This window comes from Aplidium turbinatum, chromosome 5 (assembly GCF_918807975.1).
Source record: "Aplidium turbinatum chromosome 5, kaAplTurb1.1, whole genome shotgun sequence".
Classification (NCBI taxonomy): domain Eukaryota; kingdom Metazoa; phylum Chordata; class Ascidiacea; order Aplousobranchia; family Polyclinidae; genus Aplidium; species Aplidium turbinatum.
Window position 1 is genome coordinate 26,486,798 of NC_137476.1, and position 72,089 is coordinate 26,558,886.

General features: G+C 38.9%; 3 protein-coding genes across 6 annotated transcripts; all 3 read left to right on the plus strand.

Annotated features, from left to right (window-relative positions):
• Window positions 1–18,533: 18,533 nt before the first annotated feature.
• Window positions 18,534–30,588, plus strand: LOC145770537 (uncharacterized). 4 transcript variants are annotated; one of them, XM_082582213.1, is made up of 6 exons: window positions 18,534–18,586; window positions 26,925–27,038; window positions 27,272–27,376; window positions 27,851–28,021; window positions 29,030–29,348; window positions 29,727–30,588. In XM_082582213.1, the coding sequence occupies exons 4-6, from the start codon at window positions 27,893–27,895 to the stop codon at window positions 29,873–29,875; spliced, it is 597 nt and encodes a 198-aa protein (XP_082438339.1). In that variant the 5' UTR covers window positions 18,534–18,586; window positions 26,925–27,038; window positions 27,272–27,376; window positions 27,851–27,892; the 3' UTR covers window positions 29,876–30,588. The 4 variants fall into 4 exon arrangements, with proteins under 4 accessions (XP_082438339.1, XP_082438338.1, XP_082438337.1 ...); XM_082582211.1 differs by lacking the exon at window positions 18,534–18,586 and adding an exon at window positions 23,519–23,671; XM_082582212.1 differs by lacking the exon at window positions 27,272–27,376.
• Window positions 30,589–36,884: 6,296 nt separating this feature from the next.
• On the plus strand, window positions 36,885–49,677 carry LOC145770705 (uncharacterized). The gene is made up of 13 exons (XM_082582401.1): window positions 36,885–37,146; window positions 37,830–37,917; window positions 38,602–38,704; window positions 39,837–39,925; window positions 41,478–41,529; window positions 43,811–43,877; window positions 44,306–44,376; window positions 44,866–44,914; window positions 45,327–45,387; window positions 45,727–45,801; window positions 46,214–46,710; window positions 47,325–47,403; window positions 48,901–49,677. The coding sequence occupies exons 1-13, from the start codon at window positions 36,959–36,961 to the stop codon at window positions 49,006–49,008; spliced, it is 1,527 nt and encodes a 508-aa protein (XP_082438527.1). The 5' UTR covers window positions 36,885–36,958; the 3' UTR covers window positions 49,009–49,677.
• A 2,727-nt stretch (window positions 49,678–52,404) lies between these two features.
• On the plus strand, window positions 52,405–58,724 carry LOC145771285 (phytanoyl-CoA dioxygenase, peroxisomal-like). The gene is made up of 6 exons (XM_082583026.1): window positions 52,405–52,535; window positions 52,822–52,947; window positions 53,913–54,065; window positions 54,317–54,532; window positions 54,982–55,161; window positions 58,224–58,724. Exons 1-6 carry the CDS (start codon window positions 52,458–52,460, stop codon window positions 58,275–58,277), a joined length of 807 nt encoding a protein of 268 aa, XP_082439152.1. The 5' UTR covers window positions 52,405–52,457; the 3' UTR covers window positions 58,278–58,724.
• The last annotated feature ends 13,365 nt before the right edge of the window (window positions 58,725–72,089 follow it).

The window sequence follows — 72,089 nt, forward strand, 5'->3', positions numbered from 1 at the left end:
CTAAGAAGCTTCAAGATCTTCATTCAGCGGCACCTAATGGATGGAATAATTCCCCAGCAACAACACTTCAACAATCGGAAACTTTACTCTGCCAATCTCGGTAATCGGCTCTGCGTCAAGTATGTGACAAAACCTCTACTACAAGTAGGCGAAGCAACCAGAAATAACCTGTCAAGGTTTTGTCAGTCCGAGGATAAAGATTCAAAACGAACAAACCAACCAAGAAAAAGGTTTATCAAACGAAAGAAAATTATGGAATACGCTGTGCCTTGTTTGAAACACCCTAAAGTGAAAGCAGTCAGTGGGCTATACCTACGCTTTTGCGCAATCCCACGCATTTTATTTTTTCTTGACGCTTTTCTACCTTTTAGGCTACGCTGCGATTGTCGTGCATTGGAATTTCACATTTCTTTCAAATGCATACCGAAATCATATCGCTATGATCTCGAAATCAAAGAAGATAAAAGAATTGTCCATTGCAATGAAACAAAACTATGTTTTAAAAACTTTCAATGTCGCCTACTAACATTAAAGTTGCCCATACCAGGAGCTGTCTCATCAAACCAGTGCTGTAGCCAGGGCCTCTGAGAGAAATTTTCACTAGGGGTACGAAGAGTCATTCCGGGCCTCCCTCTCACTCCGGGCCCCCTTTCTTGGGCAAAAAGTGTGATATTTGCTTAGGCGTATTGCACACCACACAATATTTTACTGCAGAATTGGACATCTGTGCGCAGTGGCGCCGCCAGACCTTCAACATTGGGGGGGCAAAACATAGTCAAAAATTTTGAAAGGGGGGGTGTTGACAGCCGGCGGGCGAAGCCCGATGGCGTGTTCGCTGAAGGCGACACTTAGCGGCGGGGGGTCTGGGGGCCTCCCCCAGAAAATTTTGAAAAATTACTTTCAGTTTGGTGCATTCTGAGAGCATTTTCAACAAAGTTGTGGGTATGAATATTTCTGTAAAATGGTGCTGTCCGGTGGCATAGCAAAAGGATAAGATCATGTTTTCTTCGGCATTTTTCGAAAATAAAGCTAAGTCTCTATGTTTTCTTGTTGTTAATTCCAGACTGAGATATTTGAATGTTTGGTACTGGCAAAACTCGCTCTTTTAATGCAGTTTCGTTTAAAATTAGGCAAACTTTGTTTTAGAGACATAGGTTGATTGCTTTTTTTTGCGAGATTATTACAGTTTTACTAGGTCAATTTTCTCCTTGGTTGATTCAAAGAACGATCTTATTCCGGTAAGTCACTAACTTTTATGCTCTGAAGTCAACCCAAAGTTTAGAAAATGTAACGTCATAGAGGTCATACATCTTGATGAGTGTCAAACAAAAAACTTTGAGACAATGAAGTTACTTTAGGCTATTTCTGATATATTCAAGTTTTGTATAACGAATAGCTATAGTGTTTAGATGTTAATCTAGATCGAACAAGCGATCTCAGCAGTTGCAGATGGCTTGCATCCTTGCACAGTTTGACGAGAAACTACATCATAGGCTACAACTTTTCTTGTAAACAATGTATTAACATCCGTAAATTCAATTTGAAAGGTTGAAACCCCCGAACCCCCTTCCCTTGGCTACGCCACTGGTGCAAGACATGCAAGACAGTGGCATATTATTTAATTTCTCTTGTTTTCTACCAGGGCTGGAAAAAATGTTTAACCTCCCGGGAATCTGTTTTTTAGAGAAAAAATTTCCCGCGGCTTACAATCACGATAATGAGAACCTTATATTTTACTGATCTCCGGAGCTGACGTAAACCTTAAAAGTCATGTCGACATATTCTTGATGCCCCCCTTATCGAAAATTGTTCTTTGTAATACCGCTTTGAAGGAGGATTACGACTATGAACAAAAGAATAAATTTTAAACTTCATTTTGAATTGAAAAGACATGACGTAGGGGGAGGGAAGGTAATTTGATACACTTTTAACATTTTTGCCTGTTAACTGAAAATTATCTGACACAAACTATTGATTTTAAGCTGAAATGAAAGTCTGATCCCTTACACACTTTTTAAAAACATTTTCACTTTTTTATTTTTGTTACTTTTTTTTTAATTGAAATTTTAAAAACGTCACTCAAATGTATCAAATTACCTTCCACGGAAGGTAAATTGATACACCCGGAAGGTAATTTGATACAGTAAAACTAATACAGAAATCCCCTTTGACAGCAAAGCAATAAATGAAAATTTAATATGTGGTTGGCGTGATTGGGTGCAAAGATGACTGTTGAGGCCCATGTGTGCGGCGAAGTTTCTGCAGCGGAATGATCATGGGAAGGATCATTGGCTGGAGTTCTTATTCAAGGGGGGTGCTTTGCGCTGTTCTCATATTTTGACAGCAGATAGCGTGTAGGCCTACGAAAGCCTATATAATAGTTGTTTCCCAAAGTAGCAGGTCTTATTAATAAAGAATAACTTATTTAAATCAAGTAGATCAATGTCAACATTTATTACAGTCACAAAAAAGAATGTAATATACTGTATCAGTTTACCTTCTCCACATGTATCAATTTACCTTTTTCAAAAAAAGTTATAAAATACTGATTTTTGTATGCTTGGATGCACATTGCAGAAAAAACGTGACATGCCCTTGAAGCCTTATCAATGAACTGTCAAATGAGTTTGGTTTCATCTTTCAGGAACTTTTCTTTAACTTTCCAGACGAAAATAATCATGAGTTAAAATTTTTACGAAAATACTCAAAAAACACACTTTCACAATTTTATGCCATAAAAGCACGAGTTAGCTGCATGGTGCAATTTTTGTAGGCATTATTTTCACAGATCTTCCACCTAATGACAATATTTTTTGTACATTTCTGTAGGGGGGGTGTATCAAATTACCTTCCGTATCAAATTACCTTCCCTTCCCCTAATGTTTTCCAACCTTAGTTATATATTTTTTCATTACGTAACGTCTTGTAGGAATAAATTGAAAATCAGTATGATCACTCAAAATGAAAGCAATGGGACTACGAATCCTCACTAAACCAATCAATCAATGGTCTTGTTGCACTGAAGATGACAACCTTATAGCCTATTTCACTGATCCCCGGAGCTGACGTAAACCAGGCATAGATCTGTTGACTCAATGCAAACCCTTTGAAGGTTGGGGGGGGGGCTGTCAATTCAACTTTTTTGTATCAACAGTTGTATCTCTAAAACCACTGAGGCTGCGACTACGAGATTTCTTGACTTTTCCTAACTTTTATTCACCTCTATTGAACTGAAATTTTGAGCGAATAAAGGTTATAAATTGAAAGATATAAGGCATTTCTCAGCACATCCTCTGAAATATTTCATATTCTATTGTGAAACATTTTCCCACCAGCTGGATGAAAGTAGCCTAATTAATTTGGCCCATGTCTCGTTAATCCTAACTGTTTCACAGTGTGAAGGGCATTGGCTGTATGTAAAATAATGTAAAAAAAATTAATCACAACATTACTATGCACGTTCTTCATTACTCTACCAAAAAATAATGTGTAAACTCACGCTACAAATTACACTCATAAGTGATCTCAACATTTCAACGTATATGAGCAGTTCTAAAATTCACATAATTTTAATTTTCGGATATGCTCAGCGTGAATAATTTTACAAAGTGAATCCCAAATTTTGAAACCATGCCAAAATAACAGAGATATCACTACTAAAGCATAAGAAGAATTGACAGCCCCCCCCAAACTAAGCAAGACTTCAGGAGCCCAACCTTCTAAGGGTTAAAAGTCATGTCGACTTATTCTTGATGCCCCCCTTATCGAAAATTGTTCTTTGTAGTACCGCTTCGAAGGTGGATTACGACTATGAACAAAAGAATAAATTTTAAACTTCATATTAGTATTGAAAATACATGACGTAATGTCTTCCAACCTTATCACATTTTTTTCATTACGTAATATTTACCACCACCAAACCACTTTTTACGATCGAATTTGTTAATTTATTATTCGGTAAAATGTTTAGAGGATGTCACGTCATTACGCTGATTTGAGATATAATTTCATTCATGACGTAGTATGGATGAAAAACTTTTACAAGTTTTATACTCTGCTGAGATTAAAGAAGAAACATAAATGATAAATATTGGAGAAATTGAGTCTCTTTACAACTTAAGAATCGAACAACGCAAAACTGCTGAAACAAAACGTTTTGTTTACGTGAAAGAATCACTGCAAGCAACCAATGCCAAAATGCGCGCGGAAGAAGTCATGGGAGTGTGAGGGATCACAATTTTAACAGGTTGTTATTTTTCTACATCAATGTGACGTTAGTTAAAACTTTAAAAAGTCTATATCTTTGCTTCTGTAGAAAATCTTTTAATCTACTGTACAATTTAGTCATCAAGGTTTTCCATACTTTTTTTAAAGAGAGAGCTTTTACCCTCCCCCCCCCCCCCCCCCCCCCCCCCTTGCAACTTGAGTTGACTTACTTGAGGTTGGGATCCAAATATTAAAAAAAAAAATTAAAAAGATGATGCCCAAAACATTGGGGGGGCAGCTGCCCCGCCTGCCCCTCCCCCCTGCCGGCGCCACTGTCTGTGCGCAATAATAGTATCAGGCTGCAATAAAACAATTATTTTGTGTTGTGCATATCATGTGATCTTTCCATCGTCAATTTGTGTATCCTGCCTTGAATTAGTGTCTCGGTTGTTGATGGTGCTGTTGAGAGGTGTCGCTTATAGGTCTACATCTTTAATGTCCAATTTTTAAATTCATTTTTTTTCTCTTAGATGTATAGCTTATAGCCTACTTAATTTTGAAGAGGACACTAGGCCATGTGTTGTCGAAAACGTTGGATTCAGTAGTTTTTTCATGTTTTTTTTTGTGTGTTGTTATTGTTAAATCCGCTAACGTTACTGAGTGTTATAACTTATGTATCTGGTAAGCTACAAGCCAAGCTCTCTACCAAGGCTCAAACATAACATCTTGTTAAAATATAATCAAGTTAATCATCTGACCAATCCTAACCTTTCTTCATTAACTTTTGCATTCAACTCATGCCCAGTAGGCCTACTAGCAGAGGTGAACAAGAGAAGTCACTTTTTTTGACTCCTGCTCCTGTCCTCCTCCGAAAGTATTCTCCGGCTCCTGCTCTAACTCCGAAATTCATTTTGAAGTGAAATAAGCGTGAAACTACCTTTGTCAAATACTTTTTAAAAGACAAAAAAAACACCCGGGCTTTTTGCCCGGGTTTTTCTCAAACCTGCTTTTGCTACACTATGCTCTTCCCCCCTGGACAGCAGAATAACTAACTTTTATGATTTAATTTAGGGTGCTTCTAACAGAACATTTTTGCACGTAAAGCATTAAATTACCACTTTGGGCCCCTAATTTGCTCACAAAGCACTCGATTACCTTTCTGTGCCATTTTGCTAGATTACGGCCCCCCCCCCAGGACTAAAGAATAACAGCTATAATGCTTGAAATCAGTCGTTTAGGATGGTTTTAACCAAACATTTTTGCGCGTAAACTATAAAACCACAATTTCGGCCCCCCCAAAAAACACAGACATAGGCCCTCAAGGGTACGCCGTAGCCTACCCTCCGTAGTCCGTACCCCCTCTCATAGGCCTTGGCTGTAGCCTATTCGTAAAAAAAAGCAGAGGGTACCGTAGCCTATACTGTCAGATTTGCCAAAATGGTAATATAATAACTTGCAAAATACTAATATCTTATTTAAATTCTATTTCTACCATAACATTAATTATCAGCATCAAAATTGGACGAGAGGTAAAAAATTGTTTATTTTTCTATAAATAAATTCCAAACAACCTGCCGAGAGGAAGAGGAATCTACATCTTTAACCTCTTTACAAATTTGGAATCTAGTATCCTTAGCTTGTTATTGTCGTATCCAGACTTAGACCTGGTGATTGAAGATTTAGATTAAGTGGACCGGAAGACAAGGAAGCCAATCTTCTCGTCCACCTTCAAGCATGACAATGTCCTGCCAAAGACACAGCCGCGTGCTCGAAAGTGGTATCGAACCGGCGCCCTTTCGAATGCCTTTCCAGGGCTCTATGCAGCCGGTTATGCAGCCAGCTCGGCTATATATCCTTTGGAGATGTCAACTTCTATTCAATCTTCTAGAATAGATTCTTCGATTCTTCGAATTCTTCGACTCCAGCCACCCGCACTTGCTGTTGTTTCTCTGGGCAAGAAACTTAACGATAATTGCCTCTACCCAGTGATCGATTTCGAGTAATGGGTAGTACCAAGTTTAAGTCATAAGTAAAGTAGACAACCGGAAAACAGACATTGCCGTCGGCTGCAGCGTGGGTCAGGTGTACGTCGGAAGGCGTACACCGATGCATAGCGCTCAAGTCCGCTTTCCCGCAATGCAGGATAAAGATAAACAAACAAACAAACAAAAAAAAAAAATCAGGGTCCCACCTCAGAAATCTTCCCGGCGATTAAAGTCATGACACCCCTTTGTACCAGCTGCCCTTGAATTATTACAACCATTCAGTAATCATACCACAGTGCAGCTCATTAGGCCTATATGGAAGACACTTGAAACACAGGATGGTGTGCCGCAGGGGCGCCGGAACGATTTTTGACTGGGGGGGCAAGATTACGAAAAAAGGACACTTTTGTTTACAAAAAGGCCAATTTTTTTTTAAGTTTTAAGATAAGATATAGCAATACTGCTAATCTATCAGCTCACTATGTATTGAGTAATAACAGCCTACAAGTGTCCGGTATACAAAGAAGGGCATCATGCCATGTTATAATGATGTAACCTACTGTCAAGCCTTAAAGCAGCCTGCGGCCATGGCCGCTAAGTAGTGTTTGAATGACCACCGGTGCTACCTCCTCAATCGGCCAAGTTTGGCCGCCGGTCTCTTTTAGCCAATTATTTATTTCGCAATAGAATGATCGTGAATTAGCTGTCGAAAATATGTAGTATCAAAGAGTGACGCAAAGTTAGGTCAGCGCGTCATAATCGCCACTGTTGCATTGTGCGGGAATATTTGTTATTGATGGAATATATCCATCTGCGATCACCAGCGCTGTAAGTCTTGTTTGTAGGCCTAATTCTCGACGTTTATTTTAACAAAGTCGTAATCCGAAGTGCTAATTTACGTCGGCTGACAATATTGTCGTTTTTATGTCGATTCGATGTTGTCGGACATTGAATCGTTGTTGAAAAGGAGAACTAGATTAGTTGACATCCGAGGGGAAAACATTTTTTGATCATATTTTGCAAAAATTATGCTTCTTTTAGTCCTTCACATCATTGAAATACTTATTTTATTACCTTGCCGTCATCGTCAACACATGTCGAACGTTGTTTTTCGTTGCTGAAAAAAATTCTAGGGGAGTGGCAAACTTCTTTAAAATCAGTCACATTGGAGACAATCGTGCGAGTGTCGTTAGAATGGTCCCGCAGTTCTGGATTACAATCCCGATGAAGCAGTTATTGCGTGGTGCAACGAATCTACTGTAGGACGTCGCCCAGGCCCAGACTTCAACAACGCTAAGTGATCATTTTAGCATTGTTGCAAGTTTAATTCTATTTACTTGTGCTATCGTTATTTTATATTTTGGCCTCCAAGCACGCAGATTTGGCCGCCGAGAAGAAGCTCCCGGTAGGCCACGATGGCTGCCAAAAAAAAAACGAGTTTTAAGGCTTGTACTGTGTTGCAAAATTTTGTGCCGTAATATTATTTTGAGGCAAAAATGAAAGATTATAATTAGGCTAAAAGCAAATAGCAGAAATTTTTATATTGCAAAATGTGCATTAGCTTACATGACCTTAAAAGGGCACCATTGCCCCCCTGGCCCTCCATCTGCAGAAAAATTGAGGGCAGGGGGGGTATCCGCCCCCCCTGCCCCCCCCCCCCCGCTTCCGGCGCCCCTGGTGTGCCGTCGATATCACACTCCAAGGTATTATACCTTACTCGGTGGTGCGCCCCCCCTCCTGGTATGGACCTTCCCTGCCGACTTGGTACAAATTTAGTATAAATCGAAGAGGAGTCGGCCGCTTCCATTCCAATATGTACAAGTAGGGTCTGCCTCCTTCATCGGCCTAGAAGTGCAGTGCGTAGGAATAAACTGCTGACCATGTCGTTCTTGAATGTCTCATTTATAAGGCGCCAAATGGAACGCATGGCATAGCTGGCATAGCCAAATGGAACGCATGGCATAGCTGCTATGCTAATATGTTATGCTCGTCCAGTTCTCCTATGGCATAGCAGTTCTTCTATGGCAATTAGCAAGCGACACTCACTTGACTTTCCATCACCTACCCTGAAATCTGAATGATCTTGTTTCACACGAAAAAAAAGCCTTGCAATAATTACTTTTTTAAACAATACGCTTCAGTAAACAAAATTAGTGGTGCGTGGCCATCAATGAAATCAAAAAATTAGAAGGAAATATACTCAGTGCTTCCTCTTTGAAGGATTTTATCCCGAAATCGGGATTTTTCAACGCTTTGAAGGATAAAAAAAGGAAACGAAGATAGGAAGGATTTTTTAAGGATTTTTAACAATTTCCCAAGGAAATTTTGTCTTAAAAAGGGAATTGTTGTTTTTAGCAATTTTAAAGAAAATTTTATTGTTATTCCCCTTCAAAAATTCTAACAACGATTGGAATAACGATGATCAGCTGGTTTCCGTCATCACTGGACGTCCGGAACCCCTCTTACTCTCTTTCCCATCTTCGCCTTTCTGTTGCTTGATTTCTTTTCTCGCCATTTTGGAATTTTGACGAGATTGCAGTCTGCAGTGAGATAGTTAGTTCTCAATTTTTTGAGTTAAAATTAGGTAATCCGTTGATTTACAGTTGAACTTGAGTAGCAATGACAAAGTTCACTGAGCTTCGACGTACAGTTAGGTATGATAAGCTTAGGCTAATGATATCCTTCCGGTTTAGAAAAGTTAGTTTTTGCCTATGCTACCGTAACTGATTATGGTGTCATAATAATAGAGGCTATGTAGTACCGTAATTGTAGTATGTACAACATGTATAGTGTACACAGTCAGACTGAGTCAGTATCATGAATAGGCCTAGTATGCTGGAGTTTTTCGTCGGTCTTGTGAAGACGTTGCTGACAAGGAGAAAAAAGAGATAGCCTAGCCAATAGTGTTAAGTTAGCGGCTTAGCGCATCAAGGAAAACTAAACTAAACACAAAAATAAATTTGTTAATGGATGGATAATTCGTTGAAACTGGACATTTACTACCTGTACACTTTCACTGTTAGGGATACCGTAGGTTAGGAGTCCGGGTAGGAAAGATAAGAGTGGTAATTAGTATCGTAAATGATGTCCAGGACTCCAGGTGGTAAATGTCCCAGAACCGACTAACTGACAAGCAGTTTTTTGGCTGGACAGTGAAAAAAAGAAGTAAACCGTGTTATTGTAAAATATGGGCTGCTTTTGTGCAGCCTACTGTTCTAATAAAACAACGTTGCTTCGACATACCGGTGCAGGCGGTGCTACTGAATAAAATCGAGATTAAAATAGCTTTAACTGAGATTGTTACGGCCAATCTCTGTACAAATCAAACGTCATATAAAACCGTTCAAGTCTACTGAATATTACGTCATGGAAGTTGCTAGAAAATGTGCCAAAATTGCACCAGCGTTCATAAGAATTGTGTCAAACCTGTTTGGGCCTGTTTGGGCCTGTTTGGGCCTGTTTAAACAGGAAATATTACATCAGCTTTAAACACCTGTTGGAATGACTTCATAATTGTCTTTCATTATTGCGTCACAGTACTGCATACGTGAATTTGAGATATTGCTATCTATTCTGGTCATTCGTAAAATGATTGTTTGAAAGTTGGCCGCACATTTAACTGTTGGCTTAGTGCTTGCTAGCTGGACAAAGGTTCCGTCTTTTATCCAATTAATCTGTATTGTAGTGACAGTTTTTTTAGAGGTGTAGGCGTTACACCTATTTTCGATAGCCTCGGGCTAATTTTACTGGAATACACTGTTTGAATAGACGTTTCGAAAGTGTGTTTATTTTTGGGTCATTGCATGCAGACGAACGGATTTGGGAATCTTACGTTACAATTTTCCCACGAAGAGATTATGGTTTACCGCTGTGACCATAAAAAATAAAAGACGAAGTTAGTTAGTTGGTAGGCCAAGAAGCACTTAGAAGCAAAGAAATAATAAAAGAAGATCTTATTGGTTGGTAGTCTAAAGAAGCAAAGAAAATTAAAGACATTTCTTCTCGGTAGGCAACTGAAGAACTTTAAGCTAAAAAGTAAAGACATTTCTTCTCAGTTTGGTACAGAAGAAAAATAACTTTGACATTCATTGGCAAGAAAGAAGATTAAAGGCAATCCATCTGTGCTTGAAGATTCAAGTGGAAGAATCCAAGCAAGTTTTGTGGACGTTTGGACTTCACATACTCGTACAGCTACGGTATCGTGCATTTAAATTCTTTTTTGTATTTTTTACGGTCTTGGCAGTTAAGTTTTTTATAACTACTGTAGCCTAATAATTTTGTGTGTTTGTGTAACTTAATTTTTTTAATTGTTAATTTAGCCCCAACATTTAATATGTCTACACTCGGTGGCGACAAGGACTCGACCGCCGTAGACTCGACTGAGTTTAAGCCTGATGATGTTCTTTGCGGTCGGGCAGGCCATTCTGGGGAGGGACCCAATAACGATGAGGCTAAGTCAGTTCGAGAGGCCCGGCATCTTAGACGGGATATTTTGACTCAAATTGGGAAACTTTCTGTGGCCCTAGGTTCTTTGAGTGATAAGCAGGAACTGTTAATTTTTCGATCTAACTTATCTACTTTAGAAGAGGAATTACGGCATTTCCATGCTCTCTTGAGTAAAATTTTTAACTCTGCAATCTTAGCAGAACTTCGTGATAGGGTAGATCCCGAATTTAACTCGTTAAAAAATAACTTCCAACAAAAAGAAAGTGAGTTCTCAGATAGGTTGGATGCTGACATACATCCTGAAGATAGCGCCTCAAATGTAAGCACTAGGATGTCTGAGAGCTCGTCACGGATAGTGGCACAAATTAACTTACAGCTAAGACGAGAGGAGCTCCAGATACAAGCCGAAGCCGAAGCGAGAGCTGCTGAGGCTGCCATGAGAGCTGAGGCCATACGAACTGAAGCTGCCGCGAGAGCTGAGGCCATACGAGCTGAGGCTGCCGCGAGAGCTGAGGCCGAAGCGAGAGCTGCTGAGGCCGCCGCGAGAGCTGAGGCCGTACGAACTGAGGCTGCCGCTAAAGCCGAAGCGAGAGCTGCTGAGTTCGCACTCAAAGACGCTCAGTTGAGGGCTGAACAACGTAAGGAAGTGGCATTAGCTGAATATCGATCAGAGGTGGGCTCCCGGCGTAGCTCTAAGAAGGGATCTTCTAGGCATTCCAGAAGTGAACATCAATCACAGTTTAATTTACCTAACCTTTTCCAGACGCCTGTTCAATCTGTAAGTGGACCTGTACAATCCACATGTTTTCCAGCTGTTTCAGGAGGTCTCGGGGCCGCGGCTAAGGGTCTTCCGAAGGCTGTAGAGCCAAGGTCTGCAAATTACAACCGAACTCCTCCCCCAGAGCGTACAGGTCACGGGGCCGCCATTAGCAGTAATGCTTTGCCCCCTTCAAAGTTTTCTGCGCCGCTAGTTTTTGATCGCCCAGCTACACGTAATTTAGGTGGTTGTGAGAGGCGTATCGTGTCTCCTGATTTTAACGTGTTTGAGGATCGTGATCAGGCTGTGCATGTGACTGAGCCCACTCAGCCCCTTAAGGGATATAGCTTGTCTTCTCCCGCTAAATCGAGTTCTCAACAGCAGGATTGCTTTTTTGAATACCAAAATAGTAGGACGTTCTTCGATAAGGCGGCCTTGATTGGTTACGATGGTAATAATATGCCATTTGTCTTCTTTAAAAATCGTGTTATGGCCTTGATGGCAGCTTCGCCCTTTAAGGGAACTCGTTTGACTTTGTTGCAAGCAGCTTGTGTTAGAACAGCTGCACAAACGATTGCTAATTTGGTTTCCGACACTCCTGGCTTGTCAGAGGAAGACAGGATAGAAATGTCGTTATCTCGCTTGTCCCAACGTTTTGGAGTTCGTGGAGGTCTTTTCGCAGAACCAGAAATTAGAAAGTATCGCTATGGTAGCAAATTGACTTCTATCTCTTCCAGTGATTTGAAAGAGTTTAAAGATGAATTGTCGCAGTGTTTGCTTTATGCGAAAGCTTATGGTCAGCGTGATAAATTAGAAGGACGTTTTGTTTTGGATTTGGCTAAGCGACTTCCGTTTGACGCTAAGCAGCGTTATCTTGACTTTTTAGGTGATCAGTATGGTAGCACTGAGGAACCTACCTTTCAGAGTTTGTTTGATTTTGTAGTACGGGAGGAAACGCGCAAGTCGACTGATTTTAGCATTATGCTAATGGGCGATTCTGGTGAGTCGCAGCATTTTAAAAAGTTTGGCAAAGGAAAATTGCCTTCATGTCCGGTTAGGCAGACGTCGGTAAAACCCCATGATAATGTGATTTCAGGGAGTTCGCAGTACTCGACTGCTGTTGGCGCACCGCGCGGCGGTGTGGCCAGACGTAGTGACATACCGGCATGTTTTTGTTGTTCGTCACGTGGTCAAGTTGAATATCATTTTTTGTCTAATTGTAAAGAATTTTTGCGCTTGACACCTAAAGGTCGGAGAGATGTCATTGTGAAAGCTGGAAAATGCTTGAACTGTTTGCGCCAGCATATGGTTAAGGACTGTAATCATGCAAACAACTGTCGTCAGTGTGGGCCTAACAACGATAGGAAACACTATTTTCTTCTGCATGATTTTTATGTGACGTCACGTGATTCTCTGGATTCGGTCGGTAAAGATGATGCTGGTGCCAGAGTTCCTGTGCGTAATGTTAAGATTGGAAATGTTAAAGCAGCCTTTAACCGCGTTACTGCTGCTCGTGTTTTGAATCCAATGACTGGCAAATCGAAGTTGGTGTATTGTCAGCATGATCCTGGTTCGCAGTTGACCTTTGTTTCGAGTGACTTGGTGTGCGAACTTGGCCTTAAACCGTATGATAAAGCGTCGTTTAAAATGGATACTCTGGCTGGTCAGAAACCTACTTGTGCTGACCTTGTTAAACTCAACATCCAGTCGTTAGAGACTGATGAACTGTTTTGTGATATAACCTCGGTGGTTAACCCAGCTTGGGCTGACGATGTTAAAACTTTACCCCATAAACAAGATTTAAGTGGTTTCCGTCATTTTCATGACGTGAATATGTTTCATTTGAATGATTGTAGTACTGTAGATGTACTGATTGGCAACGACAACGCTTATTTGATGTGTGCAAAAGAAGAGCGTGTTGGTGACAATCGTAGTGAACCGCATGCTTTGCTCACTCCTCTCGGTTGGTTGGCTTGTGGTGGTAAGTCACCCTTAGTTGAAAGCGTTGCTAAAGTGTGCAGAGTGCAGACGTCTTCAGAGTCGGATGTCATCTCTGGCTTTCAGCGTAAAATTGAGTCTCGCGATATGGAAATAGCAGACCTGAATAAAGTCATTCAGGATTTGACTTTGCAAAATGAAACCTGTGAATTGTCTCGCAATGATATTTTGGCTAGAGAACTTGTCGAACCGAATATTGAGTTGAAAGATGGTCGATTTGAGATACCTGTTCCGTTGAAGGAAGATATTGATCTACCTAACAATTTTGTGTTGGCGTCAGATAGAGCTGCTGCTTTAAGAAAGAAAGCTTTAAAACAACCTGAACTTCGTGATTTCCTTACTGACACCATGAAAGATCTTAAATCTAATGGCTATATTGAGCGTGCTGGTGAAGCAGGAAATGTCAAGGGATTTGAATGGTATTTACCATACTTTGTGACGTCACAATTAAAAAAGCGCATTGTTTACGATGGCAAGTCTGAATTTCGAGGAACTTGTGTTAATGATGTAATGTTTTCGGGTCCTGACTTGTTAAACCCTCTGGTAGATGTCTTGGCTAGATTTCGGCTTGGTAGATTTGGTCTCATGGCTGATGTGACTAAATGCTTCTTTCAAATAATGTTACCTGAGTCGCAAAGGGATTTGTTTCGTATATTGTGGTTTGAAGATGATGACCTTGAAAATGGTAGGATGGTACCATTTCGTTTTTGTGTACACCCTTGGGGAATAAAGAGTAGCCCGTATATCGCTTGCTTGGCTATAAAGAAAATGATCGAGCAGAATCCCAGCAGTGCTGGTGAATTGACTCTCTGCAATATTGCAAATAATATGTACATGGATGATTTTATATTTTCGGCTGATAGCTTAGAGGAAGCTCAGCAAATCACTCATGAATCAATTGCTTTGTTTGATAGCCGTGGGTTTAAACTTGTTAAGTGGAGTGCTAACAAGGAGGCTATGATTGTCTTGTCAAATTTGGATAATGAGATGCTTTCACCTTTGATTCGTGACATTGACTTTCAGACTGAAAATATGACTTTGCCATCAGCGAAGACATTGGGTTGTGTGTGGCAAACCGAGTCTGACGAGATGCGTATCGCATGTTCCTTAAAGCCCTTAGCTAAACACACGCGCCGAAGTATGCTCAGTCAGCTTGGACAAAATTTTGATCCGCTAGGCTTTGGAGTGCCATTTTTTCTAAAAGCACGCCTTATACTTCAGCAATTGGCGATAGACAAGTTTGATTGGGACACCGAGGTCCCTGATAGCTTTGTTAAAGAGTGGGAGTCGTGGCTACGCTCTTTGGACCTGCTTAAAGATTTTTCGTTACCGAGATGGTATTTTGCAAACTCTGGTGTGTGCAGTCCGGATGATATTGTTTCATATCAATTGCATGGGTTTAGTGATGCTTCGAATCAAGCTTTCTCTTCTGTTGTTTACTTACGTAGACTGGTTAACGGAGTTCCGAGTGTGTCTTTCGTTCTGGGTAAATCTACCATTGTTGTAAAAAATCAGTTTTCTTGGCCGATAGCTAGGAAAGAGCTTGTTGCCGCTTTGAATACAGCAAGACTCGTGAAGCAGGCCTACGAGGCATTGAAGATGCCCGACTGCAGTAAGTATTTTTGGTGTGATTCTCGGACTGTGTTGCAGTGGGTTAAGAACCCTGATTTACGTTTGAATAAGTTTATTACGCGTCGAGTTGAGCATATTTTATTGTTGTCTGGAGCCCAGGATTGGCGTTTTTGCCCTACCGATATGAACCCAGCTGATGTTGGCACAAGGCCAAATCTTATTACAAAGAAAGAATTTCGAGAGTTGTGGTTAAATGGTTCTAGTCTTCTCTATCAGTGTGAAGAAATTCCATCTGTAGAAAACCCCACTCCAGTACCTGTCCATAGCCTATATCTTCGTGACGAAGAGGGGTCGCTTGACGTTGGACAGGGTGGCCTTCACAGATTGATCGAGGCCGCACCTTCTTTGTATGTTATGAAAAAGAGAATTGCTTATTTGGTTGCTTTTGTTGAATTTTTGTGCTGTAAAACGAAAAAGCGTAGCTTTATGAAGCCAAAACTGGACGCCTCTTATCTTAATAGAGCCTTAGACTTAACTGTGAAGTTTGTTCAGAAAAGCGTGTATGGCGATGTGTTACATTTAATGACCAAACGATCGCCGGATGCACTTGAGGAAGTGATAAAGCGGGGTAGTGTTGGCGCTTCGCAACGTGAGAAGGAACGCTTGAAAGGATTGCGTTCACTTAAAAAGTACAGACCTTGTGTAGATGATGCTGGTGTAATCCGCATTGAAGGGCGCTTAAGTAATTCTCCCGAGATTTCTCTAGAAGCAAAGCATCCGATTGTTTTGCCTTCGAAGCACCCCTTCACTAGGCTTGTTGTACTGTCGCATCATAATCGAAATGCGCACTGTGGAGTACAGCACACTTTGTTGTCTACGCGACAGAAGTTTTGGATCGCTAATGGTAATGCTTCCGTAAAGAGGTATCTTAATGATTGTGGTGTATGTGCGATTGAGAAAGCTCGGCCTATAAGGCAGCTCATGTCTGATTTACCTTTGTCTCGCACAACTGCCCATAGGAAACCCTTTTTTGATTGCGGCTTGGACTATCTTGGACCATTGACCTTTGTTGAAGGTAGGAGTCACAAAAAAGCTTGGGGACTCTTATTCACATGTATGGCATCTCGCGCTATTCATGTTGAGCTGGTTACGTCATTGTCGCTGAGTGATTTTTTACTTGCCTTTAGAAGGTTTACAGATTTACGTGGGCAGGTTAATGCTATCTATTCCGATAATGGAAGTACCTTTCAGGCAGCATCTAAGAAGTTACCCGAGTTGATAGAATCAGCTGAATTTCACAACGCCCTGAGACAGAGAGAGATAAACTGGGAATTTATACCTCCGTATGCTCCGGCGCAAGGTGGCGCCTGGGAGGCAATGGTTAAACAATTTAAAATTGCATTTTTTCACATTTTGGACTCTTCAATTCGTAAGCCCAATTTTATTGAACTGCTTACGTACACAGGCAGTGCCGTTCGGATCGTGAACGAACGCCCTTTGGTACCTTTGAGTGACGACCCTAGGGATTTTACTGTCATCACCCCTGCCTCACTTTTGACCCCATACTTAGACCCATACTGTGCTGTTGGGCAACCACATGATCGTGACCAATTAAGAAGGGATTATCGGTTCAATTTGTCACTTTCTCAGCAGTTTTGGAATAAATGGATCGATTTTTACTTGCCAGGTCTTCAGGGCCGGAAAAAATGGCTAAAAATGGCCGAGAATTTGGAGCCTGGTCAACTTGTAGTGGTAGGTTCTCTCCAAGACATTGGTAAACGTGGGAAGTATCAACTTGGGAGGGTGCATGAGGTAGTTCCACAAATTAGGAAAGGGAAGCCTGTGGTTCGTAGAGCCAAAGTTGCCGTCTGCAACTATGATGAGAGTACGGGGAAAGTGAAAGTAGACTACGTGTTGAGGGATATTTCGTGCCTCGCCCCCGTAAAGAACACCTAAGTGTTAGGGTTTGAGCCTGGTTTTGTCTGCGGTGGCCGATACTTGTCTGAGCCCGGAACAGTCGGTTATTATCGCAACTATTGTATATAGCGTCATTTAGCGTGTACCTATGGTACCAATTTCATGTATCGTCGTGTATTATCCCGTATTGCTGTTCATTCTTTGCATGCCCTTTGTATTTGCGTATTAACTTAAACGTGAGTGATTCAAACAATTAGTGTATCGTATGTTTTATTCATTGGCTCACGATTGTCCTTCAATTCTTTTTTAGTTATGCCATGTTAGACTGTCATAACTAGGGGCCGCTATGTTACGGCCAATCTCTGTACAAATCAAACGTCATATAAAACCGTTCAAGTCTACTAAATATTACGTCATGGAAGTTGCTAGAAAATGTGCCAAAATTGCACCAGCGTTCATAAGAATTGTGTCAAACCTGTTTGGGCCTGTTTGGGCCTGTTTAAACAGGAAATATTACATCAGCTTTAAACACCTGTTGGAATGACTTCATAATTGTCTTTCATTATTGCGTCACAGTACTGCATACGTGAATTTGAGATATTGCTATCTATTCTGGTCATTCGTAAAATGATTGTTTGAAAGTTGGCCGCACATTTAACTGTTGGCTTAGTGCTTGCTAGCTGGACAAAGGTTCCGTCTTTTATCCAATTAATCTGTATTGTAGTGACAGTTTTTTTAGAGGTGTAGGCGTTACACCTATTTTCGATAGCCTCGGGTTAATTTTACTGGAATACACTGTTTGAATAGACGTTTCGAAAGTGTGTTTATTTTTGGGTCATTGCATGCAGACGAACGGATTTGGGAATCTTACGTTACAATTTTCCCACGAAGAGATTATGGTTTACCGCTGTGACCAGAGATTATAATAACTTTAAAGCTGTATTAGCACCTTTTTTAACCTAAATAACGTCAAAAATAACCTCGCCTATGAAGGAAATTTTAAAACATTTCCGACTAAAAAAAAAGGGATTTTTCAGAACAAAAAAGGAAATTGAAGAGGATTTATCAATTGTCAGAAGTGGAAGCACTGAATATACTATGGTCAATTCAATTGAGTTTTTTTTGTTGGAATGCAAAAGAAACGACACTGTAGAAGTAAAATACAGCCACAAAAAGGAAAGGTGGCGAAACCGTCATGGTTTAATAAGTGCATGTACAAGTCTACAAGATCTAACTTTATGGTATAGCCTATTGTAGGTATTGTACGGTAGTCTGTAGCACTTATTTCGCAGGCACTTAATTGTCTGTACACTACTGCCGAGTCTGTACACTCGGCAGCAGTGGCCGAGTGGTTAGCGCGTTGGGCTCGCAGTCGAGAGCCTGCATGTTCGACTCCAGCCACCCGCACTTGCTGTTGTTTCTCTGGGCAAGAAACTTTACGATAATTGCCTCTACCCAGTGATCGATTTCGAGTAATGGGTAGTACCAAATTTAAGTCATAAGTAGAGTAGACAACCGGAAACTGACATTGCCGTCGGCTGCAGCGTGGGTCAGGTGTACGTCGGAAGGCGTACACCGATGCATAGCGCTCAAGTCCGCTTTCCCGCAATGCAGGATAAAGATAAACCAAACAAACACCTAAAAGATATGCTCCGATTTTTTTACATTCTGATAATGAAAACAAAATTGAATTGATTTATAGCAGGTAATATAACTATTTATAATTTAACAAATTGTGTCTGTGTATACACTGGCTAGTGACAGTGTTGCAGTGAATACCATGTTCCATAAATACTTTTAAGGTCTAGTTCAGTGGTTCTTAACCTTTACTAACCTGCCGAAACCTTACGCTAATCTGCAAGCTTTCGTTGAACCCCAAATTTTCGCTGAATCACAAAAACGAAAATCTACCACATTTAATAGTAATACATTACTGTATCAATGAGACTTCTGTTGATGTTTTTCTGGGACCAATAGTAAGATTCGAAGATTTGTCTCGGAAACAGCAATTCTCATGCCATTTTTCCGTGCAAGCGGGTTTCGTTTTTTTTTGCTTTAACATCTACCAGAATAGAAAACGCATGCTCACATAAATAAGTACTTATGAATGGCATGAGAACTTCAAGGGCAACTTTTGTAATAAGAAGATAACTTTCCATTTGTTGGCACCAAAACGTTTGAAAATTTGTTGTGTTGAGGTTTGTTTTGCATCTTGCTTTCTTGAAGCTCGATAATGTGATCCAAGTAGCCTATAGACTGTTTATATCTGCTGTTGTTGAAAACAATTGAAAATAGAACTAAATTTCTTTAAACTAAGGAAGTTTCCTCAAAAGTGAGAGCCCTGATTTTGCAGTTCCATGCAAATAGCAAACGTGAAGAAATTCATGCTTTAAGAAAATAAAGTTTTTCATATCGATTGTTTTTACAATGTTGGGTAAAAATATAGTTTATTGCATTCTGTGTTACATGCAGATTAGGGTGCATCAAGCCCCCCCTCATGAAAAAATTTTCTCATGGCAGTATATTAAAGTTGTGCTACCTTTGGAAAAAATCAAATGTGTAAAATGTTACCAAATTTGGATGAACTCTACCGGGTCCACATCGAGCATGAAAAAACGAGAAATAGGGTCATTTCACATGAAAACATGCAATATAAAGATATCTCGAATATGATACCTCTCAGATTTGGTGAAAAGTTGTCATAATATGCCTTAGACTATCAAATGAAAGAATCCCAAGTTTTAGATCAATATCTCAAAGGCTTTGTCCATGGCGGTCATTTAAATTTCGAGAACCACCCTCATTTTTGACTTGTGGGGGTAGTGTATAGCAAATTTTGCTATTTTCAGTGCATCACAACTTCTATTGCAAAACGTAATTTGGAAAACTAATAATGCTATGCCAGGTCATTATAAACTATAGGCTACTATACAATTCAACAATAAAAAACAACATTTCTGGATGCATGGGTAGGCCTATTAGGTGGGTCACTAAAATCTTAATATTTTGCCCCGTAAAGGTGTTTTTTTCAATTTTTGAATGCTTCTGACATCCAAACCAATCAGAATATTTTTATAAAACATGATTATTTGTAATACTTGGAAACTTTGTTTCTGTCAAATCAAGTTTGAGGGTTGTGGTGCCATTAACAGAGATCTTTTGAGGATCTGAAAACCCTATCAGGCAGAAATGGCCCTTTTTAGAGCTCTAAATAACCATGTGGGCATTTTATAGTCATATGGTCGTCCAACTGCCTGTTGTAGAGTAACACAAGACTAAAGTATTTTATTCACTGCTGGACGATCATGGACACTTTCATCCTTGCCACCCAACATTACAAGGAGCACATCTACATGATGAGCAAGATATGCATTTCTTTGAAGATTCTTAACCTAATAGCAACCTCCCAAACATTATTTCTTGAAAACCACTTCACTCGTTCAACAATATTAAAAAGTTTGTTGAATCATCAATAGACCTAATCTTGTTTGATTTGAAACCAGCTGGAAAACAAACTTTATTCTATATTGTGCTAGTGAGTAGTGTAGGCAACTCAAAGCAAATGATGGGCTTTCTTGTGACGTATAAAAACAGATTAGCCTATTTGGCACCCAAGCGTCAACCACTGTAAATGGTTTAATCCGCCCCGATAGCTCAGCTGGTTAGCGCGTAACTTCGTGAACGAAGAAGCTTCAAGATCAAGCGGTGCTGGTTCGACTTTCGAGGTGTGCGCTTGAGCAACACATTCTAATAACTGCTCTCCATTCAGCGACACCGGCACCGGAATTATTTCTCGGCAACAACACTTCAATAATCGGAAACTTCACTTTGTCAATCTCGGTAACCGGCTCTGCGTCAAAAGCCTCTACAAGTATGTGAAACTACCAGGAATAACCTATCAGGGCTTTGTTAGTTCGAGGATAAAGATTCAAAACCAACCACCAACCTAGCCTTGGGCTACTTTGTTTTTATACGTCACAAGAAAGCCCATCATTTGCTTTGAATTGCTTACGTTAGCAGAATATGCAATAAAGTTTGTTTTCCAGCTGGTTTCAAATCAAACAAGATTAGGTCTATTGATGGATCAACAAACTTTTTAATATTGTTGAACGAGCGATGTGGTTTTCAAGAAATAATGTTCAGGAGGTTTCTAATAGGCTAAGGATCTTCAAAGAAATGCATATCTTGCTCATCATGTAGATGTGTTCCTTGTAATGTTGGGTGACAAGGATGAAAATGTCCATGATCGTCCAGCAGTGAATAAAATACTTTAGTTTTGTGTTACTCTACAACAAGCAGTTGGACGACCATATGACTATAAAATGCCCACATGGTTATTTAGAGCTCTAAAAAGGGCCATTTCTGCCTGATAGGGTTTTCAGATCCTCAAAAGATCTCTGTTAATGGCACCACAACCCTCAAACTTGATTTGACAGAAACAAAGTTTCCAAGTATTACAAATAATCATGTTTTATAAAAATATTCTGATTGGTTTGGATGTCAGAAGCATTCAAAAATTGAAGAAAACACCTTTACGGGGCAAAATATTAGGATTTTAGTGACCCACCTAATAGGCCTACCCATGCATCCAGAAATGTTGTTTTTTATTGTTGAATTGTATAGTAGCCTATAGTTTATAATGACCTAGCATAGCATTATTAGTTTTCCAAATTACGTTTTGCAATAGAAGTTGTGATGCACTGAAAATAGCAAAATTTGCTATACACTACCCCCACAAGTCAAAAATGAGGGTGGTTCTCGAAATTTAAATGACCGCCATGGATAAACCCTTTGAGATATTGATCTAAAACTTGGGATTCTTTCATTTGATAGTCTAAGGCAGGGGTCACCAACCTTTTTTGCATGCGGGCCACTTTGGCACTAAGAAGAGCTGTGACGGGCCGCACTAATAAAATTTTAGGTAGGTTGACTCTTATGCTAGAAATGAACGCATTTCGTACCCAGTATTCAGCGTTACATGTTGTTACTATTTATCTTAAAATACCGCAGCAACAAAATTAGTCGAACAACGCTACCGCCAGGCCAAGCTCCTTTAACAACACTTTTGACTTCTTTAACAATGTCTAATAAACGAGGCCACTTGTTTTGCGCACTTGTAGCGAGGCGAACGGTTTCATTAGAATATTCATCGCCAAGCAAGAGTGATGTCACTTCGCTTCGCAAAAGATATCTTGCAATTAACAGTTTCAGTAACCAAAGAAATGTTTGACACATCGCAATACAGGCAACAACAGTGACCTGCTATGCTGCTAACATATCAGCGAAAAATAGGCTCCAATAACGGGGAGAAAGAAACTAGGCATCAGGAAACAAACGCTTGTAGAAATCACCGAAAAAAACGTTTCTATCGTAACTCATGAACGGTGTTACCTCTAAAAAAGCAATGAGTTGGTTTTTTGTCTTTTTGTGAGAGTCTATAAAACCGTATTTCTTGATTATTAGACAACTGTTACTTGCGGTGCTTATCAGCATGGCAAGAATTGTTGATTAACAACATTTTGCAGTACCAAACTAAATATTTTCATAATTCAACCAGAAGTTGTCTTTTGAAAATACAACCATAATACAACCAGAATTAATACAAACAACACCTGTCAGAAGATATTTCATTTTATTGATACAACCAGAAAAAGTCTTTAAATTTATATATAATACTTTGTCAATTTATTATAAATTGACTTGGCACACCGGCCTATTTTGCTAACAAAAACTTGCTTAAAGGGAACACTGCTTGTGAAACACAATAACGGTGAAACGCACACTAGTGTTTACATGGCATTTGCAAACTTAAAATAAGCAACCCTATGCTCACAGACAATTTCGAAATTCGAAAACAGACGTTTTAATCAACCAATGGGACAGTGTGGCTAGACATCGCATTGGAATAACGTTAAGCGACCCCCACCTAGAACTACAATCTGAATGGTCGGTCGGTGGAATCGTATGCAAAGCGAAAATATGCTTCCCGAAAAGTATTTTTTACGTTCATGCTCATTAACTCCTCAAGAAAAGTATTTTTGGTTATACTTGTACGCTGATACCTTCCGCGGGCCGCAGCGATACGGCGTGGCGGGCCGCATGCGGCCCGCGGGCCGCCATTTGGTGACCCCTGGTCTAAGGCATATTATGACAACTTTTCACCAAATCTGAGAGGTATCATATTCGAGATATCTTTATATTGCATGTTTTCATGTGAAATGACCCTATTTCTCAATTTTTCAGGCTCGATGTGGACCCGGTAGAGTTCATCCAAATTTGGTAACATTTTACACAATTGATTTTTTCCAGAGGTAGCGCAACTTTAATATACTGCCATGAGAAAATTTTTTCATGAGGGGGTCTTGATGCACCCTAATGCAGATGGCATCATTACATCACGCGTCAATCACACAGATGTTTATTTACCATCATGTAAGCTGCAATCAAGTTTCTGCTGGACAATATTTTCCAAAAATATTCTCTGATATACCATTCAGTAGGCCGTGTGTTAATGTTTCAGAGGACGTTCGCGCCGAACCCCTGAAGCAGCTTCGTCGAACCCCAGGAGTTCGATCAAACCCTGGTTAAGAACCACTGGTCTAGTTCAATATTTAATTAGACTAGCTTCAGAGGGGCTATGTGAATAAGAATTAAGTTGTGATATGTCTGATGTTATGTCATAAAAATTCTAGTGTTAGGTATGAAACGTTTAATTACCGCTACTAAATTGCGCCGATTTTCTGGATCACACTTACGAAGAGTTAAACAACACAAGAATATTGAATTCTTGGTGAGATATAGCACATTGGATACCAAAATATTTGCTAGGCTACTGGTGTATTATTATACAGTAGTCTCCGCTTATTAAGCCTACCTCTGAACCGGACAACTCTGAGCCTATTAACCACTTACAAATGTTTTTTTTTTGATATATTCTATCATATGTATATATACTTTTGGAAAACACGAGTTTGTATGTTACATCATTCTTTCGAAAGTGATTATGCAAGGAATGATTTGCTTCTACTTCTATATACTACATTCAGCAATTTCAGACCAGACCATATTAGGCTTAATAAACAGGGACTACTATACATGTTTATATATTTTTTGTGATGTACTTGCTTCAACATTTTCTAAATGTTTTAAGAATTATAGTCTATGTTGTTTGAAAACATCACATATAATCCTAAGCACTGGTGAATTTTATACAAAGCACTGGCTATTTTTACACACTGGTTGTCATGGTTGCAATCAAAAATCTTGGTTTTGTGGCATGTGTTGCCAGGGTTAGGAGTTTGTTTTCAGCCCTGGACTTCAAAATTTCTCAAATCATAAGTTTTTGTCTTCCACGATCTTAAAGTTTTTTTTCGAATTAGAGCAGGATTCTTTATTTGATAACACTAGTGCGGAAGCATACCCTTGTCCAATTTTACATTTGATCTATAAACCGATTGTATAGGCTGATTTTTAAACTAATGATAACATGAATATTAAAAAAAGCACTTCCTTTAATTTTACATAAAAATATTTTCTTTTAATAGGTTTTAGTCACCACCAACTTAGATTTAAAGAATATTAAAAACTTTTGCATTTTCAGAATATTGCAAACATGTTGCACAACAGCAATGCATAGTTTTTTCAAGTCTTGACTTCAAGTAAAACATTGTCAGTGTTGGGCGCGATAACTCATTTTTCAGTTAAGCGATAACGATAATCGATAAACGAAAAATGCCTAAAGCGATAACGATAAACGATAAATCAAAAAAAAGTTAAGCGATAACGATAAACGATAAATTATCGCCGATAATGTCCGATAACGATAATTTTTTTTTCTTGATTAGCGCTGCCCCATCCCATGCAGCACGAACTGTTTTCATCAACATGACGAAAAATCGAACATAATATACTGTAAAGGGACAAAACTTTTTGTAAGTTATGCATGAATAGAATCGCAACAGCGGCAGTAGGTATCGAATCTTCAACCTCTTGATCCAGAATCAAACCACTGAGGTAACCGCCGTGCTTATCGCTTACGTGCAGTAGGCAAAATAATTAAATCAAATGAAAATACCATAAAAAATTCCAAACTTTGTATTTTGCTTTCTGCGGGCTGTTTACAGCAAAGTCAGCAATAATTGAAAAAGTTCCAAAAAACGCAAAATGCTTGAAAATTTATCAGTAATCTTAAGCGATATTGGTAGTAAAAATGTGCATACTGTGAAATCCATCAAGCTTGTCAAATTAGTCGTGTTTGTTTAAGAACAATAACATAATTATCGTAATTTACTGATAATTCCAGATAAACTTTTCTGTTTTCTTTGTGAACACCATCATTAAAGCAATTGCAGAACGCTGAGTTGTTGAGATAAGAATTACAATATAGGCACTGTATTAGTGGGAATAAAAATATTTGATTGAGGTAGGCTATGTCGCATAGGTAAATCGTCGTCGTATCCAGGCTTACGCCCGGTGGTTGAAGATTTAGATTAAGTGGACGGGAAGGCAAGGAAGCCAATCTTCATGTCCACCTTCAGGTATGCCTTTAAGTGTCCTGCTAAAGACACAGCTGTATGCTCATGAGCGGTGTCGAACCGGCGCCCTTTCGATTGCCGTTCAAGAGCTCTCACCACTCGGCTATACAGTATAGGTAAATGAGAAAGGTTATACTGTATTTAGCATAATTTTACCACGCAATTCGATGCGCCTGTTGTCATGCAAAAACTACTACAAGATGCAAAAAAGTGTGATGTCGGTCTGCATGTCAAATGCTTCAAGCAATATCATATTTTGCAATGACTTGTTTCAGTGATGGTGGCGCGAAAGACCATGTTTCCGATGTAAAAGCGGAGTCGTATTACGACGCTTTCATAAACCACTTATCAATTTCTTTCGCTTCGCTTCAAAGGAATCTGTACCGCCTGTGCGCTTACATTTTTAATTGTAAAACGCACTCGCGATTGCCGATTGCAGCAAAACAACAAGAGACTTGTTGCATGCATTTCATTGCATTGCAATTTGCAACTCTAAAAATTATTGTGTTGTCAGGGCCGTCGCTACACGGGGCGTGCCCCTCCCATGACAACGACCTGTGCACACACACTTCAGGCACTGAAGAAGAACTGGTTTTAATTTTAGTTTCATGAATTAGGTGGCTAGTAAAAATATTACTTTTCATGGTCTTTCCACTTGTGTTGATCCGAAATAAAATTTATCGGCGATTAATTATCGGCGATAATCAAATATTGCCTTTGGCGATAACGATAAACGATAACTGAAAAAATAATTAAGCGATAACGATAAGCGATAAAAATTTATCGCCGATAATTATCGCCGATAAATTATCGCCGATAATGCCCATCACTGAACATTGTACATGACTCTTAAAAAATATTTATATAATATATGCTTGTTTTTTTATCCTAGAAAATTAAATTTGTTTTAAATACTCATAGTTACCACTTGGCTACATCAAAACCATTATTTACCTCATTTGTTGACCTCACAAACATCTTACATACGGTAGCAGTCAAAGATGATTATTTTTCATCTAGACTTCAAAGTTATTGTTAAAATTATACACAAATGCAAAAGACTACCTCAATTAAAATCAATGTATGACAATTGATGTGTTTGTACTGTTGTAAATGCAGATATTACAAATTATAGTAGCTTATCACAAAAGAGTCATGAATATCATTATAAATATATACCATTTTAGTATGGTCCCCACCGAAATTTTATATTCAGGATCTACTTTGATAATGAAATGTGTACTGCACAAGCTGAAGATTTGCATCTGTTCAGATTTGGTAATCTGAAACCAATTGTTATAAACGAATTATTATATATATATTTTGTTATTTGTTCTATGATTACTTAATGAATTGGCATCATTTGTCACATTTTGCAAGCTCTTTGAAAATTTGAAAAAACTGTTTTGTATTTGTCTGGCTCCTTTCTATTTGGTTATTATTGTATATTTTTTGAATTTATTGATGTAAAGATATTGTCTTATATTTTTCATGGCTATTTTTGCAAAGGTCTGGCTGGATTGTATGCTGTTTCTTCGAAGGCTGGCAAAGTTAGCTGCTGCTGAGGCAAAGAAATCGAAAGCAAAGTCCATTAGTAAAAATCATATGCTAGCTGTTAAAAAAGTAAGTAGGCCTACGGTACGGTAGTCATTTGTAGATACTATATAGGTGCAAAAAATTTCAAACACTGTCTAAGTTATCAATGTTAAAAGTGTCTTTTGTGACCTAAGTTTTTAAGGCCCTGATTACATACGGAATGGCATGTTTTGGTGAGTCCGATCCCTATTTGGTGATTTTTTCAATTTTTTTTTTTTTAATTATTGGGTACCGTAGCCTAATTATCATTGCCGTTTTAGAGTTAGAGGTTAGGAACTCACCGAATCGGACTCACCGAATAGTAGCAGACCCGATTACATACTACATAGACATGATGATCTCAAACAAGGGTGAAACTTAGTACGGTATGGCATCTTCTATTTTTGTTCGATTGAGACCTCAATGACTCTACAACTGTCCGCATCCCCTTGATTCAACTCAACTCATTTTTTCGAAAGTACTTCAAAGTACACATTGGTGGCAAAATATTAATATAAAAATTTGTATATACCTTGTTTATATACCTCATTGTACAATTGTACATGTGTTGATATGGTGGTGGTGTTGTTCATCTTTTGTCTATTTTCTTGATTAAGCAAAGATAGCAATGCCTTTTTTTGATTTGATAATAAGTTTTCATAAATGACGAAAAAATGCAATAGATCTGAACAGTTAACTTGCGGATATCTGTACTTTATTGCAATGTAAACACAAATCAATTTGTCTGCCCACTTTAAACTTATTTATGAAATATTTGTTAAAGCTCATTGTTTTTCCCCACCTTACCATTTGAGACAAAGTTTTTGTTGCCTTGTATAGTGGTTATATGCTTTGTGCAGGTGGCTTTAAAAAGCTGTAGATGTTGACACCTTTTTTGTGGAATGGGATCAAAATCGGCCTCGGAAATTTCATTCCCTGCAAATCCTTGGAGTAAAGTATCAATTCATCCTCTCACTAAAGCTTTAACTTTGTGTGATCAAGATGGGAGTCTTTTATCCCCAGATGCTGCTGTAAGTACATAAACATATTTTTGAATGTAGGCTACCACTCCAGAATACTCAGGGTTGATCAGTTTAAATCGGGGCGGTTTAAACCGCCCGGTTAAACCTGGTTTAAACCGGGCAGTTTTGACCACTTATTACTGGTCAAAACTGGTCAAAACAACTTTAGCATATGAATCAAGTTGCTTTTCAATTGAATTAAAAATATTACCCTCCATGTTTAGTAATGATGTTCAACTATATTTTGTTTTGATCAACATAACCTAAATGCTGGATTTGAAACAAAAAATATTCAATTTCTCTGTTTATTTTTGATATTTCAATCAGTTGGTTATTTTAATTATTGAGAAAATTCAAATTATATAAATAAGTTTCTGATGAACCAAAAAATGCTTGGTAGAACAATGAATCATTTGCACAGCCAACTGAAGTACAAGAATTTATTCCGACAATTTTTTTTTTTATGAAAAACATTTGCCATCAATTTTGCTATAAAATTTGCGCAACATTTGCCCTCCCGTTGCGTAGCACATAAGACGTAGCACGACATGTAATTAAGGTAGTAGTCTTAACGTTGTTTGATGTCTTGTTTTTGGCGGCGCTGAAACAAGAGAAAAATCCAAGATAAATATAATCTTTCGTACGAATTTTACAAGCAGCCATTTGTGGCTGCGATTATTCCTGGTAGTTTCGCATACTTGTAGAGGCTTTTGACGCCGGGCCGGTTACAGAGATTGACAGAGTGAAGTTTCCGATTATTGAAGTGCTGTTGCTGGTGAATTATTCCATCCATTATCCATCCATTATGTGCTGCTGAATTAAGAGCAGACCTTAGAATGCGTTGCTCAAGCGCTCACCTCGAGAGTCGAACCAGCACCGCTTGATCGTGAGTCGGGCGCTTAACCGCCGAGCTAACCGGGCGAACAATGTTTTTCTTGAGATGCACAACTTTTTTTTATTTCTGGTCTTATTAAATGTCTTCCCTGAGTCATCAAAGTCTATTGGTGTTTCCACCAGGTTGACGAAGAGTACGAAAACACTGACGTGGCTGAATCTTTGAGACAATTAAAAAATATCAGCAAAGCTTCCAGCGACATACGAAAGATTCGCGGCCGAATACGGGACATCACTTTTTACGGCCAATCTCACGATCTTACGACAGCCGACGCTCTTCAAAGCAAGTTGGACAATGTTCGCCATCTACTTGCCGATTTGGAATCTGTCGTGAAAAAACAGTCTGTGATCACACGCAGGTTACAGCAACCTTGCCTGGGAAAGAGCTTGACCATAGAAGCAAGGTATCACGCAAATGCCGTTTCAGTTTTTGAAAAATTGGGTAAGTTGGTGTGTTTATTGTTAGAATGCTTTCATTACAAAAACTTTAACAATTGGAGCTCACCCAAAACGTATTTTTCCAGTCTTTATAACGATACTGAGATTTATCGAAAGCAACTGTTCAAAATTGACTTAGTTTTTAACTACATTTGAGTCGGTTCTCAAATCCTATTTATCTGCAAAAAAAGCGTAATCTTTTAAAGTTCGAGTTCGACGAATAGTACTTATTAGTTCATGCAGTGGCCAACTCATTGAGCATTGACGAAGATGTTTTTGTTGTACAATTTTTTTTACAGAAATTGTGCGCTTAAGACAATTGGGTAACTTGCGTTCATTTGTGATCTACTTGCGGTGACTTGTATTGAAATTTTCATTTCAGCATTTTCAATCAGCTCTCTGCAAGAACAATGCGACGTTTTGGCGTGGCACAAGACCAACGATATGTGTGATGACGAAGTGCAGTCCACTTTGCACAATATCACTAAGAGAGTTGCCAACCTTGAACGGCGAGTTGCACGTCTGAAATAAAGGAAGTTGGTTCTATGAGCACCGCTTGAGGAGAAACTTGCATTTTCATGCTGTGACTGTTTTCTGTTGTTGAACTGCTGCTTTGGCCGAGAGCTGATATAACACACAACATCAGTTCATGTACGAGTTAATCAATTGGCTTCGGGTATTTCCAGCCGCCTCGAAACCCACGTCATTTCTTAAACTCCAATGTTAAACTGTATGTAGCCTACTTGATTCTGGTTTACCGTTTTTTTTTTCAAGTGAGCACCCCGTAGACTGAAACCAAAACATCCACTCCTGCCAGCCGCTCAACTTCTGCTCAACGAAGTTGACGAACAAAACATCTCTGCGGATAATAAGATTATCGATGGTCCCATACTCAGTTACTGAGCAGGGAATGAGAGGGTAAGGTTCTCAACACACTAAGCCTAATAGGACGGACGGACAGTAAACGTAAATTTGAATGAAAGTGAAACACTACACTTTGTTCGTTCATCCCCGACGCCGAAATCCGTCCCTACCGAGACGCAGTCGACGTGAGTGTCTCTCGTGAGGATGTTTTTGTCCAAGCTTGGCCTATGCTTGCTTAGGGTCTATCCAGGTTTCTAACCACTTAATGTTTGTGTATGGTTCGGCTTTTTTTGCTCTTATGGATCTAATATATTGATGCAGAATTTGTATTTTTTGCAATTATTAGGCCACTTTCTGTCGAAATAGAAACAATCACAACACATGTTTTCAACACAGACGCTTTCATTTTTAGTTTGGCTACAGCGCAGGTGGAACCACCCAAAGGGCTACCATACAGTAGGCTACTGGACAATTTATTATGGATTTTTTTTTGGACAATTTTACAGCAAATCTCAGTTTTTTTGTTTTTCCGTTAACTGAGAGCTCGGAAATAAATGTAATGTTGGCCCAAAGCAAAGAAGCTGCCATTTTACACAATCGCTATTTAACAGCGCCGCATTGTGACGTCATAATCACTAAAGGCACTAGTAGGCTACAATGCCAGCAGTTTGATGGTCAGAAATAAAAACAACTGAACTGATTTTTAAAGTGTTCTCGCTGAGGAATTATTCCATTCACTAGGTGCCGCTGAATGGAGAGCAGTCCTGAAATGCGTTGCTCAAGCGCACACCCCGAGAGTCGAACCAGCGCCGTGTGATCTTGAGCCGGGTGCGTAACCACTGAGCTAACGGGGCGGAGCAATAACTCAGGTTATTTTTGATGCCTTGATAGCACAAATTCTAGGAATATTGTCGCTAGTTTATGACTAAAGGGCGCATAGACTCCCTTTTAGTCTGAAAACTGTCAAAAGTAAGATAGTTAGGCTAATAGACTTGTTTTTTCCTGGAATTGCAGACAAACAAAAACGTATTTTTCTGTAATTCAATCAGACTACCAAGTTTCCAAATAGGAAAGTTTTGGCTTCGCTTGCACAAACCTGCGATGTTACAATAGGCCTACCATATTTTCATTTCAAAAAGAGGACACTTTTCGCCAGCAAGTAGATGTATTTTACGTTTGGACAATATTTTACATGTTTTGGATAATTTTAAGCTTATACAGCAAAAAAAAACAAGACAAATTTATATGCCAGATTTGGCCTATAAATCTTTTGCCCCTTATACGGCCTGATTTGTTAGCCTACATTCTGCAACACTTTTCCAGGTTTTTCCAACTTTTGGTTACTGTCAGTGAAATTTAAAAAAATTATAGTTTAGCATCTTTTGCTCTCTTTCCCAAGTAACACAATGAGTTTCAACATCACAAGGGTTGGAAAAACTAAGACAATTTAAGTATTTAACCTAGAAGATTTCTGTCAGACTGGTAACAGGACTTGCTAACAAGGACATTCTAACAGTTTGCTTGAACGTTTTTAATATAGTTTTTCTCATTTTTGACTGCTTTCTCAAGCTAAAAAATAGTTTTCATACTATCACGAGTCAGCAAAAAGTGAAAATATCTGATTTTTAGAAATTTTACGTCAGACAGCAACGATCGCAAAATGTAACAAATTGGACACCACCTCCGGGTAGCAACGCCTTAACTTTTTCTGTGAGAAAGGATCAGCTTTGAAATTACAAAATTGTTGGCACGAAATATGATTGAAATTGTAGCCTATGCTACTCAATCGTTAAGATTCTGAAAACGGACTGAAATAACTAAAAGGCCGTTTGTTTCCATGCACCATTGAGGCTGAATCGAGAATCGTACATAAAATGCGTTCTATTTGCATAAACTGAAAGTATCTATGCCACGATTTCTTTTTGCATTAGCATACCATAAGCCAGGGATGGCGAACCTTTTTTAGTGCATGGGTCACAAAAGAGACCTTAATCCTTGAAAAAGCAAAAGTGGGTCATACATTTAATTACATGTTAATGCGAAACTTGCTGCTGCATCTTCTCTGCAAGTCTTATTATCCTTGGTTGGTAATCCGTAGTTTTTAGCTTCACACATGCAGCACTCATATCTGAGCTGAGACGATTCCGTGTGCTTGATTGTATAAAATTCATGTGCGAAAATAAAGATTCGCACGAATATGAAGAACCAAACAACGTTAACAGAGCTACCGCAAATCTTTTCATAGTTTCAAACGAATTTGGCAGGGAGTTCCACTCTGTAAGAAGTATATTTTCAGCATGGTTTTCAACAGCAGGAAAGTCACAACCATCCATATCCGTTTTCATTTCAATTTTTTGTAGGAGATGATTTAAGTCTACAAATTCTGTTTTCCAAACTGCACTTTCTTGAAAGTCCATCATTTCCATTTCCAAGTTGTAAAGACGAAGCCATTCGAAGTTTGATAATTCAAGATTTTCAAATTGAATTGCATGCGGGAAAAGAATGAACTGCAATGTAATATCTAGCTTTCGGAACTGGGTGAACCTTTCTGGCATTACATTTTTGGCCTCTTTCGTCAGTAAAACATACTTGTTGTTGTTGAGTGCAGTTTGCTTTTGTTCATAAGTTAAATTGGTGCTGGTAAAGTGCTTCAACAACTGAGGAAAATATTTCAGCTGACCTTGTTCAAGGTCTACAGAAAAAATAGCGAGTTTCTTCTCAAATGCTTTAATGTGCCCAAACATGGATAATACAATATTTCCACAGCCTTGCAATTTAGTAACTTATTGTAGGCTAATGCATTGTGAAATCAGCGAAAAAATGTAAATCATTCAACCACGTACTTTCGCTTAACTCTGGATATTTTTGATTTTTTTCAGCTAAAAAAGTTGTACTTCTTCCAACAATTCAACAAATCGCTGTAAAACATTACCACAACTTAATCACCTTACACTGTTGTACATCAGTAAGCCAGTAAATTTACTGTCACACGCGTTCAATAAATTTGCAAACTGGCGTTTATTAAGAGCATGAGATGCAATATAGTCGACTATTTTTGTTACCACACTTACAACTTTTTGAAGAGATTTGATTGATTTGGCGCAAAGGGCTTCCTGATGTATTATGCAGTTAAAATAGGGTGGGGCCTTATTACAAATATTTAGTGAAACATTTATTCTTTGCTGAAATATTTGTTTAAATTTCATTATTTAAAAAAAAACAAGTGGGTCACTGAAAATCTGTGATGGGTCACTTCGTGACCCGCGGGTCAGTGGTTCGCCATCCCTGCCATAAGCTATGTTATTCATAGTGCACTTTTGGTCATTCTTAACTAACGAGCCAAACTCTTAAGTTGGTACCGGTAATCATAACGTGTACAAGCGTTGAATCAATTTAATAAAATCTAAGTAAAAAACTATTTTTTTGTAAAAGCATGCGGAGGGTCGTAAATTATAAATAAGCTACGATAAACTCTTTTACGTTTCTCTGCATTTAGGTCACATATTTAATGTATTTCCCCGTGATTTAGCCTACGCAGCTCACTAATTTTTTTGATTTCTCAAATTTCTTATTTCGTCACAAATTTCTTTATAAAATTCCAAATTCAGAGTCACAAATTTTCGATAACCGAGAAACAATGGTGTTTGATATGTTACAAAAAACGTCTATGATTGTTTACAACAACGGATCAACAAGATAGGCTTTTTTGAATTATCTTTGAATCAGGTCCCTGCTTTGAATTAAGATATTACATTGGTGCAGAAATATGTTTTTTAAAGCAAATACAAGCCATCGCCGAAAATTCGCATAACAATAAAATCCTGCTGAAAATATAAGCAAGAAAACTCCAAATGCCAAAAAGGAGGACATTTCAGCATTTCTGAGTGTCCTCGGAGGACTATTCATTTTTCTTGATAATAGAGGACAAAGATGCAAAAGTTACGTAAGTTCCCATACCGACAGTAAGACAACGAGACGACCATACGGTCTACTAGTCAATTTCCAAAGGGCAGATACTTCCTTGGCAACAAGGCGGGATGCCTTGCGGTCCTTTGTCTTGTAGACCCCGTTCTGCACTAGCTGGGAAATGATGGCATTAGCAGAAACGGGGCAATGACGAGGGGAGTTTGCTGAGCTCCCAGTGAGGTTGTTGATGATGCCCCATGCTTTGCGGCTTGAGTGTGAGAAGTCGATGGTTTGGACTGCTTCGTTCCATCGCTCAAGTTTCTTTGTGTCCAGCCGCTCAAGTAGTCTAGTGGCGGCGGTGTTAGAAGCCACACCGCTTGTGGCGCCTAGGTATGAGCGATAGAGAGCTTCACACTCCGAGTCCCAGGATGGTGTATAGCTGGTTCGATAGCCACGTGGTATTGTGGCCTTTGCCGCAGTTATTGTGGCATTGCATAAGTCCTGGTAGGCCTATACCTCGTCTGCGTTGCATGTTTCAAGTGATGGTAACTTTGCAGCAGACTCATTGGTCAGGAGGCTGTATTGATTCCAATCGGCTTTTTTGAAGTTCCATCGCTTCACCGGTGAACTCGGGACAGGAGCCACAAGTTTTGGGGCGATGATGAGGGACGGCCGGTGTTGGGACCGCGGGAACTTCTCAAGCACACGTCTGTCTGAAAGAGAGCTGTCGACACTCGCGAAGGCCAAGTCAGGGTTTGTCCCTGTTCCCCAGCGGCCGGAGTGGAAACTGGTTGGTTCCTTTGGGTTGAATAGGAGGGCAAGATGGTTTGTAGAGGCCCAGTCAGCCAGCAATTCTCCGTCGCTGCTTGGCGACTGAAACTCAGCAAACCAAAACTGTGGCAGCAGCTTTCCACCTCCATAATTGGGAAGCTGATCGTGAGCTACCGTACACGTTCAGAACAACGGAAAATCTCTGTCCTTCTGCCCCGAACCAAAATATCTTGGGGTGACACTGGACAGATCGCTCACATACCGCCACCATTTGGTGTCACTGCGCAAGAAACTCACATCCCGCGCTGCGCTACTCAAGCGCCTGGCAGGCTCTAGCTGGGGGGCGAGGGCTGACACTTTGCGTATAGCAGCCTTAGGCCTTGTCTACTCTTCAGCAGAGTAAGTTACTACAGGGTACTACTGTGCACCTGTTTGGTACCGCAGTGCTCACTGCCATAACATCGACACTGCCATAAACAGCGCCCTGCGCACAGTGATCGGATGCCTGCGTCCCACATCATTGGACAATCTCCCCATTCTTGCTGGCATCCAACCCGCTGAGCACCGTCGCGAAGAAGCCACTCTGTCCCTTGGCACTGGAGCCTAACCACCTTTTCCACCACAAGATCTCTGCTCTCCCAAACGAGCACCCCCGTCGACTGAAATCAAGACACCCATTCGTGCCAGCCGCTCAACATCTTATCAACAAAGCGATGTACAAGACATCTCTGCGGCTGCTTGGACGGACCATAAATGGAGTTCTGTATGGAAGTCAACCGCCACCAGACTCTATTCGTTCATCCCCGACGCCGACACACGCCCCATCGGTCTAACACTACCGAGACAGGCATGGGTGCGTCTCAACCGTCTCCGTACTGGCGTCGGGCTTTTCCGCTCAACCATGCACCAGTGGGGAATGGCCTCTTCCTCCTCCTGTGAATGTGGTGTCGAGGAACAGACCGCAGACCACATCATCAATGACTGCTCCATCTTCAAGCCACCTAACGGAGTGGAAGGTCTGCGTGTTATGGATGATGAAACCAAAGACTGGCTGCTCTCTAGTAGACTTCCAGTGTAGTCCGGGAACATCGTGAATCTGGGTTGGTAAAAGGATAGACCCTCGGTCCCAGACGCTCACACGACGACGACAAACATACGCAAAAAAAACATACCGTGTTTAAGATAACGTAGGCCTAAACACAAAATTCCAAGAAGCAAGCAGAGATTAATCAAGTTTCCGACTGAACATATTAGGCTATATTGCATATGAAACTGACAAGTTGGTTTCCATAACATATCACTTACGATGCACTGTAGCTTTGTAAAATTAACGTTTTGATTTCTTTTTTGAAACAATGAATATGATAGGCTATGTCACAAAGCCTACCATTTTTAACCAAATGATGAAGTCGAAGGTCTGCGTGTCTTGAACAATAAAACCAAAAATTGAATGTTTGTTTATCTCCTCTTTCACTTTAGTACGGAAAAAAACCTAATCCTGGAGTGATGAAAATATAGACGCCCTGCCCTAAAAGCTCAGGCAAAGATGAAGAAAAAAGAGTTGAACTACCATCTGGCAACTCTAGAGTCTGTCCTCTGGCTTCTGTTTTGGCGCCAAATATCAGAATTGAGACTTGAGAGACCGAATTTTGCAGTCAGACAGAAATTTTGTTAGTGTTTAAGCTCAAATTCTCATGACAAAGCTGCTAAGACATGAACAAGGCCTTGCTAATCTGGTGCGTTTATGATCGGATTGTTTCAACAGCGTTGATTGCTTCCTTGATTCGGACAATTTGTATGACCAGATGTGATTGTTATGGAAGTATTTATTTCACAAACGCAGATAAAACCACCTGTTTCACTGTTTCAGCCTAATGCTGTGGTAACAGCAGTTTTGTTTTTGACAAGCCATTGCACATGACTAGGTAGATGTGTTCCAAAAGAATTATTTCTGATCTTATGAGCTAGATCTCATTATATATATTTTCCTCTAGGCTTTAGGCTCTCAGATCAAAGCACGGCAATCATTTGATCTAACAAAAGTACTTGTTGGTCAATACTGATTGTCAAGCAATGAATTATTTCTGTGGAAATCTTCCTGACATAATAGAGTCTGGGTTGAAAGATCGCAATCAAATTATTTGTGGTGAACGTCCTCATTCTTCATGTCATCGAGTTCCAGTTCAAAAGCATAAACTTTCAAGAAGTATTAATTCTAAAAGCTGTTTATCACCTTTGGAAATACATCGATTAAAGCAGAGGTATGAAACAGGTTGCGGTTAAATTGTATCTAAAATACCTACTAAATAGGCCTAACTATTGACTAATAATGACTATTATAGGAAACAAACAATTAATATGACAAAAAGGTGTTGCGACCGTGCCATATTTTAAACTGATTGTCCTGCTTTGGTATCATGCACGTTATAACGTCCGCGTTTTGTGGTTTTTACCTTTCCTAGACCTCTGCTATGTTTGTCATATATTGTTTTTTCGTTGTGATGGTCAGAAATAAAAACAAACTGAACTGAACATGTAAACAATAGTTGATTAGCAATGTTGTTTGCTTAGCCTAATTAAGAACATTTACTTTAAGAGAATGATACCAGTACCAGCTGCATTTTATGTCCTTGCCTCCTATCCAAGCTGGTTCTGAGTGTGATGAAATAAACCTGTGCCAGTCTGTTGAAAGTTTCAAGTATCATACCGTACTAGCATTCCAGGCCTGCACATTTCACAAATGACTCAAGCGACATTAATTAACATAATAATCTTTGAGGGTCACATAAGTATTGCTTTTACACTATAAGTCACAAAGAAGTTGTCCCAAGGTCACATAAGTATTATTTTTCTGTTAATTATGGTAGGAGAACTTTGTGTTCTTGTTTTTTCACACCATGCGTTTGAGAGATTTTTGGTTGTTTGTTAAGCTTGTATTTTTTAGAGAGCAGTACAAAAACATGCTTTCAAGCTTGAACGAATTAATTGCCATATTACCAACTAATGCAAAATTGGGAAAAAACCAGACAAAGGTATGTTGAACTTTGTAAATTATGTGTATAGGAAAGTAATTTAAAATCAAAGTTTGCACTTTTTTGGATAGCCAGTGTTGAAGATTGCCAAATATACAGTGGGCTACAAGGGAGACCCCATTGCAGGGATGGATCCAGCCTCTAATTTTTGGGGGGGTGCTGCTGAAATCTATTTTCATTCAAGGAGGTCCATCAGTGTGGCACTGTCAAAATGTGTCTCTGCTGTATTTGGCATATTGATAAGCATTCATGTTGTTAATACAGATGTTTTTGTTTAATATTAATAAAGACCTGAAACGGAGAAAGTGTGCATGAAAAATCAAGTCTTAAATACAAGCATAAATAAAAAACACTTATGATATAACAAAATTCAAGAACCTGATGAAATTTTGGGAAATATTCTAAAGTTTAAAAACATGAGCAGTACAAAACACATGATTATTTCAATTGGTACACATTCCATAATCTACACAGCATCAATTCGTTACATGCTGATATAAACTGATATTTTTTGAGGGATGCGCACCCCCCTCCCCTTGGATCCATCCTTGCCCCATTGTACACTTTACCCCAGTCTCCTCTACATATTGCCATACCAAAAACGTTCTTTAAGTATATAAATATAATCTATTTCACTTGTATTTCCAATGTGACAGAATACTTAATATGACATCTTATTTGCAGCAAGTGGTTCTAACAGAATGCACAAGATACATTCAATACTTGCTGGTGGTTGCATGGTGCTTGGCTAATGACTGTCATAAACTGGAAGAAGAGATCCTTCCATGTAAGGATTTTGTTCTCATATAGTATTCCATGTTTTATAGCTTTGATACGGAAAAGTTATCATGATACAAGAAACTTAATTTGGATTAGTGAAAATTATAATCATCTCGCTATGTGGTATTAAACTGTTTGGGAGACTCCAGCTAGAAATCCAGGGCTGACACATTGCGTACAGCTGTCCTAGTGTTCTAGGCATTGTCTATTCAGCAGAGTACTTTGTACCTGTTTGGTTCTACTCATTACCACAACGTCGACGCTGCATTAATAGCATCCTCTCACACTGACTAGATGCTTGCATCCTACTCTATTGGACCACCTCATTATTCTTGTTGGCCAATTTGTTGAGCTTCGTTGCAAAGAAGAATCTACTCTGTCCCTTGGTCAACCAGTTTTAGGTCCAAACCACTCTCTACTCCAACATCTCCGCTTCTTTAACAAGCCCTTCCGGCCATTGACATTCAGACAACATAGATTTGTGTCAACCACTTGTGCCTAACAAAGAAAACATTTCTGCTGCTATTTGAGTTGACCAGAATTGAAAACAGTGATTAATTACTACCTGGCTTCGTTCATCTATTCCCAACACCTAATCCTTCCAAGACAGGTGTGGGACGTGGGTGCTCCTCAACCATCTTCGTGTGAGCGTCAAGCTTTTTCGCTCAAATTTGCTCCTGTCGAGAATGGTATCTTGCTCTTCTTGCTGATGTGGTGGTGAGGAACAGATGGCAAACCACACAATCAACGATTGTACCATCTTCAACTCACTTAACGGCACGGAAGGTATGTGTGTCTTGGATGATGAAACTAGTGTGGACCCATCGTCAACAGAGGATCATAAAAAGATAAATCTTCCATCCCAGAAGCTCAAATAAAGAAGAAGAAAAGAATAATCACAGACGGGTTCCATAAAATGCTCATTTATGGACAAGTTGAATTGCCTCTTTTTATTGGTGTGTGACTAAGATAAATAATATCAAAGACAATCATCATTTTTCACGCTAGTCGCAAGGCTACTTTAAAAACAATCAAAAAGCTCTCTGTATATGCTGGTGTCAGGGCCACTTCATATTGTTGTACAATATTTATCTGGCTGAAGTGGTTACGACGTTTTATTATCATTCTTGTTTCTGTAGGTTTGGCTTGGGATGGTTTCTGTCTGAACGAGGATGTCCTGCAAATGTTGAATATGCACAGACCATTGAGCTTCAAGATTTTCCAAACAGCTGAGTGCTTTACATTTCAACTTATATTATTTGAAAAACAGTTTAAATTAAATCTTCACTACACTGTATTACATTGGATGATGCATGTCAACAAAAAAACCTCCCACTTTGAATGTGTGCAGATAGAAAAAAATGCGTTTCAATTTGTGAGCCCACAGTTTCATTTGTCATGATTCATGATCAATGAGTCATGATTCGATCACATTTAGGCTACCGTGTGATGTGCACCTGGACGATACAAACAAGTATCTCCCAATTAGGCTGTCAAAGGCCACATTGAAACAGGTTTTTAGATTGGGTTTGTTTCTTTTTTTTCTACATCCTACTGACAAAAAGTAATTTGTAGCATCGACATTCAAGCTATGACACCTTGCGCATTATATAGTAGCCTACACATACGTGCACCTTTTTAAGTTGCAACATCTTGTCATATTTTCATTTGAATACTAAAAAACTTGGGTCTGTTACTATTCGGTGAGAGCCTTTTTCGGTGAGAGCCCTATTCGGTGATTTTTTTGAATTTTTTTTTGAAAATTATTGGGTACCGTAGCCTAATTAAAACCCTTAACCCCTAACCCAAACCCTCAAAAAAACCCAAACCCCCAAAAAACCCAAACCCCCCAAAAAACCCAAACCCCCAAAAAACCCCAAACCCCCAAAAAACCCCAAACCCCCAAAAAGCCCCAAACCCCAAAAAAACCCAAAACCCCAAAAAAACCCAAAACCCCAAAAAAAACCAAAAACCCCAACCCCCAAAAACCCCAAACACCCCAAAACCGCAAACCCCAACCCCCAAAAACCCCCAACCCCAATAAACCCCAACCTCAAAAACCCCCAACCCCAAAAACCCCCATACCCCCTAACCCCAAAACCCCCCAACCCCAAAAACCCCCAACCCCCTATCCCCTAACCCTATAACGGCAATGATAATTAGGCTACGGCGCGCAATAATTAAAAAAAAAAACTCACCGAATAGGGCTCTCACCGAAAAAGGCTCTCACCGAATCGGACTCACCGAATCGGGCCATTCCGAAAAAACTTGGGTGTTCATCACTTCATCAGGACAATTATCGTTTCTAGCACTAGTTGCAACGTTCATCTGATCAAAGTGAAAGTAAAAGCAACAACAAGCAGGTTTATTGACGTTTCGCGCACTATGACAATGCGCATCCTCAGAGCGAATAACATACCAAATAAAATTTACAAAGTTATACATTCATTTTTTATTTATTTGCTTTTTCTCTCTGTGTTAAGTACAGAGATGTGCACCTTTTTTATTCTTTCCAAACAAGTACGGTAGTCTTAAACGCTTTTAACTTCCAAGGTTATGCTAATATTTCTACGTTCATTGGCATGTTGCTATTATACAGTGCTGGAAGAAAAATATAATTGAAATATGTGAAAGCAATGCCTATAGTGAAAAAATCTTATTTATAGATACAGTCAAAAGTGGAAAAAAAACTGACTTGAAAGGGTGATCTGGTACTAAGGCACTTCCTCAAATAGGCGATATATTTCTATTCGATTAATTTGTTTTCTTTACACATACAGAAGCGAAAAGCAGTGAAGAGAATTGGCAGCAAATTTCAAAATTTAATTTCAGGTAAAAGATAGCACGATCTTTAATCGATTGTTGTAAGTAAATTAGTGTGTATTTTGAAAAGTATGTCACCTACTAGTTAAAAATAGCGAATGAAACCACTATTTTTACGGTAATTATTTTTAGGTTACTTCACAGTACTGAGCTGTGAAGGCTACTTCACAGTAGGCTACTTCACATCCTACTTCTACCTGAGATCTTTATCATGAGCAGCTTGTTCATTAAATATTGCATTTACTTGAATTTAAATCGTAGCGCTTGGCATCGAGCACTTTGATCGAATACTATTTATTGACTTCACAATTGGACCATTGGTATACACTATACAGTACATTGGTGGGTCATCGCCATGCATGACGCGAGTTTGACATATATTGATATGACCACGTTACATTTGGCGACGAGAGTGGGAGAGCAGCTGAATTTAGCAAATTATATAAATAAAATCAGTACAATTAAACATCATATTAGAGACTGCCAATCGTGTTCAAATAATGAACCCTCATTGGAGTCCTTCGAAATTGTGCGTAAGTGTTTGTCCGAGTTTGACACCAACATTCACGAGGCATTGATCATCAAATCTTTCAACCCAGAGCTCAACAAGAAATTATATGCTGGCGGAGCCTCCTATTTTTTTAACCTTGATTAAATTGTCACGAGTTGTGGTTCTCGTATTTTTGCTTTGTTTGTGTCACTATCTCGTGTTGTGCTTCTGTCCATCTCGCGTAATCTGCTTGGGTCCTTCTCTGATTAATTTTACCTTTCAAATACTTGACCCGTTGTGCTGCGTAAATTTTCAGTTCATTTTATCAATAGTGGAAAGGTCAATGGTGAGAGCAATGTGTGGGGTGAAAACGAGAAGGGAAAAAAGGACTGAAGAATTGTTGGATATGCTAGAGATGAGAGAGACCATAGACCAACTGGCAAGGGCAAATGGAGTAAGATGGTATGGACATGTGATAAGGAGGGAGGAAGGAAGTTTTCTTAGAAAGGCACTAGATCTAAAGGTGGATGGGAAGAGGAAACGCGGTCGTCCAAGAAGAACGTGGAAACAACAAGTGAAGGATGAATTTAAAAAAGTCGGACTGAAGGAGGAAGATGCAAGGGACAGAGTGAAATGGAGAAAAGGGATTAAAACAATTGCTGCGCGGAAACAATCGGCCACCCCCACTAGTGGGGAACAAACCGACGATGGATTATGATGATGATGATGATTTTATGTGAACAAGTTAAGCAGTTTTTCAAATGTTCAGATTTGACCATATTTTTGCTGCGATATTGTATGATTCTTTAGTATTGATTTTAAAATATTTCTCTTGTAGGCTTGAAAAGGGCTGTATGACTAGCCGAAAACATTCTCTCATTGTTGTTTGTTTTTATCTATAATGTTAAATTTAGTGTTGTTGCTGAGTTATGTCTGTTTATAGAACTTATACTACTTTATAATTTACAGTTTGTGCGATTTTGTCCCTTCGACTTAGCATAAAAAGCGTCTTTTGGCAATAACCTAATTTTGGTGCAATTAAGATAAAAAGGTCTTTAGGACAGATAGAAACTTTATATTTCTGTTTCTTTTGAGCTTTGTTTGACCCTTCCAGCTTAAGTATATGATAGTTCTCGAGATTTTGACCACTCGCAAAAAAATTTGGAAAATGAGTTTTAGGTCCATTTGCCAGCTTCTTAGAACCTTTTTTTTTTTTTAACTAAAAAAAAAGTTTTTTCTGCCCTCCTTAGTATGCAACGACCATGCTGCTAAAAGCGACACTCAATTGCATTGTTTATTAAATTAGACTTTCTGCCAAAGCATTATTTTATTACTCCGTTTTGCAACTTAGGCTACCAATCCAAAGTGTAAATTTGTCAAAATTTTGTCACCACGGTATGGCTGGTTGGTTTTGAATCTTTATCCTCGGACTGACAAAGCCTTGATTGGTTATTCCTGGTAGTTTTGCATACTTGTAGAGGCTCTTGACGTAGGACCGGTTACCGAGATTGGCAGCTAGTGAAGTTTTCCGGTTGTTGCCGGGGAATTTTTCCATTCACTGGGTGCCGTTGAATATAGAGCAGTCCTGAAATGCGTTGCTCAAGCGGACACCCCGAGAGTCGAACTTGCGCCGCGTGATCTTGAGCTGCGCGCTTAACCACTGAGCTAACGGGGCGGAAAATTTATAGTTGCAATTTGATTGCAAGAGTAATTTTTGATCTGCCTGTCCAAAATGTAGCTATTCATTTTTGGTTGATTGTTTTTTATCGTTATTAACATTGTAGTTATTTATTTACGTAGACAAATCTGAATATTATCAAAGTAAAATCTCAAGAAAGCGAAAGAAAGGAAATGGAAAGTTGAATGTGTAGGTCACATTTTGTTTTTTGTACATTTAGAACATGTGTGATTCGCTGCTTATTAATTTAAACAAGCTTTGGACGTCCACTGTAGGAACGAATGCGATTTAGCTATTAGAAAAACATTTAGACAATGGTAAGGACCAACTGTTTTGTAAATGGTTTTATTAGTATCTTACGAGGTTTTGTCGATTGAATACCTCGTCATCGTATCCCAGGCTTACGCCCGGTGGTTGAATTTGGATTAAGTGGACGGGAAGGCAAGGAAGCCAATCTTCGTGTCCACCTTCGGACATGCCTTGAAGTGTCCTGCCAAAGACACAGCCGCATGCTCTTGAGCGGTTTGGAACCGACGTCCTTTTGAGAGTCCCACCAGGGCTCTCACCACTCGGCCATGCAGAGAATGCCTAAGCTAAAACTATTAATTCTTTACCAGAATAACTCCTACTTTTTCAAACAATGGTCCACCACGAAAGAAACAAACGAGAAATGCGATCTCTGGAACAGGTCAACATTTTATTCCCGTAAAACTATTTAGTTAAATATCTAACTCCATGATTTTGAAATGTGATCAACACGAAATTGGTAAATACTTCCACTAAACCACTTTGGATGTTTTTTGCAAAACTGAATACAGCCGACTTTATCGCTCCATACTCAAGCTGTTTTCTGTCCCTTTGCTGATCTACTTTTGGATTGTTGCGTAGATACTTATTTACTTATTGTCCACTGTAGGCTATGTTGTCACAAGGGATGCAACGTAACGGCAATGTTTATTGTTTTTGTTAAATTTTATGAACGAGGTTACCGTAGTTTAAATACTTCACAATCGGGTAATTTTGTCTCATATTTTCATGACTTTCAATTTTTACTCTATACTCATATTCACACCTTTGCCTTGCCGGAGATGCCCTGAAAAATAATTTGCTTTCAGCTGCTGCTTAGCCTATTAGATTTTGTTTTAATGTACTTTTCTTGAATTTATATGACGTTTAGATGAATTGCAAGTTTACAGTGACCCAACAACGTCTCTTCATGAACCGAAGTGAGTTACAAATTAGTGAAATTGGCTGAATCACAAATATAGGCCACTGATTTTTTTTAATTGAGGCATCCTGTTTCTATGTGAGTGGAAAAGCGATCATCCTAAACCAATGCCGAATTTCCTACAGCAGCGAATCTGTCACTTGCTTTTAGGATGTGTTGTATACTAAGTAAATATATGACAAATTTGCATAAAAACATTTCCATGCACTTTTCAAATTTCACTGTTAGGATCTGTTGAAATATTATATGACGCTGTTCTTTTTGCTTTTCTTCACCCCCCACATGCCACAAATTGTTACGTTTTTTTCAACTTTTACAATGCAATATAACCACTGTGATGCTCCCAGAGGGCATCAATGTGGACAGCTCTTCAGTCTCGGTCACAAGTTGAGATTGCGTAATATTTTCAGGCCAGGATGTAGCTCCACGTCAAAGGACAGATTGCTCAACAGCGCCGCATGTGTCTCTAAGGTATTTTTGTCTTTGGAAGCCTGTCATCACCCAGCCGGCAAACCAGTCGCTTTTTACATTGATTCAACATCTGTAGACGTTGAATCAAAGTAAAAAAACGACTGATTTTTTGTCTGGGCATGTGAGTTTTTGTTTACGTTTGTGCAGATACATTCATGTAGCGAATAAACTGAAACTAATTTAAACCTTTTGCGGGTTTCGATGTGCTTAGAAAACATAGTATTTCCATTGATTTCAGCTGAAATTCGAATACGGTGCTGAATGCTACTTTTATGTAGTTTTACTTCTACAAAAAAAAAAATATTTTTTTACGTCAAGATGAACCTTTTTCCTTTTCAGTCACCTCCTCCTTTCCTGAATTTATCCCAAGAAACTCACCAACCTGTGGCTGATAGCAGAATGCAACTGAGTATGGTAAGCCGTAGGCTACAATTTCAATCAGTCCGCCCTGTTAGCTCAGTGGTTAAGCACCCGACTCGAGATCAAGCGGCGCTGGTTCGACTCTGGGGTGTGCGCTTGAGAAACGCACTTTAGGACTGCTCTCCATTCAGCAGCACCTAGTGGGTGGAACAATTTCCTAGCAACACCTTTTCAACAATCAGAAAACTTCACTCTGTCAAGCTCGGTAACCGGCCCTGCGTCAAAAGCTTTTATAAGTATGCGAAACTACCAGGAATAACCCATCAGAGGTTTTGTCAGTGCGAGAATAAATATTCAAAGCCAACCAAATGAAATATTACGTTATGCGTCTTGCCAAAGACACGATCGCAGATTCTCAGCTCGGTTTAAGTTGCTTTTTTAATAACTTGCTTGCTTGACATTTCAGAACGACAACTCCAGCTTGTGGGCTTCTGATCTGATTTGGGAAAGTGGTAATGATGACATTTCCTTGCTACAAAATACGTTTCCGTTAAACTGCAACATCCAACCGCATCCCGCGCAAAAAGAAGAGATTTTCTTTCCCCCAAGGGTTGATCGATCCATCATCAATCCTGAATGTGTCTCGCCGCTTCTTGAGTCATCTTTCTACTGCCAAGATGCTGATTATTATCAGCCCCAGAATGATCACAATTATGGAAGATCACATCCTCTTGCTCCTGTATTTTCCTCATCCAATAATGGCTCCGACCAATCAGTATTAGTTAACCTTAGAGATGTAGCATTTACCAGTGGAGGGAACTACGATCGAATTTCAATGGAAAGTCATTATAGAATGTCAAGAAAATCGCTTGAGAACGCCTGGGATTATTCCGAAATCCGTAAAAATGATTATTTTCGGATGGGTGAGCAAAATTGCAAGCTGAACGCTGGTGCTTCTGGAAGGTGAGTCATGTAGTTACAGCAGTCTGAGTTAATTATTATCTGAACCGAAAATAGTTTCTTTGTTGAGCATAACCAAGCACACTATAGCACACAATGCGCATCCTCATAAGGAATAACATTATTGTTTTGTTTTTTTTATTATCTTTATCCTGCATTGCGGGAAAGCGGACTTGAGCGCTATGCATCGGTGTACGCCTTCCGACGTAACCTGACCCACTCTGCAGCCGACTGCAATGTCTGTTTCCGGTTGTCTACTCCACTTATGACTTAAATTTGGTACTACCCATGACTCGAAATCGATCACTGGGTAGAGGCAATTATCGTATCGTATTCTCTCTGAATATTGTTATTCGCTCTGAGGATGCGCATTGTCATGGTGTGGCGAAACGTTAGTGAAGCTATAAATCAACCTGTTTGTTGTTGCTTTCACTTGCGTCAGATGAACGTCGCAACTAGTGCAAGAACAGATAATATTTTTTCTTTTTTGAGCAATAAGTTTTGATGATGTTTAGAACGTGTAACTTCAACTTCTGTTGACGTTGAAACAATGTGAAAACGGCAACTTAGGCTATCTGGCACAAGCCTAACGGAGAAAATGCTTTGTTTTTTTCAAGTTATATGCAAACCAGTTATGACTTGCCGCTAGACCTCAGCCTTTCTACACACAGCCCACCATCTAGCCAGCGTCGAGTGGTAGGTTAATGTTTTTGTTGGTTTAACTATGAATTGCTACGTATAAATAACTTAGAAGTTACAGCGTTTCATCGCCTACATCTTTATAAGAATAGTGGGTAAATGAATTGCTGATGTGATTGAGAATTTTCAAAGAGTTTGGTTTTGCCCAGTGGTCGGCAATTTTTGTTGCCTTTACACATCGCGGATATCAGTTAGAGATGCCGTTATCCCAAAGTTGTGTAAAAGTTAATTAGTGTTTGCACGCTTGAAGATATTGTCATATGTTTATTCCAAATCACGATACATCGTGGGGAAAAGCCTACAGGAGTTTAGTTGCTTTCAGCTGATAGTCTTGCACGTTTTAACAACCTCAGGCTACACTACAAATCCAAAGGATTGCAAGCAGTTGTTTGGACTCAAATGTTTTGCTCTTACAGCGCAAATCCCATAACACCTTTGCCAAACCTTCCGCTTTCGCTGGCACTTTGCTAACGTTGCTCGGAAAAGGATTGCCTTTTCATTTACAAAAGCAAAACTAATGTAGTTCTGGTATCTTTAAATTTGATGAAATTACGCCAAAATGTTCGATTTTACCCCATTTGGGATTATTATCCCAGTTTAATTAATTAAACTACCATTCAACGTTTTATAGGTAGAGAAAACTTTTTCTCAAACCGTAGAAAATTTCATTATCAGATCACCGCTTCAATGCGTGATGGAAATCTACAGATAAATCTGCATCAAGCATTGCAGAGTGCAAAAAACAGTGTTGCAGAACGCGTTTTCGAATATTAAATTCTCATCAGTGCAACTACGTTTATGAACGCAATAACAACGGTTAAATTTAAACTCAATACAATACATTACAAACATTATAAGGACATATTCTCAGTGTTCAATTGAATATTAATAAATCCAGAGACATCAGAAAATCACTTCCCGCATGCAATTCCAGACCTACATTACTCGCTTAAGGTGTTTTTTGTTAAAACAAACTTAATGTTCAAAGCAAAAAAGCCATCACAATGAACATCTACCGAAGTATACTAATTTACAGTACTTAGATAAGCACTGAAAATTAATAGACGGTATTGTTATTAATATCAATTCAACATGATTTCAGTGATTATAATACAATGTAACATAGTAGCGTATCCAATTAATTAGCGACGACCTTTTAAAGTACACGTTAATTCGAACAGAAATAAGAATTTATCAAAAGTCTCAGTCATTTTAGAAAGATTTCACCACCGGTTACAGGACCATCTTTGCTTGTTTCCTTGACAGAGTCAACTCTGATTGATCTGATAATGAAATTTTCTACGGTTTGAGAAAAAGTTTTCTCTACCTATAAAACGTTGAATGGTAGTTTAATTAATTATTTCTTAAAGTTCCTTGGTTTCATATTATCTGAATTATCCCAGTTTGCCGACCACTGGTAGAAGATGGGCAGCTTAACCATAGATAACAGTCAAGAACCAGATAGCTAATTCAATTTTCTTCTTACTATTCTAGGCTAGCCAAGCTAGTCATTGTCCCTGCTCTACCAATGGTCAAAGTTTGGAATTTAGCCCAAGAATGTTTTTGAACATTCTGCCAAAGCCGAAAGAAACAAGAGTTTGAGTTGTAACTCAGCAGCGAGGAACAGAAGCGCAGATGATTGGATAAATGTGCCATTGAAACTAATTTCGCATCATTTGTTAAATATTATTAAGATGCTTCAAGTCATGTGGTTTCATCTTAAATCCTAAAAAAGGAATTTGATACTAAAAGGGGTGACAATCTTGTATCGGAATTCTTCCCTTGCTGCATTGAGAAATTACTTTCGGAAATCGGTTGGGCTGATAGAAGATTTGACCGTTCGTCACCTCCTGTATGTTTCGTGTGTATCCTTGTATGATGTTTCGTTGATGCTATTTGCATGGTAACTGGCGCTGTTAATTTGTTTTTCTGTTAGTTCTAGTTTAATTCAATTTCTTTGTTTCGAATTTCTTTATCAGTTTTTATTCTTCACGAAAGTTTTGTAGTTTTTATTGCTTGAAATAAACAAATCTTTCATTAAAAAACATTTTTGTATCTTCACTTTCCTGATAAGGTTTCTCCTCTAATGAAAGCTCTTTTTGGACATATTTTAATGCAAACAAACGTTTTCAAACTCTTTATGTAAACTATTTGTTGTTGATTTGACCAAATCATAAGTGACTTGAAGATGTGAATTGATAGGCCATTATGTGCCGCCTATTTGCTTTGAAGTGTTTGTTATTTCAATTATATAATGCACAAGTTCTTTGCTCAACGTTGTCTTGTTTGACGGTAGCCTCACCCTATCGCTCTTGCGATCAACAAGTTTAGTTGGTTAAGCGCGATATCTTAAGCCTGAAATTTACATGTCTTGCAATGGACTGCAGGGTTGATCGGTTTAAACCGGGCAGTTTTGACCACCTATTACTGGTCAAAACCCCTTTAGTGTATGAATCAAGTTGCTTTACAATTGAATTAAAAATATTACCCTCCATGTTTAGTAATGATGTTCAACTATATTTTGTTTTGATTAACAATAACCTAAATGCTGGATTTGAAACAAAAAATATTCAATTTCTCTGTTTATTTTTGATATTTCAAACAGTTAGTTATTTTAATTATTGAGAAAATTCAAATTCTAAAAATAAGTTTGTGATGAACCAAAAAATGCTTGGTAGAACGCTGAACAATTTGCACAGCCAACTGAAGTACAAGAATTTATTATTCCAACAATTTTTTTTTTATGAAAAACATTTGCCATAAAATTTGCGCAACATTTGCCCTCCCGTTGCGTAGCACATAAGACGTAGCACGACATGTAATTAAGGTAGTAGTCTTAACGCTGTTTAATGTCTTGTTTTTGGCGGCGCTGAAACAAGAGAAAAATCTAAGATAAATATAATCTTTCGTACGAATTTTACAGGCAGCCATCTGTGGCTGCCTGACAGGTCGGTATTGGCGGCCATTAATGAAAGTTCAGGCGGCCATGGCCGCCAGCTATTTCGAGGCCTGCATATCAAAATGGTCACAACTCACAACTGCTTTTATATTTCCTAAATAGCCCAGGTAGCCGACCATTCACTACATAAAAATATTTTTCTGGGTTTTGACCGGTTAAAACCAGGTTTAAACCGCTTAGAGATCAACCCTGGTGGACTGATTAGTTATAGCTGCAACTTTGCCACCCACTATCGCACTTAATGCAGTTTATCAAGTCAAGTCAATGTTCCAGATAGAAAACATTGAAGTAGCCTACAGTAATATGTGCGAAGTACTGTATATACAATACAGCATAAAATTAAAATGCACTATTGCAGGCCTGGCTAAACCGAAGCGCACGAGCCGTATGCAGCTCTTTTCCAAGTTATTTGCGGATCCTGCGCTCAGTATGACCGTAGGAGAGCAAAACATTTTTTTGGGGGGTGTGTGGCAAACAAGTCTGCAAATGTACTTTCACAAATGCAACATTTCTCACAATCTCTAAGGTGGTGTACCATAGTCTAATACAAGGGTCGGGAATCTTTTAAGGTAAGAGAGTCATGAAAGCTACAATTTTGGAAATGTATTTTTGTAAGAACCATATAATGCTTTAACACAATACAACCAACATGTAATGGCAGGTGATGAGTTTGTAAAAGTGGGGCTATGTGTTTTCTGAAGATGAGAAAAACAGCGGGGGACCTTCCCAAAAAAGTGCATTTAATTTGATGCATTCTGAGCGTATTTTCAGCTTATTTCACGTGTGTATGTATAATGCAAGTGTGGCTCTTTGCGGTTAACACATTCAAAATGAGGTTCTTGTTCTCCGACTGGTTGGCCACCAATGTGGGACCTGTTAAAAAATATTGTTTTTGCTTTACAACAGAGGTTCCCTACCTGTTTTACACCATTGACCCCCATTGAAAATTTTGAAAAATCAATTTGTTTATACAGTAACCGGTGGTTAGAATGCTAAAATGATATGAATACAACAAAATATAAACATGATAATACATTAATTAGTTAGTATTACATATTATGCAGTTAATGTGATGGTTGAGCTTGTTTTTGCTGACAATGTCTTAATTGGTGGTGGAAAGAGCAAGCCGCATGTCATAGCCTATTGAATATCCAAGGCACTGCGCTGCTATTGTCTTCAGAAGTAACATTGTTGAAAACCCACAGATTTGGGAAAAATGTAGCCTACTAGTATTTTTATTAAATTTTAATTTATCCCTTTTGTTATATAGTGTTGGAATGGACTTAAAGATGATAAATTTAAAAAAATATTATTTTTCAAATGTTTCCATGGCCCCCTTGAAAAAGGCTCATGGCCCCCAGGTTGGGAACTCCTGCTTTATAAGGTCAGGGATATATAGAACTAATCAGTAAGTCCGTGTATAAACAAGAAATGTTGGTCAAAATTATTATCTATAAGAGGTAGGTCTATCTCTTAACTAGGGAAGACTTACAAATTTGCACACAAGCACGTTTGTTGATAAACTAAACCATAACTTAGCCTATTTTGAAGTCACCCGTGGCATCTAACTTTGGCCTTTAGCTGCCAGTAAGTCAGTTCTTCAAAAATGCTGATTTGCAGACTTGGAAATTGTTGCGAAAGTGACGATGCGTGGTTGACAAAGAAAAGCGGCTATGAGGTTAAAAAACATTTGCTAGTGGTTGCAGCTTATTATCTTTGCTTGCTAACGGTCAACATCGCGCTGCCTTTTCGGCAAACCATTGAACAGCACGCCTGAGGAAATGCAGCCAAACACGCGTTACAATTGGTGCTGCTACAGTAGTCTGTGCATAAACAAGAGACAATTTACTTACGGTGCCAGTTGTATAACCAAACAGAATCCAACAGTTTAAAGCAGATTTCATTATTCAAAACGCTAAATAGAGCTACATGCTAATAGAAAAACTGTGGGCCCAACTATGCAAAAAGCAACGTTAAGGCAATACTGTATTTGAAAGCAATAACCTAGACCTTTTTGTTTACCCCTGAAAATTTTGTCAGTAGGCTAGTCTAGCAAACGAAGCTTTAGCCTAGGCCTATTGAAAACGTAGCAATGAATGACAACACCGAGAAGCCTTTTGAACAAGATTTGACAAAGTGGAAAGAATTCTTCGATGAAAACGGATATTTGGTAAAAAGTCAATAAGTACTTAGACTCGTGTCTTTATTTTAGTTTTTGGTAATTGGCCGACTTTGTTAACAAATTAATATGCCAACAACATAGGCCTAATTGAAGGGTGTTTTTTTTTTTCTGAAGTGAGTTATACAAATTTGCACTGTAGGCTAAGGTACGTGTAGTTGCCTAGCAATTTAGCATACGATGGGCGAATCCAGCTAGTAGTCTAAAGTTGATGTTGTTTGCATAATTATGCCTATACGGTCAGGTTTTTAATGTAAGCTATCGTTATTGCAAGCAGATCATAGACGACTTGCTGTCGTCTGAAGATGTTAAACATTACCGGGATGTTTATGATGATTTGCTGGCAAATAAAACAAATGTGCTGACACACCGACATGATTTGGGGTCTCACACACAAAGGAAGGTAAGGTTTTTTCAAACGCTTCGATGACAGTTTTAAACGTCTTTACTAAATTTAAGAAACTTATACAGGTAGGCTAAGCTAATAGCCTATGCAACCTTCGATCGACCATAGGCGTAGAGGAAATTTATCTTAGTTTTTGGGGCTGCGAAAAATTCTTGCCCGAATATATCCTGATTAAATGCGCCCAAGTTTTTTGTGACAAAGCATGGACCACCTAATTAAAAATTCTACACTGCTTTCAGCAAAAAATCATAAATAAGTTCAATCTTAACGAAATTTTTGAAACATGCTGAAAGTTCCTGCCCAAATTTTCGACTAAGTTTAATTAAATAGTTTGGGGGTGTGGTTGCACTTTATTTGACATTTGCATGATCATTGTTTGAGCAAAAAATCAAAAATATGTTCAATCTTAATGAAGTTTTTGAAACATGCTGAAAATTTTTTCACAAATTTCTTTAAACTTTTTCCAAATTTTTAACTAATTGAAAAGTTTGGGGATGCGGTTGCACCCCTTGCTTCTACGCCTATGCGATCGACCAATGTCAAGTTTGTTTTCAGATCGTTGTTGTGGCCTACAGCCAAAAGCCAAACTATAATAAGATACAAAACCATTTTTGAATTTTCCTTTTGTTTGCATTGACGGCTGATGAGTTGTGAAAGTGGTAGTACTGCGGCCTGGCTTCGTTTGTCCGCGTTTCTGCCGAAAGCGATCGAAACAACGGGGGTCTGGGGGAGGTCCCCCCGCAAAGTTTGAAAAATCACATTGAATTTGGTGCATTCTGAGCGTATTTTCAGCTCTAAACTGTGATGAAAAGTTAGAAACAAGGTTATTGACTAAGGACCGTAACCTTAGTCTCTGGCTGCCAGACAACCTTTGTAAAACTAAGTTATAAGTAGGTTAACCTACTATATTTTGCATTCATAAAATTGTTACCCAACCCATTGTTTTCATGTTTCATTTACAGAATGAAAAACAGGAAAACATTTGTCAAATTATGTGGCCATCAAAATTTGTCGAAAATCTCGTCAACGGAAAAATTCATACAAGAGCACTTAAAATCGTAAAGGCCATTCTTGGCGACGATATGGCCTTGGACTTTGACATGTTAATTTCCAAGGTACCGATACAGTTTTATGTGTTGAGTGGCAGAAGGCCGATTAAAGTAATCTTAGCATTATTAAAGCAGACAGAATACTCGTAGTTACTTCAAACATACAGTAGCCTACCTATACAGGAAGACAAACCTGAATGTATTCTTGAGTAAAGATCAAAACATAATATTTAAGGTGCGGTACCTAAGATATTTATGCAAATGGCTGTTGTGTCAATCATTGTTCTTTACTGATGTGAAGATAGAAGCCTTTATAGGCTCCATATACAAACACTCCAACTCCAGCCCATCAAGACGAATCCTACTGGCTGGATATGCCTGACAAGCGCAGTGTTACTGTATGGGTGGCACTCGATGATGCTACGCTGGACAATGGCTGCATGTGGTTTGTTCCTGCTTCTCATAAAAAACCTTTACGACCATACAGGCCTGCTGCAAAAGGTCACCACGTCCTTTGCTGTGATGCCCAAGAGGTCAGTAGCCTACAGCTACACTGTATAGCTATTTCTTGTTTGTGTGATCTTTATCCTCGGACTAAGAAAGCTTCTGTGCAAGCTTAATTTTGATAGTTTTGCATGCTTGTAAAAGGTTTGATAATCACTGACACAGGCCCGATCACCGAGATTGATAGAGTGAAGTTTCCTCTTGTTGATAAAGTGTTGTTGTTTGTAAATTATTCCAATTTAGCCTATAGGTTATATGAAACGCATTGCTCAAGTGTATTCTCAGAAACTCGAACTAGGGTTGCTTGATCTTACTGTTCTACCAACTTGAATTTTGAAACTCCGTCTCTAAGTAAGTTAATGCTGTCACTAAACGATGCTAACAACTATCTTAGCCTTCTTCTATCTTGTTCGATATTTGCAGGCACAAAAGACTTCGTATTGTAAGCTACTACAATATCTTTTTCTCATCCCTTCAGAATGAAATGACATCTGCGCCAATACGAGCCGGTTCCTGTACATTACATCATGGAAGAACCATTCATTACACCAGGGGAAACACCACTGCTTGCCAGAGACGGGCGTTTATTGTTAATTTTCGACCAGAAGCGATGGTGAAATGGGAACGAGAACATGGTTTTGATCATGGAAGAAAAGAGGTAGATTGTGAAATAATGGGTCATCCAAACCGTTTTTATTAATCAAAATAAATTTTTTCACGAAGAAATTTTACAGTATTTAAAACATAGATTAGCTAATCAAGGTCTGTGATCAAGATGAAGAATTTTGTTGAAACGAAATAGCCTATATGTTTTTGAACAGATCGTCTAATGCAGGGGTCACCAAACTTTTTCTCTGAGGGCCGGATTGCTGCGAGATTGACAGCTGCGGGCCAGATGCAAATTGCGAAAAGATATAAGCTTACAACTATTTAGAATTGACTTGAATTGAGCACAAAAAATAACAAAGTCAGCGGTGGAATAGCAAAGTTGTAATGAAAATCGAAAGGTTGCTGGAAAAGTTATCCCTTGCTGTGATACTCTACAGGGCATCGTGCTCTTGAAAAAACATTACACTTTTCCAAATTTGGCCTAGGCTGTCCCCATTTGTGGTGGCCTAATGATAAAAACAGAACACCAACATGTAGGCTGCCTGGTGGAAAAAGGTACAAATTCAACATACAACAACGAACTATTAAAACGGACAATTTTAACAAAAAACTTTTTCACTTTTTTCCTTAACAGTTGTCGCCTACTGCAGCTGTTATTTCCACAGCACGCGGTGGGCCGCATGAAATCAGTTCACGGGCCGGTTGCCCGGTTCCGGCCCGCGGGCCGTAGTTTGGTGACCTCTGGTCTAATGTTAGCAATAAACGATTATTACATTAGTCTTGATCGCCTAATAGCCTAGCTCTATTGTGACAACAACACAGCATATGCAGGACGTGGTTATTTTTCCTTCATCTCAGCTGAGTTTGTAGCTTTAGCATCTAAACAATCAGTCATTTTAAAAAACTTGAAAATATGTCTTCAGGAAGTTAAACTTTTATATTCTGAGCCTAGTCTACTACAAAATCAACACCCTGTTAGGGCGGTAAATAGCCTAGTTTGATAATAGGTAATTTCAGTGTTGTACGTTGACGCTGAGGCTGGCGTCGTCAATTTATTTTTTAGTTGACTGAAGTGATAGCGCCGTCAACTATTTTACCGATTTTAAGCTTCACGCGCTATGCGTCATTTTCCGTTTTCATGAAAAATCTCGTTTCACAATGAAAGTTAAATTTTGTTTGACATTTTAACTTTCAGAGTGATAGCAATGATTATGAACAATCTTTTTCTGTGGCACCTGTTCGTCTATATCCAATTATGCAGTTTCAAGTCTGTTTATCGTATCCTGGGTTAATCTGAGTCAAGAAAAGACGAAATCGTCTTTCGCAGCTCGAAACAGTCTCAAAAACCGAACTCGTTAGAAGTCGAATACTTCCGTTTTGTGAAACCCTGGTTGAAATAGTGCTAGAAATTAGCGCTGACGCTGACGCCGTCAATTTCTAAGAGCTGGTGCAGTAGGCTACTTTACGCCGTGAAGGTTTTAGGCAATTTGCGCTAACGCTGGCGCCGTCAATTTATTTCATTGACGCGTAGGGGAAGGTCGGGGCCTATGATCCCCCTTTTTGATTTAGCCCCATAACTTTTTTATTTCTGAATATTTTCACTTCATATTTCATACTAGCATAACTTGTGATATAACCTGTTCAATCACCAAAGAGAAAATTCGTATCTTTTCAGATTTTTAATGTGGAGAAAAAAATGTAAATTTGTTGAAGTGGCTCATAGGATCCAACGCGTGGGGTCCTATGAGCCACTAGTACAATCAAAAGAATAAACGTATTTACATGAATACATTGATGGATACATTTACATGAATACACAACAACACATTTACAAGATGATGGGACGTGATAAGTTGAAAATAGAGGCTTAAGTGATCGTGAAACTGGAAGATTTCCACAATTTTTAAATAAAAAGATAATAGTTTATAATAATCACATTAGGCCTACATTTTATAAGTGACAGGTCATATTTTATAAGTGACAGATCATATAGGCCTAGAAGGCTAGAAAATATGAAACAAATTAAGCATGCCACAACCGTGCCATCATTTTTGTGATCACAAGCTTACAAAACCGATCCATCGAATATAGGCTATTAACTGGCTATTTACACAAGGTCAAAAGCAGAAAAGTCAATCGAAAATTTTCTAATTCCCTTCACTCTTTTTGTTGACCCAGTAGTGATGGGTGGACTACAGAGGAAACTGGAACAGCGATTTTCCACAATGATTTTTTTTAGCAGTTGTTCGAGGCATTATGGTCAGTTTTGTGAACTAATTTTTGAAATTTCTTATGTACAGATATAGCCTACAAACGCATCTTAAACTGTTAAACAAAAATTGAAAAATAAACATAAACAATTCACTGTAATCTTAATTAGCTTAAATATAAAAAATTAGTAAACAACTTTCTAACAATAACTAATTGTGATATGAATTTCCACCAAGTAGGATCCTATGAGCCGGCCTCATAGGATCAGCACACAAGGTGGCTCATAGGTTCCAACTCTCCATATTGACAAGTTCACTTTTATTGACTCTAAACTATTAACTTTAATAGTGCACTTCTTTCATTATTCCTTTAAAAAGGACACTACTTCTCACCAAATTAAACCATTTGAATATCTGTTGAAAAACTAAGAAGGTATAGTAAAATTTAAGAACCCCTCAAAATTTACTTTTTCAACATAAAAACAAAGAAACTCTCTTTTCGCCTCGAATTCTCACAGGAGATTGTCCTGGGAATTGTGAGAAATGTATTTAAGCATGAAGAAAAGATCTCGACTGAAACGGAGTGGAAAAACTTTTTATTTAAAAAAATAAAGGGGTGGATCATAGGACCCAATATGCTCATAGGCCCCGACCTTCCCCTACAACATTGGGTAATTTAATAATTAGTAATAGGCAAATAGCATTATTTCAATATCATCAGAAATCATAGCATGCTACAGTGAAAAAAAGCTGATATGCTTACTGAGTAAGCTACCGTACTGTAGCCTACGCTTTAATAATGTTTTGATTACTTTTTCTAGATTTTGATTGACTTGAGTTGCTTCCCTGTACAGTAAAATTTTAGTGTTTCTTTCAAACAAATAAACTTCGTCCTTTTCAGGGAGTGAAAGATATTCTAGAAGATGATGAAGTACGACGTCCTCAGCAGTCATAATAATAATATCACTATTTTAACGCTGATAAATCATAACTTCTTGTAGCTACAAACTTCGAAGCTGCGTCGGCTAGGCCTATATTGTGAGATGGATAAATGTTTTGTTTATGCTTTTCTGATGCTTAGATTAGTATTTTAACATTTTGCAATGGAATACCTGCTGTTTGAAAAGAAAAATCGCGGAACACCAGACAAAAGTTAAAAAAAAAGTGGTGTTGTAGCTTAACTGAAGCTGAACAATAGGCTAAACTTGATTACCGCTTTTTTGCTTTCTGTGATACTTTTGTGTGATGTTTCAATTACAATACCAAAATGTCATAAGATGTGTCAGATAGGGTTGCCAGATGTTCACTATTTTAGTGAACAAATCACTATTTTAAGAAAATGTTCACTGTAAACTATTTTGCTAATAGTGATAGTGAACATGTTCACTATTTTGACAATTAATTTTTGTCTACAATTCTGTCAATATATTTTAGCCAATAGCCATGGATTAACTAGTGACTATAGGCTACACTTCTGCTGCTTAGAAAGTAAAAGCACATGAGTCTGGTGCTTTGAGGAAAAACCCCTAATATGCTACTCCAGTGTAATTTCGCCAAAGCCAGGCTTGGCCAGCACGAAGTCCAACAGTGGAGTGTACACTGTACAGCCTAGGTAGCTGACAAACTGAAAGCCACTAGCCTGAGCAACTAACAGCCTAGAAGTTTGGCCATTTAACTGTTTGTTTATAGACTGTGTAGGCCAGCTACTCAATCATATGTGATGTGGCTAATAAGTTAAGAATTAAGATCGTCGCTGGAAAAGTGGACTAACTTCTTTCAGAAAGAAACTGCACCTAAATTGTTAAAATTTGTCCAGTATACAATGTCTATCCCTGTATTTAATGCCAATGTTGAGAGAATTTTCAGTGTTATGGGTAACATATGGACAGATGAGCGCAGTGGCGTAGCCAAGGGGGGGTGTTTTGGGGGTTACAACCCCCCTCCCTTTGTCACGCGTGTGACATATTGAGAATGATGCTTTCAGTCTCTATGCCTCAAAACAAAGTTTGCCTAATTTTAAACAAAACTGCATTAAAAAAGCGAGTTTTGCCAATACCAAACATTCAAATATCTCAGCTGGGAATTAGCAACAAGAAAACATAGAGACTTAGCTTTATTACCGAAAAATGCCCAAGAAATAATGATCTTATCCTTTTGCTATTCCACCAGACAGCACCATTTTACAGGAATATTTATACCCACATTTTTGTTGAAAATGCTCTCAGAATGCACCAAATTCAAAGTCATTTATCAAAATGTTCTGGGGGAGGCCCCCCAGACCCCCGCCACTAGGTGTTGCCTTTGGCGAAGACGCCGTCGGGCTTCGCCCGCCGGCCGTCAACCCCACCCCCTTTCACAATTCCTGGCTACGCCACTGCTTTGAGAACTTTGAAGATGCGGTCGCGCGCTTTCAAAATGTTCACTATTTTGAGGAAAAATATCTGGCAACCCTAGTGTCAGAACGGGGGGAGGGGGTTAGCTGAAACCGTCAGATAGGGGGGAGGGGATCCAAAATCAAGAGTAAATCTGCAGAAGTAAGTTACTGTTCCAATCAATGAACCAACAAAAGATATCAAACACTTCAGAACATAAACAACAAGTTAGTCCTTCCGACCTCGAATACTTTTTGAACACTCTCGGCGATTTGCAATGACAATATTGAGCTAGGTCACTGATATTCTATTTATTTACTTGTTGATTTATGCATATCAGTTTGTAGGCTATCCTCTGTGGATGCTTCTCTTGTATCATGGGAAAATCCAATAGATGATGCTACACTCCTTCTTTTTCTTTGAATAAAATTATAGCCTACAACTTTGCAACGGAAAAAGATTTGATTTTTTTATATAGGTTTAACAAAATAATTGCATGCCATTGTAAAATGCAATTCTCTTTAGATATAACAAAAAAAAAAAAATAACTGAATGGGCATTGTGGGCAATATACCGTATTGAAAACGTGGAAAAAAATAAATTGCGCAGGCTGGTTTTTCCAAAAACAGCGAGAATTGCTCAACTTACCCCACAGCACGCTTAACCCCTGCTTTGTTAATGGTGTTGTTGTTGTAAGCTGTTTGCTTTTAACTTTTTTGGTTTTGTTATTTTTTCAATTGAAGGTTTAGTATTACAATTGTTTTTTTGGCCTACCTTAGGCTACATCATCCATTGATTCTCAGTGCAATAATTTAAGGCAAGAACTTATAGCCAATATATACTGTAGCTCCTCACAGGCAAGTGATTGGCGTAACATCAAAGAGTTGAATCATTGAGCAAAAGTGGGCGTTTTGGAGAAGTTAACTTTGCAGTTTTGGACCAACTATTTGGTGGTCGCGTTCTGATAACTATGGTGGTCACGTTGTTGAAACAGAATAGGCTACAATGCAGGCCCGTAGTTATACATTTTAGCTTGGGGGGGCTCAAAAGCTGTTGCGAAGTAAAAGGCCATGCACCAGTGGCGGCTTGTGACTTTTGGTCATGGGGGTGCTGTAAATGGTGATGTTAAATATGACGTCATAAAGTAACAGGAACGGACAAGCGCCGAAGGCGCGAGCCTCCTAGGGGGGTCTGGGGGCATGCCCCCCCAGAAAATTTTGCACTTTTATATGCTCTAAAATGCCATTCCTGGTGTTTTCAGGACAAAAAATAAAAATTTTAAGCAGTTGAAAATGTGGATTTTTAGAACTTTGAAACAATGAGCACGAGGGATCAGTATCGAGCACGACGGATCAGAGAGAGAAAGCGAAAAATTAATGAATGTCATCACGGATGTTGAAGTCTTGAAGATACTTTATTTCAAGAGCTCTGTGCCCCTGAAAAGAGCGATGTTGGTGTAGTGGATCTCACTAAAAGATTTAGGCTATATATGCTAAACCATCACAGCACGCTTAGAATAGTGATACCTTTCAGAGTAAACGTTTTCAAGGCATGTTTTTGAAATACAACACACCAATACCATCCAGCGCGGCTGTGGAACGCATGTTTTCGCTTGGAAAGGACATTATGCGTCCCAAACGCAGCAAATTGTTAGACAAACGTTTTAAATGCTTATGTTTCTACAAGGAAATAACTAAAAGCTTTGAGTTTGGGGGGGCATTGCCCCCCCAAGCCCCCCCCGGCAACTACGGGCCTGCTACAATGTCGTATCAGCATGGGCTCCGTTAGAAGGGGGCCGGGTGATGATTACCCTCACTAATTGGAGTGGGGGTAACTAATGCAAAATTATCCCTCCACTAATGTAAAGATATAAATTTCATTTTTAATATTTTTTAACTTTTGTGTTTTACTTTCATTTTTTTATTTTGTTGCACAACATTTGAGTTTTTTGCTTGGAAACTCCGAATCGCAAGACAACGCCAGGTAACCACTTTAACAAGTCGAAATTCTGCCACTAAAAATGACTGGAATGAAACCGCCAACCAATCATAAGCTACGGTTTAAGTGACGTAAAAAATGGTGAAAAGAAGATGATAGAAAGCAAATTGAGTGATGGAACTTTTGACAGCTAGTTGGCTTAGGGGTTAGGGTTAGGGCTAGAAAGTAGTTATTTCATTGACGCGGGTTCGATTCCCACCACTGCTATTGTTCTTTTTCTTCTGTAATTACCAAATAAATAAAACCATCACTGAAATAAAACCATCACTGAAATTGAAACCTTTTCAATATTTTGCAGTAACTTGAAAAAGCACTTGCGTTTTGAAAATTAACCTCTAACAACCTGTGCTGTAACTCTTTAATTATCTGACTGTATTATTGATTGTTGCATCATATCCTGGTATAGCATGCCTTTCCAAATGCCACTTTTGTAAATTTATCCTACATATCATATATTACTATATTATACATTAACATATCTTACTGTACGTATATCTTATATATTACACCCGACCGGATAAGGATGATGATTAGCCTACTATCTTTACTCTTCCATGAATAAGCTACTATACCATTTTGTATAATTTAATATTTGCCAGATAAGAATATATCACTATGTTACTACCAGGGACGTGCAGTCAGGGGAAGCAGTGCCTCACCTGCCAACATCTGGCAAAGAAAAAGTGATCACAGAATAAATATTTTTTGTTGAAAAGTAGTAAATATTGCACGTTTTTAGGTGCTTTAGTTTGTGTGAATTGCTCTAGTCGTGCCCCCTTTCCCCCAAATTTTACGTTTCTACACCCAAACTGTGCTTTAATTTGTTTCTGTTTCTGTGGCGATATTCCTATCGAGCGTTCATGTGGTCAAAATCGTTGAAATACGCAAGGAGAGGCAACGCCAGCTTTGCCTCACTTCAGATCAGAAAACTTCCATACACTGCACTATGCGTGCCTTTTTCTTTCGCAAAGTCGCCAGAAATCATCATGAACGATTTAGCTACGATTTGAGGCACGCCTCAAATGTGACGTCACAGCTATGAAACCTTTTTCGTCAAGCTGGAGTGCCCGCGAGCCTACGTGGTATGTGACTTCTTGCAGCGTAAAGGATTGTTTCTTATAAAATGTAAATAAAATGGAGGAAGATTTAGTATCAAATCTGAGAGATTTTTAAAAACTAAACTTTCAATCCAAAGTTGAAGTCATAAATAAAGGAAGACCTGTTCCAAATTTATAAGGTTTGCATCAGACGACTGAACAAAAAAAAAATAACTTGCAACTTTCAAAGAGATTGGTACTCAAAAAAGAAGTGGCTGTGTGGCTATGCTTTAAAAATTGCCTTTTCTGCTTTCCCGTCTCTTCTTTTCAATATCTAGTGATAATGTTTGGAGTAAAGAAGGGTCTCTATAACAAAGTCACAGATGTTTTAGTCCAAAAGGATAGGCGCATGGATTTTATTTTTAATAAATGTGAAAGCATGCTGCTAATTTTTTTGACTAGGCCTAGTAAGTTATGACACCGTTTTTGTTGTTAAAAATTTTTATTGTAAAAGTGACTTGAAAAAAGTAGTGCCTCACCATCTAGGAACCTCACCGCACGTCACTGGTTACTACCAGCTTGCATCTAACTACTCCCTGATTATTATAAGCCAGGGTTGTCCAAAGCCTGGCCCGCGGGCCGCATGCGGCCCGCGACCTCCTTCAATGCGGCCCGCCGCCTCTTCTAGAAAACTTTTAAAAATTACCGTATATCCTCGCATATAAGCCGACCCTAGAAAAACAACCTTAAAATGGTAAATTTATAAAAATCCGCATATAAGTGACATAACAACCAAGTATGATACCCTGATATCCTGATTGAAGACTTCAACAAGCGATTTCAAGATTTCCGGCACCTTGAGAAAAACTTCAATGTATTCAATGCTCCGCTGACTATAACTATATCAGAAGCCGATGACGATTTGCAGCTTGAATTGTGTGACTTGCAAAGTGACCAGTTTTTATTAAGCAAAGCTACACTGCCAATCACTCAATTTTGGCCTCTTCTTTCTGAAGAGCATTATCCTAATTTACGCCGTTTTGGATTGCACTTGCTGTCAATGTTTGGCAGTACCTACCTTTGTGAAGCAGCATTTTCCGCAATGAAGTCGATTAAATCCAAAGAGAGGAATCTACTTAAACAAACATCTCTCGAAGCCTGCCTTCGTTTAGCCTTAACCTCAGTTGACATTGACACAAAGGAGCTGGCTTCCAAAATACAGGCACACCCATCTCACTGAATTTTAAGTAAACTGTACCGTTTTACGTACTTCCTTAAATATTTTTTACGAATAAATTTATGGTTTATTCTTATTCATACTTGTCAGTTATTTTTAAGGTTTCCTGGTCTACTGACGTTGCTTAAAATTTCCAAAACTCTCTTATTCGTAGTATTCACATCTTAGCTTCTTTAATCTATTCCCCAATATGTTTTTATGATAAATATAAAGCAGGGGCGGATCCAGGTATTCACGTTAGGGGAGGCGATGTCATTGACATTCAGGCAAGTGATCAGCCAGGCACAAACAACGACGGGGTCTCCCCTAGAAAATTTAGATCGAGTTTGATGCGTTGAAAGCATTTCAAACACAAATTATGAGAAATTGAAATTCTATAACTTAAAAAACCTTCAACAATACTGTTGTTTAACAAAGGGAGGGATGAAGAGCTGATGTGCCCTTGCCATGTCAAGTTGAAGCCTGAGCAACCTAGCCGCATTTATAGTTGAGGCTGAAGGTTTCACTCTTGATTGTTTCACGGCAATATAAAAATTGACATTGTAAAGAAAGGGGCGTTCTTCCCGGCTATCAGCACAAGGCTGAGCACTCACTAGTACAGCGAGCAGCTGCGATTCGCCAACCATAACGGTGTAGCTTCCACGCTAAGCCATTCAGACCATCCAATCAACAATATGTTTCTCGGCAGCCGATTTGTAGCAAGAATTGACAGCGATAGACACGTGTTTCGCCCATGAGGCTGGGCTCATCAGTATCGCACCGTATTCTGCCACAAATTTATTCGACCGCCGCTTTACCAGTCAGTTTAACTCTTATCTTTGTGGAAACAAAGAAAGAGCCAACAAAACCAGCAGGCGCCAGGGCAGAGGACATTGTGAAGAAAGGGGCGTTCTTCCCGGCTATCAGCACAAGGCTGAGCACTCACTAGTACAGCGAGCAGCTGCGATTCGCCAACCATAACGGTGTAGCTTCCACGCTAAGCCATTCAGACCATCCAATCAACAATATGTTTCTCGGCAGCCGATTTGTAGCAAGAATTGACAGCGATAGACACGTGTTTCGCCCATGAGGCTGGGCTCATCAGTATCGCACCGTATTCTGCCACAAATTTATTCGACCGCCGCTTTACCAGTCAGTTTAACTCTTATCTTTGTGGAAACAAAGAAAGAGCCAACAAAACCAGCAGGCGCCAGGGCAGAGGACATTGTGAAGAAAGGGGCGTTCTTCCCGGCTATCAGCACAAGGCTGAGCACTCACTAGTACAGCGAGCAGCTGCGATTCGCCAACCATAACGGTGTAGCTTCCACGCTAAGCCATTCAGACCATCCAATCAACAATATGTTTCTCGGCAGCCGATTTGTAGCAAGAATTGACAGCGATAGACACGTGTTTCGCCCATGAGGCTGGGCTCATCAGTATCGCACCGTATTCTGCCACAAATTTATTCGACCGCCGCTTTACCAGTCAGTTTAACGAAGAACGCCCCTTTCTTCACAATGTCCTCTGCCCTGGCGCCTGCTGGTTTTGTTGGCTCTTTCTTTGTTTCCACAAAGATAAGAGTTAAACTGACTGGTAAAGCGGCGGTCGAATAAATTTGTGGCAGAATACGGTGCGATACTGATGAGCCCAGCCTCATGGGCGAAACACGTGTCTATCGCTGTCAATTCTTGCTACAAATCGGCTGCCGAGAAACATAAAAATTGACCTCGGAAAGATAATAACAGGTAATTCTGTCTTCTCAATATTGATGCAAACATTGAGGTTATAGACGTACTGTCAGTAGCGTAGCCAGGAATTTTCAATGGGAGGGGATTTGACGACCCAGCAGCGGGGGGTCTGGGGGGCCTCCCCCAGAAAATTTTGAAAAATTACTTTGAATTTGGTGCATTCTGAGAGCATTTTCAATAAAAATGTGGGTATGAACATTCCTGTAAAATGGTGCTGTCCGGTGGCATAGCGAAAGGATAAGATCATGTTTTCTTCGGCATTTTTCGCAAATAAAGCTAAAGTCTCTATGTTTTCTTGTTGCTAATTCCTGGCTGAGATGTTTGGCATTGGAAAAACTCGCTCTTTTAATGCAGTTTTGTTAAAAATTAGGCAATTTTTTTTAGACTGAAAGCATCATTCTCAAGCATAAAAAGACTGAACGCATCATTCTCAATATCGTGACGTCACACGCGTGCCAAAGGGGGGTTGTAACCCCCAAACCCCTCTTGGCTACGCCACTGCTTACTGTGTAACTTCGAGGTTTTATTCCTCTGACAAGTTTTGAATTGTTACAAAGAGCAATGAGGAATGGTTATGCATACATTCAACATAATGAGCAACAAAAGTGGGAGCCAGATCAAAACACTGGGTTATGCTCCACCCCCCGTAAAATCGCCACTATAGGCTAGGTATAGATTGTAAATTTTTATTTTGGACCAGCGAAACACTACAATTTGTGCAATAGAATGGCAGTTAAACATAGCTAAATGACGACCAAAAGATATAGTCCTCCTTAAAACGTGTCATGCACGGTCGCTGCACCAGACAAAAAAAGAAACTAACACTAACAGAAACAACTATTTCTGTGGACTTCACAAATAAAACGAAAATAAAAAGCTACTTTGCGGGTACGGGTAATACTAACAGGTGTCGTACCTTTGACTACAACACTAAGTCAAGTTTACGGTTTCTACTGTTAGCAAATCGATTTATCACGGAGTCTGTGTCAATTAAAATGTCCCGATGCTGGTATCGTACGGCCAATCCATTCAGTCTTTCCTCGCCGATGTTGTTCCTCAGCCAGGTTTTCAACGACCGAAGAGATGAAAAGCTTCTTTCGGCTGATGCTACGCTGACTGGCAAGGTTAATAGTATTTTTAGAAGAGAGTCTACGATTGTGTACACATTTTCATCACACGGTTGTAAAGCTTCTTCCGCAGTCACCGGTAAGACTGCAGCAGTCGCCGGAACAGCTTTATTTTCCCACTTCTCCTTCCATAGTTGGGTCTCTGAACCTAGAGCAGATTCCACACTATATATATGACGTAACAAGCCGTTGTAGGCATTGCAAATGACTTTTGTCAATGCTATCGGGTTGGTACTTGAGCAATTTCGTGGTAGCAATGATGTTAGGTGACAAGATGCTAAAGTCTCATTGAAAAAAATTGAGCTTTGCTGTTTCTAGATGCAATTTCAAGGTAGAATTTCAACGGTTTTAGTTCCACGTCTGACCGTCAAAGTTGCCAATAACCTGCTCTGTCAACCAACTTATCTAGGCTAAGGGATTTATCACTATGCTCTACAGTGCCGGCAAAAAGTTTAGAAACTTTTTAAATTTTAGTAATTTCGTTCGGTAATTAGACTCTGCGACGAAATAATAGCCTTATACTATGTTATTATTATAGCCTAGCCTAACCTAATCTTTGAACATGGCGAAAGACTTATTCAGCATTGCTTTCGATATGTTGTTTTCCAAATCGTATACATATAAATGAAGAATAAAGCTACTTTCTTGGGTTTTAGGGGGGGCGATCGCCCCAATCGCCCCCCTCTGGATCCGCCCCTGATATAAAGATTCATTTACACATGTACGTGTTTTACTTTACATCTGGTACGGTGAGACAGTGTATAAGAGGAAAAATGTCAACTGCGGCCCGCGATCTAATTTCTTTGCCGAATGCGTCCCGCGTCCCATAAAGTTTGGACAACCCTGTAATATAAGCTATTATGTTCGTTCAGAGGATCGCTTGACTTTTCGTAAGATTACTATTTAGGTTGGTTTGGAAAAGATGCTTGAAACAACTCAGACACTACATCCTTCATCGGCACTACCAAAGAATCTCCACCTCTCATTAGCGATACCAAAAACACTCCATCCCTCATTGACGCTATAAAAGATGATTCAACTCTTATTAGAAATACCAAAAACACGCTGCTATATCATCATGCTTCTTATGCTCTTACATGCGCAGGAAATTAATTTAAAAAACAAAGCTTTTTTAACTATTTTATCTTGATAATGAGCTGCCATATTATGTATTTGTTCTGCAATATATAGGCTACTTAATATCGTTGCTGCAATCACTTTATTTCTGTATGAAATCTGTAAATAGTCCTTGTTTTGATAGTCCGTTACGTAATTTCAATAGTCAAGTCAAGTCAATTTATTTTGTTTTAACAGCGCCATATATTAACAAATAATCAGAGTAAAATGTAATTGTCAAAACAATGCATTGTACAACTGTTGGTTAGATTATGGCGCAATCAGGATGGTAGCGAAAGACCATAAGCAGTCATCTAGTCAGCCACCACCCCATCACAGTAAATCTAACTACACATTCATACACACTAGTGTGCAGAGGCAGGCACACTACTTTATTGAATAAAAAGGGTTCGCCACTGAGATTGAAAAACAACTACTGTTGGTTTGAATCTGCATTCTCAGACTGAGTAAGCCGAGGATGAAGATTCAAACCAACGACCAAGAATTGACCAACCACCAATAATTAGTGATTGTGTGCTATAATAGGCTACAGCACTTGCGAAAGTTTTCCTGAAATAACGAAGAAAAACGTGGATACCACCACCAAATTGCAACAATTTTTATGTGAAGCATACAAAAACAGGGCAATTTGATACTAATAACTGTAGAGAACAAAGATTAATAAGTACGATATGATGATATAGGCCTACTGTAAAGGTAAGTTATCCTTTGTATTGAGCACTTAAGGTACGCATGTATATTCATGTAACAGTTGGTTTTTGAGATTTTTTTTAAAGCAATGGAACGGTAAATCTTTTATATCGTGTGAAATTTCACTCCACACTTGCACACACAAGAAATGGAGTGTTTTTTTGCCAAAGTTTGTTTCAAACCTGGGAAAAAAAATCTGGTTTTAGCCTTATGTCTTGTATCATGTTGATGTATGTCGTCTAATTTAACAAAGTAGCCAGAGAAACATGCTGGCAAAAAATTATTTTCGTACTTGAACATGAACTGTGCATATGCCAGCTTTGCAAGGTCACTCACTTTTAATACCTGAAATTTGCTGTACATGTAGGTCGTCGAAGTTTTCCTGTCACCAAACAAACACGCTCTAATAAATTTGTTCTGAATCACTTCCACCTTGTGTACTAACGTTTTGTTGGCCCTACCCCAATTAATTATCGAATATTGAAGATTTGATTTAAATAATGAAAAGTAAATTAATCGTAATGTGGATAATGGGACATAGTATCTGATTTTGTAAGCAATGCCACATACTTTACTCAATTTTGTGCAAAGGTCAGAGATATGGGCATTCCAGTTCAATCTGTGGTCCATCGTTACTCCAAGATATTTTACTTGATCAGTTTTGTTAATGCTATGGCCGTTTAAGGTGAGAGAGAACGATTTTGCAACAGGAGGATTTCTACAAATGATCATAAAGTTAGTTTTAGTGTAATTAATCGATAATTTATTGGTTCTCATCCATACATCAATCTTTTTTATTTCTTCATTGGCTTGTTGTTCTAGGCAAGTCAAATTATGGTGTGTCATGTTTAGGCTGGTGTCATCCGCAAAAAGAGTGGTCATGAAAGAGGACGCAGTAGGTAGATCGTTCACATATAATAAAAATAACAAAGGACCAAGGACTGACCCTTGGGGGATGCCGCATTTGACCGTCGAAAAGTTTGATGATAATGAATTAAGTTTGGTGTATTGTTGTCTGTTGGTTAAATAAGACTTCATCAAGTTCCATATTTTACCACGTAAACCATAACAATATAATTTGTTCAATAAAATTCCATGATCAACAGTGTCAAATGCTTTACTCAGGTCAAGAAAAATGGAGCACGTATAGTTATTGTTATTTAAGTTTTTGAGTAAATGATCATATATGTGAGTTATACTGAGTTCTGTCGAATCGTTTGTCCTAAAACCATGTTGACAGGGAGTTAATATATTATTTTTATCCAGAAATTTAATCATTCGTTCGTACAAAAGCTTTTCAAGAATTTTAGAGAAAGTGGGCAAAAGAGATATTGGCCTGAGATCGGTTAAAGCGGTGGGATTGGATACCTTTGGTATTGGGATGATTTTAAACAGCTTCAGTGGATCTGGATAGGTCTCTTGAGCAAAGCAGTTGTTGTATAATCGAGCAAGAATGGGTGAAATAATACAGTTTGCAAGTTTGATGAATTTTGTCGGGATATCGTGTATTCCAGGAGAAGTTTTTGTTTTCAATGTCATTATGATGTTTGAAACCTCACTGGGATTGATGTCTTCAAGTAAAAAACTGGATTGGCATGTTGTTGTTAAAAAATCTGAAGAGGATACGCCAGTTGGTTTAATTTTTAATTTTACAATATGTGTGTGTAACTGCGTATATTAGTTTGTTTTTGTGATGTTGGGTTCAGTCGTGTTCTCATTGCTTTAAGAATTGGCGCTCCAGTTGTTCCAGGAACGAGGAGGCGACTGATTCTTAACTAATTCATCAACTTATTTTAAAGTATCAGGTTTGGTGGCCGTGCTTAACTATATTTATTGATGCATATACCGCAATATTAGATCCTTTCATGCACGTCTTAAACCATTCAGGTTTTGCCACCTTTTCCTTTTGTTAGTTTTGTTACTGTATTTCTTTTTCACAATATCATTTCTTTTGCATTCTGACAAAGAAAAATAAATTGAATTGAATTGAAAACAAGCACTCTCCGAATGAGTGCTAGAAGGGTGACAAGGGTCACAATTGGACAGTAGCCTCTTATAACATGTTCTGATTGGTTGGCGGTTGCATTGTATAGTCATTCGCAGTGGCAGAATTTCGACTTGTTAAAGTGGCTACCACAACGCCAAACTATGTATCCTGTCAAATATATACGCATTAGAATGCGCTATGTGTGACGTCATAATTTCTCACTGCTACAAACTGTTTAATTTCGCTTTTTTACCACTCACAAACGAAATCTACTACAGTTGCACTGTTTCAATGTCTTTCGGCGTTGAATCGCTGTAACTCGGCGGCTTTTTTCTGGGAGATAGCTTTTCTTCACCTTTGTTTGAACCACGCGGTGCTTGATGGTTTTGCCATGCGATTTTGCTGATGGCGAGACGACGGGTGACTTTTAAAATTGATTGCAAGGGAAAGCTGAGTCAAGGGACAGCTATTTGCTGAGTCAAGTAAAATTCCTATTTATTTTTAAATAATATTATTATTTTTGAAATTTCATTTTTTGTTTGGTGTTATTTCTTACACGGCGCAGATGGTAGGCCTTCGTGTTGTAGGCTATCGATCAAGATGTCTATCTCTATTTTCAGTTGTTGTAAAAGTTAATGCATTTTAGCTTTAATTTTATTTTTTTCTGAGTTGAATGTAGGCCTCCAGTGCCGATCTTTGGGGTGTGCGAACCGTGCGATCGCACAGGGCCCGCAAATTAGGGGGCCCGCAATTTACTCAGAAAATGCAGTAATTTTGTTATTTCCAATGGAAAAATTCAACAAAGTGAATTCAACAAAGGAATTAGCAACAAGAAAACATAGAGACTTAACGGGTGCAACCTATTTTGTCCCCTGAACATTTCGTACCCTGAAAAGATCGAGAAAAAAAACAACAGAGCCGAAGTCGCTGATCGGAGTTGCTGCAAACATTTCAAAATTTCTCTCGATCTTTTCAGGGGACGAATTAGGTCGAAATTTGATTTTGTTACTCCGACTTCAGGGTACGGAATCGGGGTAAACATTTTTTAGGGGACGAAATAGGTTGCATCCAAATCAACATAGAGACATAGCTTTATATTTCCGAAAAATGCCGAAGAAAACATGACCTTATCCTTTTGCTATGCCACCGGACAGCACCATTTTACAGTAATATTCATACCCAAATTTTTGTTGAACATGCTCTCAGAATGCCCCAAATTCAAAGTAATTTTTCAAAATGTTCTGGGGGAGGACCCTCAGACCCCACGCCACAGGCCCGCCGACCGTAAGACCACCCCCCCTCCCCTTTCAAAATATCTAGCTTCGCTACTGAATTGGATAATTGTCATTGGGGCCAGCAAAGTATATTCCGCACAGGGCCCGAAATACCCTAAGACCGGCACTGGCCTAGCTTTGACTTTAATTAACGCTTTTGACGTTTTAAATCTAACCTTTT

Bases quoted from the DNA above. Each gene is read 5' to 3' on its own strand.
- LOC145770537 (XM_082582213.1), top strand. From the start codon at position 27,893: ATGGGATCAAAATCGGCCTCGGAAATTTCATTCCCTGCAAATCCTTGG. The intron at 28,022-29,029 runs GTAAGTACATAA...TGTTTCCACCAG, and splicing joins TTTTATCCCCAGATGCTGCT to GTTGACGAAGAGTACGAAAA. The intron at 29,349-29,726 runs GTAAGTTGGTGT...TTTTCATTTCAG, and splicing joins TTCAGTTTTTGAAAAATTGG to CATTTTCAATCAGCTCTCTG.
- LOC145770705 (XM_082582401.1), top strand. From the start codon at position 36,959: ATGAATTATTTCTGTGGAAATCTTCCTGACATAATAGAGTCTGGGTTG. The intron at 39,926-41,477 runs GCTGAGTGCTTT...TTACACATACAG, and splicing joins GCTTCAAGATTTTCCAAACA to AAGCGAAAAGCAGTGAAGAG. The intron at 46,711-47,324 runs GTGAGTCATGTA...GTTTTTTTCAAG, and splicing joins AACGCTGGTGCTTCTGGAAG to TTATATGCAAACCAGTTATG.
- LOC145771285 (XM_082583026.1), top strand. From the start codon at position 52,458: ATGAATGACAACACCGAGAAGCCTTTTGAACAAGATTTGACAAAGTGG. The intron at 52,536-52,821 runs GTAAAAAGTCAA...TATTGCAAGCAG, and splicing joins TCGATGAAAACGGATATTTG to ATCATAGACGACTTGCTGTC. The intron at 54,066-54,316 runs GTACCGATACAG...AAGCCTTTATAG, and splicing joins TTGACATGTTAATTTCCAAG to GCTCCATATACAAACACTCC.